The following is a 71,676-nucleotide window of genomic DNA, read 5'->3' as shown; positions in this document are numbered from 1 at the left end:
GTGCCTCTGTATGCCGCTTAAATGGACATGGGTCGCCCCGCGCTTGCTTCACCCAGGGCTGTGGGGTACTCGGTACCGGGCCAGTTTCGGGGGGAGATGTGTCACAGCAGCGGCGACCCGGTCTGTGGCCCTGGGCGCCCAATATCTGATGTTTGTAGTGTAGTTTATATGAAAAGTTTGTGACGCCACCCGTGGTGTTTGGCAAGTGAGTTGGTAAGCCAACGCTGCTTGCAGATCCACTGGGACTGATGGTGTGATGCAGCAAAGATGGTGAAGCTCCCCACAGGTGGAGCTGTAGTCCCAGGGCAGTGTAGGAGCAATGGATGAGGAGAGGCACCGAATGGTGTAGATGTTAAGACCCAAACGTGGCGGTGCTGATGCGGGAAGGAATGGAGGACACCAGAGCTTGCAGTTTCAAAGCTTTACTCACACTTCGTAGTGTACACAGGTGCCTGCTTCGGTACCGTGTCCTCCGGAGCAGCGGTCCAGCCAACCTCCAGGCAAGATAGGACTCTCCCCGCCAGCACCCCGCTAACATGTGCCTTTCCTGAACGACTCCTCTATTGCGCCTTTTGGTGTGAAGAGCTCCAGTACCGTGGTTCTCTGAAGTTCCTCCTGTCAGATGTTCCTAACAACTCTACTTGTATGACAGACAGCTGTAGCCTGCTTCGGGGACTCCCTTCTCCTGAATCCCGGCTCTCTACTCGTTTGCTGTTGTGCCCCAAGTCTTTGATGGGAGTAGTGCATTTACAGCCTACTACTCCACTGGTGTCTGCTGCAGAACCATAAGTGTCCATACAACCTCAGGGACCGGGCCCCGCCCTTGCGCTAAGAACCTATAGGCAGAGTTCCTATCCAACCCACTCCTCCTCTCTGTTCTCTCTCCTCTTCGTTCCGTACTTGTCTTTCTCTCTCTTATGGAAATGCAGGTTACAGTTCTACGTCTCTCCTCTTTCCTTTCCCGTGCCAGTTGGCTCAGGTCACTGAGGCAGCTGCAGCACTCCTTCCTCCATCCCTTCTTCCAGGGATCCTCACTCCTGTCTGAGTGACCTAACTGTCTCCGACGGCCCCCTAAGGGACTGACCTCTAATTCTATCTTTCCCCTTCTTTTTATACTAACTACACCCACCTCCCAGCACATCTCGTGTTACGAAGCAGGGTTCCACGAAAGGTGCTCTGCTACACCCTGAGCCTAAAGCTGCAATGTGGTCCTGCTGAACTATCCTTTGTGTGGGATGCAGGTGCTGGAGTGTGGCAAGGAGCTCCCACCTTACCTGGATGGTGGGGCACTACACCTTAGGAGACGGTGCAGTACCTCTGTGGCGACTGAGCCTCAGGGCCGCCACAGACATAAATTCAGATCAATCGCAATAAATCATAAAGGGGAGTGGTAAAACCACAGAAAACGACCATAGATCCATAATTAGAAAAGTACAAAAAACTTTTTTCAAAATTTCAGCAGGCACAAAACAATGACTGTGTCAAAATGTATGCAGGCACGGTCATACCACGCACTGTGGGAGAAAACACGCGGACCCAGGCCGCCCAATCATTATATATATCAAGGTAGATAATCAAGTAAAAAACATGTCCAAATCAAGGTATCACGTACTGTACATATGCAGATAAATGGTACCTGTGCTTAGAACAAGAAAAGGTGAATGGCCACTATGCCCATGAAGTCCTTTCTCTGCATACTTTGATCAAAAAAGCCATGCAAGGAATTGCCCTGTAAGGCTCAGATAATATCATGAGCCAGAGAATGAAATGGTTAATGTGCCTATTTACCTCCAGTGAGTGGCACCACTACAGCAGCTGGGACCAGCGCTGGCAAATTAATCATGTGGAAGATGAAGCAGAAGAAAATTCCGAGCAGCCATCTGAAAATACGCCTGTTGGTCAGGGCCCTGAGACTCCAGAAGAAAATGTCATGGCAGGTACAGATCCAACTTTGCCTCCACTAGAAGACTCCACTATTCCTTCCAATCTACGTCGCTACGAACACACAACGGCTGGACAACCCCCCAATCGTTACAACCAGGATCAGTTTATTTGGCAGCAAACCGCTAAGACAGACAAACAGCGCTCTAACGATTCTCAGGATGCCTTGCCCATGGAATGGCGAGTGAAAAGAGAGGGGGTGTGGAGAAACGGGGTTAGTGAGTGCTCTTGTCCGCTGGCCTGGCTGCCTTTAGAAAGACTGCATGGACCAGGGCTCATACCACTGAACGCCCGCTCTATCTCCTTGTGAGCAGAACACTACACAGACAACACAGGGTTAGGGTAAAACAGTGTGGCCAAGCTCTATTGAACCACAGCACCCATTAGCAAACAGAACAATTTCTGCAATTACCCAAAATGGTGCACACCACAGGGTCTCACCCCTCCGCTGACTCACCTAGATGCTAGTGGATATTATGTCAGAGCTCCCAGGGTTGCTATTCCACCAGTGTTAACACACAGAGAGGAGGTCACGACAAGCGTAGGGAGATGACCGAGAGCAGTCCAGTGTTCTTTCAGCCGGGTCTGACATACCCTCCGCTGGGATCCTGAAGAGTTTCTTGTCCGTTTGGTGTTTAGCAGGAGGACCGGCTAGTAGCTTGTAGGGAAGGTGACCTGACGGACGGACTTGTCAGCGAGTAGGAAGGAGGGGTTTGCACAGTTTAGGCAGATAGCAGTTATGGCAGTGGGGAAACAGCAAGGAAAGTGTAGATGACGTGCAGTACCTTGGGTTGACCACTAGATGGCAGGGAGGAGTGTAAGTTCAGGACTTGACAGCAGCTTAGGGCTTTAGAAACCGTTGGTCATGGGGGCAGAGTTACAGGGAACCGGGAAAGTTATAAATTTGACAGGAGGGTTCCAGAAAGGTCGAGTCCCCAGGGGGAGCTCAAGTGACAGGAAGACTGTGACAGTTGGTGCACTGTGAGGAGAACCCCGCCAGGGGACTGAGGAGAGAGAAAGTTAGGGGGGTGGTCCTGACAGAGAGTACCGCAGTGCAGACGAGGCAACTGGTAAAAGCATACCGTATTGGAGACGAAACTGACCAGTAAAAGTGCTGATGGTGTACGGGCCTAGGGCGGCCACAGTGACTGAGCTGACAGGATCGTCACGAAGTGAGGAGGGGATGGTACGTGTATATACGTCCCTGGGGTAAAAATACGGTGTGTGTAGCGGACCTGGAAATGGAGGGCCGCGAAGAGAATTGCGGTGTGTTGTCAGAGCCGTCAGTCGGACGGCGGAAAATAAACTTGGACCTGTTGCACCCGAAAACTGCCTCCATCTTGTGTCTTTACGTCACTGTGCGGTATACAGAGGGACCACCCCCCAGCCCGGCCCACCAACCCTACAAGCTCTAAGTGGTGAGATGAGACACCGTCTCTCTGTCTCAGGGTCTTTTATACCCAAGGCAGGTAAGCTATTGTTAGAAATACCCAGTGTCCTTCATTACACCCTCACCCTTTCCCTATCTACAATCAAATCAACAAACTGATTCCAGAATATAAACAAACATCAGATAAGCATGGGTCGCCCTCCCAGGGCTGTGGGGTACTCCGGTACCGGGCCCGATGAGCTTCAATGGGGGATGTCACGGCCCGTGGCCCTGGGCGCCCATTGTAAAAGGGGAATGTTCAGTGTGCTGATGGTGATGAAAGTTTATAAGTGATTCGTGATGCCACCTGTGGTGTTCGGCAATGGAGATGTTAAGCCGACGCTGCAGACAGATCCTCTGAGACAGATGGTGTGGTGCAGCAATGATGTTATAGCCCTCCACAGGCAGGGCTGTAGTTCCAGGGCAGAGTAGGTGACGTGACACGTAGATGGTATAGTGTCTGGCGCAAGGGATGTAGCAGTGCTGAGCAGGTTGGCGCAAGAATAAGTGGAGGACACCGGGGCATGTAGGTCCAAAGCTTTACTCACAGTCTGTTGTACAAACAGGTGCCTGCCTCCGTGCCGTGTCCTCCGGGTCAGGGACTCAGTCAACCTCCAGACCAGATGGAATACTCCTTTCCAACACTCCGCCAACATGTGCCTTTTCTGAACATCTCCTCTTATAGTGCCTTTAAATGAAGTACTCCTAGCACTGAGTTACACGGGAGTTCCTCGTGTCCGATGTTCTTATGAACTCTACTTGTACGGCAGACAGCTGTAGCCTGCTTCGGGGACTCCTTGCTACTAAGTCCTGGCTCAGTATCCAGTTGCTGTTGTGCCCCCAAGCCTTGTGTGGGAATAAAGTGGTCACTGCTTCTATTCCTCCGGTGTCTGCTGCAGGACCATTAGTATCCATACAACCTCGGGGACCGGGCCCCGGCCTTGCGCTTAGAACTTCTAGGAAGGGTTCTCTTCTAACCCACCTCCTCTGTTCTCTTTTACTCCTCAAGTTCCGTACTAATCTTTCTTTCTATGGAGAATCAGGCTTTTAGTCTATGTTGCTCTCTCTCTCTTCCTTTCCTGTGCCAGCAGACCCAGGTCACTGGGATCTGCTGCAGCACTTCCATCCATCTATCCCTCTCTCCGGGGATCTCCTTCTCTCTCCAACTCTCTAACCAACTGACCTCTCAATCCTAAACTCTTCCCGCTCTTGTAATGTAAACTAACTCCACCCACCTCCCAGCACGTTTCGTGTTCCAAGCAGGGAGCCACCAATGGGTGCTTTGCTACACTCCAAGCAGGGAGCCGCCAAAGGAGCTTTGCTACACTACTTTGTGGTGTGGGGTGCAGGTGTTGGAGTGTGGTCAGGGGTCTCCAACTTACCTGGATGATGGGGCACCACACCTCAGGAGGAGGTGCAGTACCTCTGTGGCGACTGAGCCTCAGGGGTGCCACAAGCACACACTATGTTACATGGTATCATTGTGCAAGTTAGCCTTCTTGACCAACCAGAATCCACAATTAAATCCACAAGCCAAATATACAGACAAAAAGTCAATTCCTCTAGGCCTGGTAAAACATAGTGTAACGGACAGGGAAGGACAATGTCCGAGAGTGGACCCTCTGGGTCGAGGATCTGGAGCCACTGGGTCGAGCGCGCCAGGTGATGACCGACCCCTATACAGGGATCGTTAGGGGCAAAACCGCAGAGGACAGAACCGCGACAGCCGGTACCAGGATGGACGGCTTGGGGACACGGAGCGACAGCGCAACCAAGATTACTGGACAGAGCAGGGTTATAGGATGAGGAGGCGGCCGGCAGCCGCTACTAGTGGGGACACAGGAGGAGGCACAGGAGCAGAGGGAGTGCACACTAGGAGGAAACAGATGGAAGAACAAGGACGGTTGCATACGAGACCTAGGAAGCGAGGAGAGGGAGAGACAAGGAGGAGGCGAGACAGAACTGAGACCAGCAGGGGGACGGAAAGAGGACCTAAACTAGATCCCTAACACGACAGAGGGGGCCAGAACAGAGTGTAAGGCAACACACTATCCTCAGGCGTCCTCTCTACGGAGAGAACGCCTGAAATATCATAGGACCCGGAAGTGGGCGGTACGCACCGCGCTCAGCGCCGCCCACCGCTGACAGAAGAGAGAGCGCTGGCGCGTGCCCGCGACCTAAGGAGGGGACGCAGGGACGTGGGAGGACGAAGGACTGGGTAAGAGATCTCGCTGCGGCGGGAGCGCCAGCGGGGGCGGCAACAGCCGGCGCCGCCGGAGCGGGGGCGCAGCCGGGCACGGCCGCGAGCGCCACAGTACCCCCCCTTTACATCCTCCCTTTCTGAGATTGGCCAGAAATCTTTTCAAAATAAGGGGGGCGTTGATGTTTTCTCGAGGCTCCCAGGACCTCTCCTCAGGACCAAACCCCTTCCAATCAATAAGAAAGAGGGATCTCCCCCTGACCTTTTTCATGGCTAAAATGTCCCTTATTTCAAAGATGTCATCCGAGCCAACAGGCGAAGGAGGGGCAATGGAGGCTGGTTGGAACCGATTCAGAACTACAGGTTTCAGGAGCGAGATATGAAAGGCGTTGGGGACCCGGAGTGAAGCCGGCAATTTCAGTTTATAAGCCACCTCATTGATGCATTTTAGCACCTCGAAGGGACCGATGTAACGAGGACTCAACTTATAGGAAGGAACTTTCAAGCGGATGTGCTTGGTCGAGAGCCAGACCTTGTCGCCAGGATGGTACGGAGGAAGGTCCCTTCGTCTTTTGTCCGCATGTTTCTTGATTCGAGCACTGGCATTCACGAGGGACTCTCTGGTCTCCCTCCAAATCTTAGAAAATTCTATGGCGAGAGCATCTGCTGCCGGAACTCCTGATGACGTGGTAAAGGGCAGTGGAACCCCCGGATTGCGACCAGAGACCACAAAGAACGGAGATTTGGTGGTCGACTCACTGGGGTGGTTGTTATGGGCGAATTCTGCCCAAGGTAGAAGTGAGACCCAGTTGTCCTGATGAGCGTTGGAAAAGTGATGCAGATAGGATGTCAGGCCCTGATTTATCCGTTCCACTTGCCCGTTGGTCTGTGGATGATAAGCCGAGGAAAAATCAGTGGATGTACACATAAGTCGTCAGAGAGCCCTCCAGAAGCGAGACGTAAACTGAACCTCACGATCAGACACAATCCGTAGGGGGAGACCATGTAACCTGAAGATCTGGTGGATGAAGATCTCGGCCAATTTAGGAGCTGACGGCAATCCGGCCAGGGGGACAAAATGAGCCATCTTGGAGAAGCGGTCCGCTACGACTAAGATGGTGGTGCAACCGGCTGAGCGAGGCAAGTCAGTCACGAAATCCATAGCAATTTGCTGCCATGGAGCCTCCGGAACAGGCAACGGATGGAGAAGGCCGGAGGGAAGGGTCCTTGAGACCTTGTTCCGAGCACAGGTTGTGCAAGAAGCAACGTAATCCACCACGTCTTGGCGGAGGGTGGCCCACCAGTAATAACGGGCGAGGAGCGAGAGGGTCTTCTTGGTCCCGACGTGCCCAGCAACCTTGGAGGAGTGCCCCCAGCGTAACACCTCCAGACGCTTATTCCGAGGCACGAAGGTCTTGCCTGGTGGAGGAGCAGAAAAGTTCACCGGGGCCACCGTGATCATCTTGGTAGGCTCGATAATATATGATGGACCCTCGTCCTCCTCAGGCGACTGTAAGGACCTGGAGAGTGCATCCGCCTTGACGTTCTTATCGCCGGGCCGGAAGTGCAGCTTGAAATCAAACCGAGAAAAATGCAAGGCCCATCTGGCCTGTCTGGAGTTGAACCTCTGCGCGGACTGCAGATAGGCCAAGTTTTTGTGGTCCGTGAAGATAGTAAAGGGATGCACCGCCCCCTCGAGCAAGTACCGCCATTCTTCTAGAGCCATCTTAATGGCCAGCAATTCCCGGTCTCCAATGGAGTAGTTGCACTCTGCAGGTGAGAAGGATCTGGAAAAGAACCCGCAGGGCACCAGTTGACCTGAGGAGGCTTGCTGAGAGAGAACCGCCCCAGCTCCGGTGGAAGAGGCGTCCACTTCTAGAACAAAAGGCGTACTGACCACCGGCCGATGTAAGACTGGCGCTGAGGCAAAGGAGCGTTTTAGCGCCAGAAAGGCGTCTTCAGCCTCGGGAGACCAGCTGTTTGGCTTAGTTCCTTTACGGGTCAGGGCCGTGAGGGGTTTGGTCACCGTGGAAAAATGCGGCACGAACTGTCGGTAATAATTCGCGAATCCAAGGAAACGCTGGATGGCCTTTATACCGACAGGACGGGGCCACTTAAGTACCGCAGAGAGTTTCTCGGGATCCATTTTTAGACCGGAGTCTGTGATGATATACCCCAAGAAGGGTAGCGAGGTCTGTTCGAAGAGACACTTTTCAATTTTGGCGTAGAGGTGATTCTCCCGTAGTCGGTGCAGGACCATGCGTACGCTTCTCCGATGAGAGGATAGATCAGGCGAAAAGATAAGAATACCATCTATGTACACTACTACGCACGAATACAGGAGATCCCGAAACACTTCATTAACGAACTCCTGGAACACGGCTGGAGCATTGTAGAGACCAAACGGCATGACCAAATACTCATAATGGCCGTCACGGGTATTGAAGGCCGTCTTCCACTCATCCCCTGCGCGGATCCGGATCAAATTGTAGGCTCCCCGTAGATCCAGCTTCGTGAATATCCGAGCCCCTCTCAGCCGGTCGAACAATTCCGGAATCAGCGGGAGCGGGTATCGATTCTTAACCGTGATATTGTTCAGGCCCCGGTAGTCGATACATGGTCTGAGGGATCCGTCCTTCTTCCGAACGAAGAAAAAGCCTGCGCCTGCTGGGGACGCGGATTTCCGAATAAACCCCTTGGCCAAGTTCTCCTGTATGTACTCAGTCATGGCTGTGGTCTCAGCTGGGGATAAGGGGTACGTTCTCCCTCAGGGCAGCGTGGCTCCGGGAATCAGGTTGATGGGGCAGTCATAGGCCCGATGCGGGGGCAGGGAATCGGCTTCTTTTTTACTAAATACGTCGGCGTACGCGTAGTACGGTGCGGGAAGGCCCGGAAGATTGGCTGGCATAGGCAGGAGATGAGGATGAAGGATGGACCGCAAACACCGTGCGTGGCAGGAATGACCCCAGCGTAGGATCTCCCCTGAGCGCCAGTCGATGACTGGCTCATGCAGCCGGAGCCAGGGTAATCCTAAGAGGACAGCGTGGGGCAAATTAGGCAGGACATAGAAGGCAATTCTTTCAACATGAAGTGCTCCAATTTGTAGGTCTACTTCGGCCGTAACCATGGTGACGAGCTCAGGAAGAGGTTTTCCATCGACGGAGGTGATAGCACGCGGATCTTTTAAGATGACCACCGGAATCTGGAGTTTATCCACCTCATCTTGCCGGATAAAATTACCCGCCGCACCCGAGTCCACATACGCCTTCACAGATCTGCGCTCCTGACCTGAAATAATTAAAGCTGAAAGGGTAAGGGGCAGAGAGGAATTATGATCACCTAGGGAGACCCCTCTTACCTGACCTAGGTGGAGGCGTTTCCCGGTCTCTCCGGACAGGTGCGCACAAAGTGATTGGCTCCACCGCAGTACAGGCAGAGCCCGTTCGTCATCCTCTCCCTGCGACGCTGCTCAGTCAACCTAATCCGATCTACCTGCATAGGCTCGGGACCGGTACTAGTAGGGGGTGCTGAGGGGCGCGGAATGGGCGCTTGATACAGCCTGAAGGGTCTGCGCTCCCTAACCGATTCTCGAGCGCGTTCCAGGAACCGCAGGTCTATGCGCATGGCCAGAGATATGAGATCCTCCAGGGTGGTTGCGGTATCCCGACCGGCAAGTTCATCCTTAATCTTACTTGAGAGGCCTCTCCAGAAGGCCAACACAAGTGCCTCATTATTCCATCCAAGTTCCGACGACAAAGTCCGAAAGCGGATGGCGTACTGTCCCACCGTAAGAGACCCCTGGCGGAGATTAAAGAGGGCATCTGTAGTAGACGCTAAGCGTCCGGGCTCATCAAAAACTTTGCGAAACGTCTCCAGAAAGTTTTGGATACTAGACACAACAGGATCGTCCCTCTCCCATAGGGGATTCACCCAGGCCAGGGCTTCTCCCTCAAGGTGGGAAACAATGAAGGCCACCTTGGCGCGATCAGTGGGGTATTGTTGGGGCAAGAGCTCAAAGTGCAGTCTGCACTGATTTAAAAATCCCCGACAAAGTTTAGGATCTCCGCCATACCGGGGAGGCTTTCCCAGTCGGGGGGGCGGAGACGAGGCTGCGTCCCTGGGTGGGGTAGCGGCGGCCGCGGCAGACTGCAAGGCAAGCAGTCGGTCGTCAACGGACGCCATATAACCCAAAATGTGGGACTGGGCATCGCGCTGCTGCGCGAGCTCCTGCTGAAAGCTGACTAGGAGGGGGCGTGTCCTGGGTCTGAGGTTTGCAGAGCAGACAACCGGGTGTCCATGGACTTCATGAAGGACATTATCCGGGTCTGATTTTCACGCGGGAACAGCAGTTCCTTCTGCGTGGCGGCCGCGGCACCGGCGGGGTCCATGGCCTGAGGATACTGTAACGGACAGGGAAGGACAATGTCCGAGAGTGGACCCTCTGGGTCGAGGATCTGGAGCCACTGGGTCGAGCGCGCCAGGTGATGACCGACCCCTATACAGGGATCGTTAGGGGCAAAACCGCAGAGGACAGAACCGCGACAGCCGGTACCAGGAGGGACGGCTCGGGGACACGGAGCGACAGCGCAACCAAGATTACTGGACAGAGCAGGGTTATAGGATGAGGAGGCGGCCGGCAGCCGCTACTAGTGGGGACACAGGAGGAGGCACAGGAGCAGAGGGAGTGCACACTAGGAGGAAACAGATGGAAGAACAAGGACGGTTGCATACGAGACCTAGGGAGCGAGGAGAGGGAGAGACAAGGAGGAGGCGAGACAGAACTGAGACCAGCAGGGGGACGGAAAGAGGACCTAAACTAGATCCCTAACACGACAGAGGGGGCCAGAACAGAGTGTAAGGCAACACACTATCCTCAGGCGTCCTCTCTACGGAGAGAACGCCTGAAATATCATAGGACCCGGAAGTGGGCGGTACGCACCGCCCTCAGCGCCGCCCACCGCTGACAGAAGAGAGAGCGCTGGCGCGCGCCCGCGACCTAAGGAGGGGGCGCAGGGACGTCGGAGGACGAAGGGCTGGGTAAGAGATCTCGCTGCGGCGGGAGCGCCAGCGGGGGGAGGCAACAGCCGGCGCCGCCGGAGCGGGGGCGCGGCCAGGCACGGCCGTGAGCGCCACACATAGCCATCTGGGCAATTAAGATATACTCTGGTTTCTTCACATTGCTCCCCCATCTTAATTAACCAGACGTGATAGGCTTCCGGTCATCCTTCTCTACTTGTCGGGACAGTCCATCGGCATTTCCATGATCTTTTCCCTTTTTATGGGAGACAGAAAAATTATAGGACTGTAAGGCCAGACTCCATCTGAATAAACGTCCGTTGTCCCCAGCAGTCCAATTTAACCAACTTAAAGGGTTATGGTCGGTTATGACCGTGAATTTCCTGCCATAGAGGTAGGGCTGCAATTTCTTTAAGGCCCAGACTGTGGCTAAGCATTCTTTTTCTATTGTGGCGTATGCATTCTCCCGGTCCAACAGCTTCCGAAAAATGTAAGCTACCAGGTGTTCCTGACCATCGTCCCTCACTTGGCTGAGTACGGCTCCCAATCCAGCATCTGATGTGTCTGTTTGAACAATGAACCGACGGCAGAAGTCAGGAGCAGTCAGGACTGGGCTTTGGGCTAGCTGGGTTTTCAACTGTAGGAATGCAGACTCGCACTCTGGGGTCCAGATGAGATTGCGGGCATATCGTTTGGTGGTAAGGTCAGTGAGGGGCTTTGCTACTGTACTGTAATTGGGGATAAACTTTCGATAATAGTTTGCGGTCCCTAGAAAGGCGCGTACCTGTTTTTGATTGGGTGGGCGAGGCCACTGGGTAATAGTTCCAACCCGATGTCCAAGGTATAGTACCTCAGCCATCCCCATCTGGCACTTGTCAGGTCGAATGGTAAGGTGGGCTTTTGCTACCCTCTGCAGCACCTGGGACACATGTTGTAGATGCTCTTCCCAGGTATTGCTGAAGATTGCGATGTCATCCAGGTAGGCCTGGGCATACCCCTGACATCCCTTTAGTAACTGGTCTACCATCCATTGGAAGGTAGCCGGGGCGTTCTTCATCCCGAATGGCATGCTGGTAAATTCAAACAGGCCAAAAGGGGTGATGAATGCAGACTTCTCTTGAGCCTCTTTTGTGAGTGGGATCTGCCAGTATCCCTTGCTCAAATTGATAGTAGATATGAACTGAGATCCACCTAATCTGTCTAGTAGTTCATCCACTCGAGGCATGGGGTTCGCGTCTGTAACGGTGACCTCATTGAGTCGCCTATAGTCCACACAGAAGCAAGTACTCTTGTCTTTCTTGGGCACCAATATTACACTGGCTGCCCATGGGCTATGGGAAGGAACTATGACCCCCATTTTCAACATGTCATCCGCTTCAGCCTTCATCATTGCCAACACTGGAGGTGTCACCCGGTAGGCCGGTTGTCTGAGTGGAGTGGTTACCCCTGTGTTGACATGATGCTGGACCAAGGGGTTTCGACAAGGCTGACTCGTGAACAGGGAGCCATATGTACCAAGCAGTTCTGTTAATTGTTGCAACGGGACATCCGCTACCCCCATTCCCCTTTTGGATTTCACCAATAAGTCTGGGATCTGGCCCAGATCTGGATCATCTAAAGGGGGACAACAAACTGCTATGTTGGTAACTTCCCTTTCCTCATAAGCTTTTAGCCTGTTCACATGATAGGTCCGTTCACGAACACCGGCTTGATCCAGAGCCACAGTGTAGTCAGTCTCCCCGCATTTCCTAGTGATGGTGAACGGACCTGCCCACATGGCTTGCAGCTTGTTTTTGCGTACTGGTACTAGTACTACAACCTTCTGTCCCCAGGTAAATTCTCGCAATCTGGCAGTACGGTTGTAACACCGTCATTGCCTTTCCTGAGCTACTTCTAAATTCCCATGGGCTAAGGCCATGAGACACCTCATCTTCTCCCTAAACTTTTTGACATACTCCAGAATGGGAACCTCTTCTGTGGGAAAAGTGCCCTCTCAACTCTCTCTTACTAACTCTAACAGCCCTCGTACTTTTCGGCCATACAGCAATTCAAAAGGAGAGAACCCGGTGGAATCCTGCGGCACCTCCCAGTAGGCGAACAGGAGCAGCTGCAGGTTTTTCTCCCAGTCCCCTCAGACTCCACATACCGACTAATGAGCTGCTTGAGCATTCCACTGAAACGCTCACATAACCCGTTAGTTTCGGGGTGGTAGGGGGTGGTATGGATGGGGCGGACACCATGTTTCTCCCAGAGGGTCTGAATCAGCTTGCTTTGGAACTGGGTGCCCTGGTCAGACAATAGCTCCTGTGGAAACCCTACTCGACTAAAAATGTCTAGTGGAGCTTAAGCCACGTGCTCTGCAACTATGGATGACAGGGCAACGGCCTCCGGGTAACGGGTGGCAAAGTCGACCAGGGTGGGGATGAACCTTTTTCCGCTGCGGCTGGGGATAGCTAAAGGACCCACTAAATCTATGGCAACCCTGTGGAAGGGCTCACCTATCAAGGGCATGGATTGGAGCGGGGCACCAATGGGTGCTCCCCCCCCCCTCCGTTGACAAACCGGACAAGAGGCTCGGTATTTCCACACCTCTTGGGCGACCTTTGGCCAGAAGAAACTACGCAGTAGTCCAGCCCGGGTCTTTCTCACTCCCATATGCCCAGCTGCAGGAACGTCATGTGCCAAGCACAGGAGTTGGGTCTGATACTGGTGAGGCACCAAGAGCTGATGGACATGGGTCCAGGGTTTCTCTGGGCATGATGCAGGCTTTTCCCTATACAGCAGTCCATAATATGGCAGAGAAATATAGGAATAGTACAATGCCAAAGATATCACTTACTTCTTACATTACATGAGTGATATCTATTGTAAATTCTACAATAGCTCAGAAACCAGCAAATCCTTGCAGAGCACAGTGCATGCCCTAGTGGGGATTCAAAAGTTATCATTTAAGACCGGACAGTATAGAACTCCATACAGTATTCTGGGCATCACATAGTCTTCCATACAGTTTATTGGGCACCACATATTGCTTCATACAGAATAATGAGCCTCATATAATGCTCCATACAGAATAATGAGCCTCATATAATGCTCCATACAGAATAATGAGCCTCATATAATGCTTCATACAGAATAATGAGCCTCATATAATGCTCCATACAGAATAATGGGTCTCATATAATGCTCCATACAATATAACCCCTTTCTGCCATGTGACGTACAATCCTGTCCATGTGCCCTGGGACTTAATTCCCAGAGACGGGATAGTACGTCACAGCGATCAGCGGCGCTGATCACGCTGGGTGTCAGCTGATTATCACAGCTGACACCCGGCACAATGTGTCAGGGGCGGTCATGGACCGCCCCCGACATGTTAACCCCTGGCACACCACGATCAAACACGATCGCAGTGTATTGAGGGTTAAAGGGAAACATCGGCAGGTAGGAGGCTCCCTCCGTGCTTCCCTGAGCCCCCCACAGCAGCGTAATGTGCAGCGCTGCTGCTGAGGGCTCCTTCCCTGCAGGTCCCCAGATCCAATATGGCGACGGGGACCTTCGGGGGCCTGCAGGGAGCTGGATTCCTCAGTGCCTGCAGGAGGAAGTCTGCTTCAATGCCTGTGACAGATTGCTGATCTGTCACAGCGATTAGTGATGTGACAGATCAGCGATCTGTCACAGGACAGTGATGTCCCACCTGGGACAATGTAATAAAGTTTAAAAAAAAAAAAAAAGTGTAAAAATAATTTTTTAAAAATCGCTAAATAAAAAAAAAAAATTCCCTAATTCATTTTTTGGAAATTAAAAAAAAAAATCAATAAAAGTACACATATTTGGTATCGCCGCGTCCGTAACGACCCGCCCTATAAAACTGTCCCATTAGTTAACCCCTTTAGCGAACCCCTTAAAAAATAAAATTAAAAAACGAAGCAAAAAATAATGATTTATCATACCGCCGAACAAAAAGTGCAATAACGCACGATCAAAAAGACGCATATAAATATCCATGGTACCACTGAAAACGTCATCTTGTCCCTCAAAAAACTAGCCACAACATAGCATCATGAGCGAAAAAATAAAAAAGTTATATCTCGCAGAATAAAGCGATGCAAAAATAATTATTTTTTATATAAAATTGTTTTCATTGCATAAAAGCGCCAAAACATAAAAAAACACATAAATGAGGTATCGCTGTAACCGTACTGACCCGAAGAATAAAACCGCTTTATCAATTTTACCGCACACGGAACGGTGTAAACGCACCCCCCCCAAAAGAAATTCATGAAACACTGGTTTTTGTTCATTCTGCGTCACAAAAATCGGAATAAAAAGTGATCAAAAGATGTCACATGCCCGAAAATGATACCAATAAAAACGTCAACTTGTCCCGCAAAAAATAAGACCTCACATGACTCGGTGGGTCAAAATATGGAAAAATTATAGCTCTCAATATGTGGTGATGCAAAAAATATTTTTACAATAAAAAGCGTCTTTTAGCGTGTGACAGCTGCCAAACATAAAAACCTCCATAAATAGTAAATCAAACCCCCCTTTATCATCCCCTTAGTTAGGGAAAAATAATAAAATTAAAAAAATTATTTATTTCTATTTTCTCGTTAGGGCTAGCGTTAGGGATAGGGATAGGGTTAGGGTTGAGATTAGGGTTAGGGGTGTGTTGGGGCTAGGGTTGGAGTTAGAATTGGGGGGTTTCCACTGTTTGGGCACATCAGGTGCTCTCCAAACGCAACATGGCATCTGATCTCAATTCCAGCCAATTCTGCGTTGAAAAAGTCAAATGGTGCACCTTCCCTTCCAAGCTCTGCCATGCGCCCAAACAGTGTTTTACCCCCCATATGGGGTATCAGCCTACTCAGGACAAATTGCAAAACAACTTTTGGGGTCCAATTTCTCCTGTTACCCTTAGAAAATAAAAAATTGGGGGCAAAAATATCATTTTTGTGGAAAAAAATATGATTTTTTTTATTTTCACGCCTGGGGGTGTTATAAACTTCTGTGAAGCACTTGGGGGTTCAAAGTGCTCACCACACATCTAGATAAGTTCCGTGGGGGGTCTAGTTTTCAAAATGGGGTCACTTGTGGGGAGTTTCAATAGTTTAGGCACATCAGAGGCTCTCCAAACGCACATGACACCCGCAGACCATTCCATCAAAGTCTGCATTCCAAAACGTCATTACTTCCCTTCCGAGCCCTGACGTGTGCCCATACAGTAGTTTTCTCCCACATATGAGGGATCAGCATACTCAGAACAAATTGGACAACAACTTTTGGGGTCCAACTTCTCCTGGTACCCTTGGGAAAATAAAAAAATGGGGACTAAAATATAATGTTTGTGGAAAAAATAAGATTTTTTTATTTTCATGCCCAGGCGTTATAAACTTCTGTGAAACACTGGGGGGTTCAAAGTGCTCACCACATACCTAGATAAGTTCCATATTGGGTCTAGTTTCCAAAATGGTGTCATTTGTGGGGGGTTTCCACTGTTTAGGTACATCAGGGGCTCTCCAAAGGCAACATGACACGCGCAGACCATTCCATCAAAGTCTGCATTCCAAAACGTCACTACTTCCCTTCCGAGCCCCGACGTGTGCCCATACAGCAGTTTTCTCCCACATATGGGGTATCAGCATACTCAGGACAAATTGGACAACTTTTGGGGTCCAACTTCTCCTGGTACCCTTGGGAAAATAAAAAAATGGGGACTAAAATATCATGTTTGTGGAAAAAATACGATTTTTTTATTTTCATGCCCGGGCGTTATAAACTTCTGTGAAGCACTGGGGGGGTTCAAAGTGCTCACCACATATCTAGATAAGTTCCATAGGGGGTCTAGTTTCCAAAATGGGGTCATTTGTGGGGGGTTTCCACTGTTTAGGTACCTCATGGGCTCTCCAAAAGCAACATGACACCCGCAGACCATTCCATCAAAGTCTGCATTCCAAGACGTCACTACTTCCCTTCCGAGCCCTGACGTGTGCCCATACAGTAGTTTTCTCCCACATATGGGGTATCAACATACTCAGGACAAATTGGACAACAACTTTTGGGGTTTTTCGCGCGCGGGCAATATAAACTTCTGTGAAGCACTGGAGGGTTCAAAGTGCTCACCACACATCTAGATAAGTTCCTTGGGGGGTCTAGTTTCCAAAATGGTGTCATTTCTGGGGGGTTGAACTGTTTTGGTACATCAGGGGCTTTCCAAACACGACATAGTGTCCGATCTCAATTCCAGCCAAAAACGTCAAATGGCGCTGCTTCCCTTCCGAGCTCTGCCATGCGCCCAAATAGTCATTTACACCCACATATGGGGTATCAGCGTACTCAGGACAAATTGCACAATAGCTTTTAGGGTCCTGTTACCCTTGGAAAAATAAGAATTGAAGGTGAAAAGATCATTTTTGTGGAAAAAATATGATTTTTTAATTGTACGGCTGTACGTTATAAACTTCTGTGAAGCCCTTGGGGGTTCAAAGTTCTCATCACACATCTAGATAAGTTCCTTGGGGGGGTCTAGTTTCCAAAATGGTGTCATTTGTGGGGGGTTTCCACTGTTTTGGTACATCAGGGACTTTCCAAACGCGACATGGTGTCCGATCTCAATTCCAGCCAAAAAAGTCAAATGGCGCTGCTTCCCTTCCGAGCTCAGCCATGCGCCCAAATAGTTGTTTACACCCACATATGGGGTATCAGCGTACTCAGGACAAATTGCATAATAACTTTTAGGGTCCTGTTACCCATGGGAAAATAAAAATTGAGGGTGAAAAGATCATTTTTTAGAAAAAATATGATTTTTTAATTGTACCGCTGTACGTTATAAACGTCTGTTAAGCCCTTGTGGGTTCAAAATTCTCACCACATAGCTAGATAAGTTCCTTGGGGGGTCTAGTTTCCAAAATGGGGTCACTTGTGGGGGGTTTCCACTGTTTAGGTGCATCAGTGGCTCTCCAAACGTGACATGGCGTCCGATCTGAATTCCAGCCAATTTTGCATTGAAAAAGTCAAACGGCGCTCCTTCCCTTCTGAGCTCTGCCATGCGCCGAAACAGTGGTTTCCCCCCCCCACATATCAGGTATCAGCGTACTCAGGACAAATTGCACAATAACTTTTGCAGTCCAATTTCTCCTGTTACCCTTGGTAAAATAAAAAAAATTGAACCTGAAGTATTTTTTTTGTGAAAAAAAGTTAAATGTTCATTTTTTTTTAAATATTCAAAAAATTCCTGTGAAGCACCTGAAGGGTTAATAAACTTCTTGAATGTGGTTTTGAGCACATTAAGGGGTGCAGTTTTTAGAATGGTGTCACTTTTAGGTATTTTCTATCATATAGACCCCTCAAAGTGGCTTCAAATGTGATGTGGTGCTTAAAAATAAAATGGTGTTGCAAAAATGAGAAATCGCTGGGCAACTTTTAACCCTTATAACTTCCTAACAAAAAAAAATTTTGGTTCCAAAATTGTGCTGATGTAAAGTAAACATGTGGGAAATGTTACTGTTACTTATTAAGTTTTTTGTGTGCCATATCTCCTGTGATTTAAGGACATAAAAATTCAAAGTTGGAAAATTGCGAAATTTTCAAAATTTTCGCCAAATTTCTGTTTTTTTTCACAAATAAACGCAAGTTATTTAAATGAAATTTTACCACTAACATGAAGTACAATATGTCACGAGAAAACAATGTCAGAATCACCAGGATCCATGGAAGCGTTTCAGAGTTATTACCTCATAAAGGGACAGTGGTCAGAATTGTAAAAATTGGCACGGTCATGAACGTGCAAACCACCCTTGGGGGTTAAGGGGATAATGAGCCCCAAATATTACTTCATACAGAATAATGGGCCTCATATAATGCTCCATACAATATAATGAGCCCCAAATATTGCTTCATACAGAATAATGAGCCTCATATAATGCTCCATACAGAATAATGAGCCCCATATATTGCTTCATACAGTATAATGAGCCCCATATATTGCTTCATACAGAATAATGGGCCCCATATATTGCTTCATACAGAAAAAGGGTCCTCATATAATGCTCCTTACATAATAATGGGCATCATATAATGGTCTATACAGAATAATGAGCCCCATACAATGCTCCATACAGAACTCCATACAGAAAATGGGCCTCATATAATGCTCCATACAGAATAAGTGAAACCATATAATGCTCCATACAGAATAATGAGCCCAATATAATGCTCCATACAGAATAACAGGCCCAATATAATGCTCCATACAGGATAATGGGCCCCATATAATGCTTCATACAGGATAATGGGCCCCATAAAGTGATTCATACAGGATAATGGGTCCCATATAATGCTCCATACTGGATAATAGGCCCCATATAATGCTCCATGCAGGATAATAGTCCCCATTTAATGCTCCATACTGGATAATGGGCCCCATATAATGCTCCATACAGAATAATGGACACCATGTAATGCTCCAAACAGGATAATGGCCCCATACAATGCTCCATATTGGATAATGGGCCCCATATAATGCTCCAAACAGGATAATGGGCCCCATATAATGCTTCAAACAGGATAATGGGCCCCATATAATGCTCCATACTGGATAAAGGGCCCCATATAATGCTCCATACAGGATAATGGGCCCCATATAATGCTTCAAACAGGATAATGGGTCCCATATAATGCTCCATACAGGATAATAGGCCCCATATAATGCTCCATACTGTATAATGGGCCCCATATAATGCTCAACAGGATAATGGGCCCCATATAATGCTCTGTACTGGATAATGGGCCCCATATAATGCCCCAAAGAGAATAATGGACTCATCTCCCCCGCTGGGCTCTTTCCCCCCTCACAATCATCTCCCCCGGGGGCTGGGCTCATTTTCCCCTCGGGGCCCCCCCGCTCATTCTCCCCCCAGCCCTGCAGCCGCGCATTCTCAACGCCGCTCACCTGAGTCCAGGCGCCGGTAACTTTTTCCTGTGAGAGCACGCGGTCACGTGGTACCGCTCATTAAGGTCATGAATATGGGCGCCACGCCTATGGGAGAGGAGTGGCGTCCATATTCATGACCTTAATGAGCGGTAACATGTGGACCGCGCGCTCTCACAGGAAAAGAGATGGGGGTCAGTATGATGTTGGGGGGAGAGGGGAGTACGGAGAGCAGAGGGCAGAGAGCGGGGGACCGGCCCCGGACTTATAAATAAAAAAAACTTGTTCAGGTGCCGAGTGGGCCCCCCCGTCTCGCCAGGGCCAAGGCACTTGCCCGGGTACGCCGGGTGCTGACGCCGGCCCTGCAGGTGCCGAGTGGGCCCCCCCGTCTCGCCAGGGCCCCTGCACTTGCCCGGGTATGCCGGGTGCTGACGCCGGCCCTGCTCAGGCCCCAGGTGGTAGCCCAGATTGCCCTCATTATAATCTGCCTGAGTACAGGGAATATAATATACACCTGCTTATATGGGATATGTGATCATTCCTCTATGTTTATGTATACGCTATGTTTGTTCCCCCCTAACACGTATGAGTCGCCCTCCCAGGCTTCAACCAGGGCTGTGGGGTACTCAGTACCGGGCCAGTGTCAGGGGGAGATGTGTCACAGCAGCGGTGACCCGGTCCTTGGCCCTGGGCGCCCAATATCAATGGCGGATGATATTTGTAATGCAGTTTATATGGAAAGTTTGTGACGCCACCCGTGGTGTTTGGCAAATAAGATGTTAAGCCAACGCTGCTTGCAGATCCACTGGGACTGATGGTGTGATGCAGCAAAGATGGTGTAGCTCCCCACAGATGGAGCTGTAGTCCCAGGGCAGTGTAGGCGCTATGGATGAGGATAGGTGCAGGACGGTGTGGATGCTGGTACCGAGATGTAGCAGTGCTGAAGGTGTTAGTGACGAATGAGTGGAGGACACCAGAGCTTGCAGTTTCAAAGCTTTACTCACAGTTCGTGGTGCACACTGGTGCCTGCCTCTGTGCCGTGTCCTCCGGGGTAGAGACTCAATCAACCTCCCGGGCAAGTCAGGGCTCTCCTCTCCAACACTCCGCCAACATGTGCCTTTTCTGAGCGACTCCTCTATTGCGCCTTTTAGTGTGAAGAACTCCAGTACCGTGGTTCCCTGAAGTTCCTCCTGTCAGATGTTCCTAACAACTCTACTTGTATGACAGACAGCTGTAGCCTGATCAGGGACCTCCTGGATCCCGGCTCTCTATCCGTGTTGCTGTTGTGTCCCAAGTCTTGGTTGGGAGTAGTGCATTTACAGCCAACTACTCCACCGGTGTCTGCTGCAGAACCATAACTGTCCATACAACCTCGGGGACCGGGCCCCGGCCTTGCGCTGAGAACCTATAGGCAGGGTTCCTATCCAACCCACTCCTCCTCTCTGTTCTCCTACTCCTTCGTTCCGCGCTGTTCCTTCTCTCTCTTATGAAGCTTAGGTTGCAGTCCTACGTCTCTCCACCTTTCTTACTTTCCCGTGCCAGCTGGCTCAGGTCACTGAGGCAGCTGCAGCACTCCTACCTCCATCCCTTCTTCCAGGGATCCCTCACTCCTCACTGAGTGGCTTCCTACTCCGCCGACCTTCTGTCAGACTGGACTGCCCTCAACTCTAAACTTTCCCACTCTTTTATATGAATCTCAACTCCACCCACCTCCCAGCACATCTCGTGTTACGAAGCAAGGAATCACCAGAGGTGCTCTGCTACCCTCTAAGCATGAGTCGCAATGTGATCAGTGCTGAACTATCCTGTGTGTGGGATGCAGGTGTTGGAGTGCGGAAAGGAGCTCCCAACTTACCAGGATGGTGGGGCACCACACCTTAGGAGAAGGTCAGTACCTCTGTGGCGACTGAGCCTCAGGGGCGCCACATACCCCCCGTTAAACACAGCACGTCCGCGGGCTGCAAGATAACACAGCAGACAGCAAAGAAACATACAAAATTTTTCAATGCATAGTAAACTTTTCTTATACTAATCTTCCTAGTATAGGAGGTACTCATCTTAAACGTTACAGACAATACTATCTAAAATTTGTAATTCTAAGTGCAATTCTCAATTCAAAGTGCTATTCTCTGTAACACACTCTTCTTTCTTTTCTTTCTCTTTATCTCTTTCTCTCTATCTCTAGACGCAAGACGCTGACCGCAAATACCTGGTCCGTCACCTGTCTACTTTCAATTCTTTATTCAAGTTACTCATCTCTATATCAGACATTCCTAATTCTCACTATATAAAAGCTATTTCTCAATTATCAATACTCTCATAAAACACATTATCAAATACTTTACAGTAAAACATTCAACAGTTATTCTTGTAAGTGCTGGACACCACTCCCAGCCGGGATCTCTTGCAGGGTCCTTTGAGGTTGACATCATCTTCGAAAAGTGTCCATGCAAAAACATTATCTTCGCAAAGTGTCTCTTATGTAAAACCAAGAAAGGGCACCTAAAGAGGCGCAACTATTTACAATTAAAGTTTTTGGATCACTCCAAGTTCATGATCGCTAGTTCAATATTGGAAAACGCTGCCAATCAAAAACTAGGCAACAAAAGAGCTACCAGCAAAAATAGAACATGATGAACAAAAAGGCACAACTGGTGCAAACAAACCCCCCTGGGTAACGAGAAAATTTGAAAAAGCTTACTAATTGTGGTTCCTTCCTGGGGTTCTGCAAGCTGAATTGGAACTGCTACCAGATGTAACGTCTTCATCTTGATGCTGGTTTCTCACCAAAGGACCTTGAAGCTGTGGCAAATGGAACCCATAATGTATCTCAATGCCCATCAACTGCTCTTCCTCGATAGGTGATTCCGTTGCTCTGGTACAAGGTCTAGCTCCTAGGGATGCCTCTGCTTGTCGGCGCTGATAGGAAAGATGTTGAATCGTGCGGGCCGACTCCAGCCGTACCTTCCGCAGTAAAGCTCTCCCCCACTTCCCCATCTCCGTCTGACTAGGGCCCCCAGCCGCCTCTGATAGCCCATTAGGAGGGCTGGGGTACATACCTGGTACCCTCTGGCTGTGCAGCCTCTGCTCCAATGCAGGCGTGGTGGCAGTGGGTGCTGTCCAGTGGGTCACCGGGGATGGCGGTGGAGCTAACGGCGGTTCCGGATCTGCAGGGGTCTCTGGCGGGACCTGCGCAGCCTCACCAAGTCTAGGCGGGAGCTTCTCTTCCTCCGCTTCAGCTCCCTGGGCTGTGTACAACTCCTCCGGTAGCGGCGGCAGGGAGGGAGCAAGGTGCGCTGCCGGTGGTCTGGCAGCGGCTGTATGCCCCTTTAAATCTTCCCAGAAAAGGTCCGGTGCCACAGCGACGGGTACCGATGGAGAGGGTACCGCAGGCGTAGGCCCTGCCGGAGCGCGCTGCCGTCTCAGCTTCTTCAAGGCCTCCTGCCTCAGCAGCAGAAGGGTGGTCAGTTCGGTGATTTCGTCTTCTAATTGCTGGCGGTTCATTCCGGAGCTTGGGTTGGAGCCTTCAGCCATGGCGCCGGGGATATGCACTTCCCCGCGCTCCGCAGGCCTTCTTCCCTTGCTCTCCAAAATGGTGTTCTTCTTCCTGCCTCGGCCCCTTTCTTGCCACTGGCTTCTCCTGCCCCTCCTTCAGGGGGCGGCATCTTCTTCCAGCGCCTCCACACCAAGCCAGTATACGAACCCCTCGGGGGGTGGGCCATGTTTCTGTCACATAGTAATTCAGGCAGGGGAGGCCCAATAATCTTCGCGGTCTTTTCCTAGGACCTCCCATCTCTTCACGCCCTTCTTCTTTGCGCCAGCGGCCATTTCTAATGTCTTTTTTACAGTCTATCAAATCAGGTCTTCTGCACATTTTCAGAAGTGTAAAGTCCAATAAATTTCAGGCGCACAGAACCCGATGGTGTTGGGTCTCGTCATCCTGTTCGTGATGCCAAAATTGGGTCGCCCTCCCAGGCTTCACCCAGGGCTGTGGGGTACTCAGTACCGGGCCGGTGTCAGGGGGAGATGTGTCACAGCAGCGGTGACCCGGTCCATGGCCCTGGGCGCCCAATATCAATGGCGGATGATGTTTGTAATGTAGTTTATATGGAAAGTTCGTGACGCCACCCGTGGTGTTTGGCAAGTAAGATGTTAAGCCAACGCTGCTTGCAGATCCACTGGGACTGATGGTGTGATGAAGCAAAGATGGTGTAGCTCCCCACAGATGGAGCTGTAGTCCTAGGGCAGTGTAGGCACTATGGATGAGGATAGGTGCAGGATGGTGTGGATGCTGGTACCCAGATGTAGCGGTGCTGAAGGTGTTAGTGACGAATGAATGGAGGACACCAGAGCTTGCAGTTTCAAAGCTTTACTCACAGTTCGTGGTGCACACTGGTGCCTGCCTCTGTGCCGTGTCCTCCGGGGTAGAGACTCAATTAACCTCCCGGGCAAGTCAGGGCTCTCCTCTCCAACACTCCGCCAACATGTGCCTTTCCTGAACGACTCCTCTATTGTGCCTTTTAGTGTGAAGAACTCCAGTACCGTGGTTCCCTGAAGTTCCTCCTGTCAGATGTTCCTAACAACTCTACTTGTATGACAGACAGCTGTAGCCTGATCAGGGACCTCCTGGATCCCGGCTCTCTATCCGTGTTGCTGTTGTGTCCCAAGTCTTGGTTGGGAGTAGTACATTTACAGCCATCTACTCCACCGGTGTCTGCTGCGGAACCATAAGTGTCTATACAACCTCGGGGACCGGGCCCCAGCCTTGCGCTAAGAACCTATAGGCAGGGTTCCTATCCAACCCACTCCTCCTCTCTGTTCTCCTACTCCTTCGTTCCGCGCTGTTCCTTCTCTCTCTTATGGAAGCTTAGTGTCACGTTTCCTCCAGACTTAGGGCCTGCTGTTCCGGTCGCGGCCTCTAGGAGGCGCCGGACCGCCACTTTATCGTCAGACTCAGGGACGGCTGTTCCTGCCTCGGCCACTGGACAGGGCCGTGGTTCTGTCACGTCAGGCTCAGAGCCTACTGTCCCGGCTTTAGCCTCTAGGAGGCGCCGGTCTGTCACGTCGCCGTTAAATTCTGGGTCTGCTGCTCCTGTTGCGGTCACTAGGAGGCGCCATAGCTCGCCCAGGAGTTATGGTGCTGACAGAGTAAGGGCACCTGCGCAGGCATCTGGTGGACGCAGGCTCCACCCCTCTGTCAGTCATCAAGAGGTTACTGCATCTCCATCTGGCCTGGTCCTGGGGGCGGTACTGATGACATCATCAGTCCAGGAACCTATGAGGGGTGACCTGATCCCTGAAATACCTTGGAACTGGTCTTGCAAGCCGCCGGATATATTCTTGGTTTCCCTGTGTGTTGCTGTGTGAATTACTTTCTGACTGACTGACTTTGGCCTGGACTTCTGACTCTCCTTCTGCCTAACGATTCTGTACCTCTGCGACTCTCCTGGTTTATGACTTTGGCCTGGACTTCTGACTCTCCTTCTGCCTAACGATTCTGTACCTCTGCGACTCTCCTGGTTTATGACTTTGGCCTGGACTTCTGACTCTCCTTCTGCCTAACGATTCTGTACCTCTGCTACTCTCCTGGTTTATGACTTTGGCCTGGACTTCTGACTCTCCTTCTGCCTAACGATTCTGTACCTCTGCGACTCTCATGGTTTATGACTCTCGGCCTGAATCTGACTCTGCTTCTGTCTACCGTTTTTGTACCATTGCTGCCCGACTGGTTTAGACTCGCATATCTCCACGTTTGTGTCCTGTATTGGAACACCTTTCTGGCGACCGTCCTGCTCTGGTCACTGCTCCTATTCAGACAGCGCCTCCTGGGCTCTGCTATAAATCCAGATCCCTGTATAGGGGTAAAGGGTATCAGTGTTTCTCGGGGTGTTGCCTGGCTGCAGCCCAGACCCGCAGGCGGACGTCACATTATATCCGGCCATATAAAAAAAAACTGCTTCTTGTGTATATATCCAGCATATACAAAAGCAGTCTCCCTGAACTTTTTTTTTTCTCTCCCTTCTTCTGACTGAGCTGATTTCTGGCCTAAACACCTGGTTCAGTGCACAGCCTGAAGGAGCACTTTCATCTTCCTGCACCAGTATGCTGCAGTCTGGAGCCTTCAGAGAGAGAGCTGAGCGTCAGAGATCCATACTACTGAGACATCGGCCTCTGGGCAACTCTGGCTATGGTTGCCCAGGGGCACAGGTATTGCCCGCAGATGCGGCTAAAGTTTTATTGCCTATTGCCCTTTCTTTTGGTCAGAAATCTCAGTGTGTGAACGCATATGTGGATTGTGGATCTGAAGGGAATTTTATGGATTCTTTGGTTGCTAAAAGTCTCGGTGTACCCCTATTAAGACTTAATGCCCCTATAAAAACTACGGCTATTAATGGCACATCTATTGTCCAGGAGGGGGTTAAATTTGTTACTGACAAAATCACTATGTTGGTGGGAGCACTGCATACCGAGGTTATGTCATTTTTTGTGATGGATAATTTGTCTGCTGCAGTCATATTGGGGATGCCATGGCTACGCCAGCATAATCCCAGTCATCGACTGGCACCTAGGCGACGTTATACGCTGGAGTTCACACTGTCAGGAAAACTGCATGTCGCTAGCAGTAAACCAAGTTAAAGTTAAACCCCTCCACATACCATTTGCCTTCAGAGATTTTGAGGATGTCTTTTCTATTGCAAAATCTGAAAAGCTACCCCCTCACAGAAAGTATGATTGCCCTATAGATCTGATTCCAGATGCCCGTCTCCCAAAAGGGAGAATATTTAATCTCTCAGGTCCAGAGCGTCAGGCTATGAACGAGTACATAGCAGATGGCTTAAAAAAGGGGTTTATTAGACCGTCCATTTCACCAGTTGGAGCTGGCTTCTTCTTTGTAGAAAAGAAAGATGGTGGTCTCAGACCCTGCATTGATTACCGGGAATTGAATGCAATCACTATAAAGAACCAGTACCCGCTTCCACTCATCCCTGATCTTTTTAATCAGCTAATGGGAGCCCGTTGGTTTACTAAACTGGACCTCCGGGGGGCATACAATCTAGTCCGCATAAGAGACGGGGATGAGTGGAAAACAGCCTTTAATACCCCTCTTGGCCACTTTGAGTACCTGGTAATGCCCTTCGGACTCAGTAACGCACCTGCCGTGTTCCAGCACTTTGTAAATGACATTTTCAGGGACATTTGTGGGGTGTATGTCGTCGTGTATTTAGATGACATTTTGATTTATTCTGCTGACCCTGTGACCCATGCTCAGCACGTTCGCTCTGTACTGCAGAGACTGCGAAAACACTCCCTGTTTGCTAAACTGGAGAAATGTGGGTTTTTTTTGCGGAGGAGGTACAATTTTTAGGATATGTGGTTTCAAGCACAGGCTTCCGTATGGATCCTGCCAAGATCCAACCTATTAAAACTTGGGTGCAACCCAAGTCGCTAAAAGCGCTGCAGCGATTTTTAGGGTTTGCAAATTATTACCGAAAATTCATCAGGGGTTTCTCCGAAATTGCTAAACCACTCATGGATTTGACCCGAAAAGGGGCAGACGTGACCAATTGGAACCCTGAGGCAATTCAGGCTTTTGCTACGTTAAAAGAGTGCTTTGTAGCCAACCCAGTTTTGGTTCAGCCTGATCTGGACCGCCCGTTTATTGTAGAGGTGGACGCCTCTGAGGTCGGAGTGGGAGCAGTGCTGTCGCAAGGCACTGCATCACTCACTCAGCTTCGCCCATGTGCCTTTTTCTCCCGCAAATTCTCTGCCACTGAGAAGAATTACGATATAGGTAATCGGGAGTTATTGGCGATCAAATGGGCCGAGGAATGGCGCCACTTCCTCGAAGGCGCCAAACATAAGATCACTGTGATTACAGATCACAAGAATCTGACTTACCTGGAGTCAGCAAAAAGATTAAATCCTAGACAAGCGAGGTGGGCCTTGTTCTTCTCTAGGTTTGATTTCTTAATAACCTTTCGTCCTGGTACCAAAAATGTGAGGGCTGATGCTCTCTCTCGAAGTTTCTGCCCCTCACAGGCTGAGGACTCGGAGCCAGTTCCAATACTGGCCAATGGTATTGTTGTGTCGGCTGTGTCTCTGGACCTTCTGGAGGAGATCCGTAGGTCCCCAGAACCAGCCCCTGACTCGACGCCCCCCAGAAATTGTTTGTTCCAGCGCCGTTTCGCCTACAAGTTCTGAAGGAGTCGCACGACTTCGTCCTGGCAGGCCATCCTGGGGTCAATAATACCGTCAGACTTGTGACTAGGAGTTTTTGGTGGCCAACGGTAGTTAAGGACTGCAAGGATTATGTACTGGCTTGTGAAATCTGTGCTCGCGCCAAGTCCCCTCACAATCGGCCTGCCGGCTGGCTCCAGTCCTTGCCCGCTCCAGAGAGTCCATGGACCCACATCTCCATGGACTTCATTACTGACCTACCACCCTCAGAGGGGAAGACATGTATCTGGGTGGTGGTGGACAGGTTCAGTAAGCAATGTCATTTTGTTCCCCTCTCTGGATTACCTAATTCAGAAACTCTGAGTAAGTTGTTTATTGTTAATGTAATAAGGCTGCATGGCGCTCCAGAGAATATCGTGTCCGACCGAGGTACCCAGTTTGTTTCCAAATTCTGGAGAGCATTCTGCAAACGTATTGGTATTGAATTATCCTTCTCCTCCGCTTACCACCCTGAGACCAATGGTCAAACGGAGCGTACCAACCAGGCTCTAGAGCAATATCTTCGCTGCTATGTCTCGAAACATCAGTCTGATTGGGCGGAACATCTCCCATTAGCTGAGTTCGCTCTAAATAACCAGTACCAGGAATCTATCAAAACCACCCCGTTCTTCTGCAATCATGGTTTGCACCCACGTTTTGGTTCATTTTCGGCCAAGATGTCGGAGCTTCCGGGAGTAGAGAATTCCATACGTCACTTAAGGACAATCTGGTCGGAGGTGAACACAAACTTGAAAGGGTCCCAGGTCAGGCAGGCTTCGGCCGCAAATAAACGGAGGTCCACGGGGCCGCACCTAGGAGTTGGGGACAAAGTTTGGCTGTCTACCAGAAACATTAAGCTTAAGGTGCCATCTGCCAAACTGGGGCCCAGGTTTATTGGTCCCTACGAGATATTAGAAGTAATTAACCCGGTAGCCTTTCGTTTAAGGCTCCCTCAGTCTTTTAAAATTCCTAATGTTTTCCACAAATCCCTTCTCAAGGTGTACCGCTCCCCAATTCATCCTGTCCAGTCCCCTCCTCCTCCAGTTTTGGTCAAGGGTGCCTTGGAGTACGAAGTCCAGGGCATCCTTGATTCCCGTTTAGTGAGAAAGTCTGTGCAATATTTAGTTCATTGGAAAGGCTATGGCCCAGAGGAGAGGTCCTGGGTCCCCGCTAGTGACATTCATGCCAAGGGGTTGATTAGAAGGTTTCACCTCCTTCACCCTGATAAACCGGGTTTTGAGGGTCCGGAGGCCCCTCTTGGAGGGGGGGTACTGTCACGTTTCCTCCAGACTTAGGGCCTGCTGTTCCGGTCGCGGCCTCTAGGAGGCGCCGGACCGCCACTTTATCGTCAGACTCAGGGACGGCTGTTCCTGCCTCGGCCACTGGACAGGGCCGTGGTTCTGTCACGTCAGGCTCAGAGCCTACTGTCCCGGCTTTAGCCTTTAGGAGGCGCCGGTCTGTCACGTCGCCGTTAAATTCTGGGTCTGCTGCTCCTGTCGCGGTCACTAGGAGGCGCCATAGCTCGCCCGGGAGTTATGGTGCTGACAGAGTAAGGGCACCTGCGCAGGCATCTGGTGGACGCAGGCTCCACCCCTCTGTCAGTCATCAAGAGGTTACTGCATCTCCATCTGGCCTGGTCCTGGGGGCGGTACTGATGACATCATCAGTCCAGGAACCTATGAGGGGTGACCTGATCCCTGAAATACCTTGGGACTGGTCTTGCAAGCCGCCGGATATATTCTTGGTTTCCCTGTGTGTTGCTGTGTGAATTACTTTCTGACTGACTGACTTTGGCCTGGACTTCTGACTCTCCTTCTGCCTAATGATTCTGTACCTCTGCTACTCTCCTGGTTTATGACTTTCGGCCTGAATCTGACTCTGCTTCTGCCTAACGATTCTGTACCTCTGCTACTCTCCTGGTTTATGACTCTCGGCCTGAATCTGACTCTGCTTCTGTCTACCGTTTTTGTACCATTGCTGCCCGACTGGTTTAGACCCGCATATCTCCACGTTTGTGTCCTGTATTGGAACACCTTTCTGGCGACCGTCCTGCTCTGGTCACTGCTCCTATTCAGACAGCGCCTCCTGGGCTCTGCTATAAATCCAGATCCCTGTATAGGGGTAAAGGGTATCAGTGTTTCTCGGGGTGTTGCCTGGCTGCAGCCCAGACCCGCAGGCGGACGTCACACTTAGGTTGCAGTCCTACGTCTCTCCACCTTTCTTACTTTCCCGTGCCAGCTGGCTCAGGTGTTGTGAGTTCATTTTTCCCTTCACCATTGAGGTCTGATGAACTCCCTCCTCTGGTGAAGGAAGGTAGTGAGGCTGATTACCAAACACATGGGCAGCTAGATGATGACTGGGTGGCTGGAATTGAGGACTGGATATAAGGCTGCCGACGCCCTTCTTCCTGGCTGGTGATTTTCCTGCTGGATTCTTGGAGACCAGTCTGATTCCTGCATCTCAAAGCTAAGTTTTCTGCTCTTCTTTGTACTCTTCAGTTTTGTTTTTGTTTTGCCTTGTTTTTTGGGAGTTCTGCCATCCCCGGCCGGGGGTGAGCTGAACTCCATTTTTTGTCTCTGATCTGTTGATATTTTGCTCTGTCTTCAGAATATACCTGAGTGCTGATATAGTCTTTTGAAGCCTAGCGACTTCAGGGCCTGTTTTTCCTATCAGTCGGTTGGCTCATTTTGATAGGGTTTTTGCGGATGGCAGACAGCAGCTTTCCTATCCTGTCCTATGTAGTTAGCTTTGGCCCCATCATTTGCTCAACCTATCTTTCTATCTGTGTTAGTGTTTTCATCTTGCTTCACCGTCATTATATGTTGGGGGCTGCCTATTGCTTTGGGGTCTGCTCTGGGGCAGTTTAGTTTTTCCCCTTTCTGTCTTTAGGCTCTATAGTTCTCCGGCTGTGATCGAGGGGTTTAGGGCACCGTAGGAACCCCCCACGGCTACTGCTAGTTGTTGTGGATAGGTTCAGGGGTCTGCAATCCGATAGCTGCCAACCTCTCTGGTTTTTCTGGACTTAGCTGGTATTTTGTTTTTTCCTCCTTCGGTGACTCATCATAACAGAATCACCAGCCCTACTGCAGATCCTAGGGTACTCAATAGCAGGAGAGAATTGTAAGAAAAAAAAAGTGTCAGAATTTTTTTTTTTTTTTTTGTGTGCATATTTTTTCCTCTATATCTCTGAGGCCGTAGGGGAAATTTTTCTCTCAATGGAGATGAAGCAATTGTCTGATCGTGTGGAGCAGCTCGCTGCTGAAGTGCGGGGAATTTCCGCCTATCTTGCTCATTCACATGCTGCTGAACCAAAGATTCCTACTCCTGATGTATTTTTGGGGATCGGTCTAAATTCTTGAATTTCAAGAATGATTGTAAATTATTTTTTGCCTTGAAGCCTAACTCGTCGGGGAACTCCGCGCAGCAGGTTAAAATTGTCATCTCTTTGCTGCGCGGCGATCCCCAGGATTGGGCGTTTTCTTTGAAACCTGATGATCCTATTCTGAATAATGTGAACGCATTTTTTCAAGCCTTGGGGTTGTTGTATGATGAACCTAATGCTATTGATCAGGCTGAAAAGACCCTGTTGGCATTAAGCCAGGGTCGGGATTCGGCAGAGTTGTACTGTCAAAAATTCCAAAAGTGGGCGGTCCTTACTACCTGGAATGATGGTGCCTTGGCAGCCCTCTTTCGGAAGGGTTTGTCAGAAACTGTAAAAGATACTATGGTGGGATTTCCTGTTCCCTCTGGTCTTGACGATTCTATGTCATTAGCCATTCAGGTGGATCGGCGTTTACGTGAACGCAAAACTACACGAGAGATGTTACCACCTGTTGAACAAATGTCTGAACCTATGCAATGTGATAGAGTTTTGTCTAGGGCGCAACGTCAGGAGTTCAGAAGGCGTAATAAGCTGTGTTTTTTTTGTGGAGATGCCTCGCATATTATTTCTGTCTGCCCTAAACGAGAGAAACGTTGTGCACACATGTTTTCTATGGGTGGTGTTCAACCTAAGTTTCTTCTGGCAATTACTCTGATCTGCTCCCTGTCCACATTTTCCGCCAAGGCTTTTGTGGATTCAGGAGCAGCTCTGAACCTGATGGACTTGGATTTTGCTAAACGTTGTGGATTTCCTATGACACCTCTGTGGACGCCTATCCCTTTGAGGGGTATTGATGCTACTCCTTTGGCGAAGAATAAACCTCAGTTTTGGACCCAGGTGGTAATGCGGGTCGCCCCAGACCATCAAGAAAATTGCAGATTTTTGGTGTTGCATAATTTGCATGATACCATTGTTCTGGGGTTTCCATGGTTGCAAATCCATAATCCAGTTCTGGATTGGAAATCTTTGTCTGTGGTGAGTTGGGGTTGTCGGTGTGCCCTTAGTGATGCTCCTGTTTTCTCCACCTCTCCCCAGTCGCATGATGTTCTTGACTATTTGGCTGACTTTTATGATGTATTTAGTGAGAATGAGTCTGAGTCTTTGCCTCCTCATAGGAGTTATGACTGTGCAATTGAGCTGACCCGGGGTGTAAATTCTCCAAGGGTCGGCTTTTCAATTTATCTGTACCCGAGCACGAGGCTATGCGATCCTATATTAAGGAGGCATTGGAGAAGGGTCATATTAGACCATCCTCTTCACCCTTAGGTGCCAGTTTTTTTTTCGTGGCTAAAAAGGATGTTTCATTAAGGCCTTGTATTGACTATCGTGCCCTCAACAAAATTACTGTTAAATATCAGTATCCGTTACCCCTGATTTCTGATCTATTTTCCAGAGTTAAAGGTGCTTGCTGGTTTACCAAGCTTGACCTCAGGGGGCGTATAATCTTATTCGCATTAAGCATGGGGATGAATGGAAGACGGCGTTTAATACTCCGGAGGGATATTTTGAGTACCTGGTGATGTCTTTTGGGCTCACTAATGCCCCTTCTGTCTTCCTGTGCTTCATGAACGATATATTCCGAGACTTTGTGGATACATTTTTGATTATCTATCTGGATGATATTTTGATCTTCTCCAAGAATTGGGACTCTCATGTGGAACATGTTCGGACTGTGTTCCGGATTTTGAGGGAGAATTCCCTGTATGTCAAGGGATCGAAATGCCTTTTTGGGGTACAGAGGATTTCATTTTTGGGATTTATTTTGTCTCCGTCAACTATTGAAATGGACCCGGCCAAGGTACAGGCCATTTATGATTGGGTTCAGCCCACTTCTTTGAAGGCCCTCCAGAAGTTTTTGGGTTTTGCTAATTTTTATTGGAAATTTATAGCTAATTTTTCTGGTATTGCCAAGCCATTGACGGATTTGACTAGGAAGGGTGCTGATGTGCTGAATTGGTCTCCGGAGGCTGTTTCTTCCTTTCAGGAGCTGAAGCGAAGATTCACTTCTGCTCCGGTTTTGCGGCAACCTGATGTCTCACTCCCGTTTCAGGTGGAGGTGGATGCTTCTGAGATTGGTGCAGGAGCGGTGTTGTCCCAAAAAGATCCTGTGACATCTAAAATGAATCCTTGTGCTTTCTTTTCCCGAAAGTTCTCCCCATCCGAACGTAACTATGATGTGGGGAATCGGGAACTGTTGGCCATGAAATGGGCATTTGAGGAGTGGAGACATTGGTTGGAGGGAGCCAAACACCAAGTCGTGGTCCTTACTGACCACAAGAATTTGATTTACCTGGAGTCGGCCAAGCGCTTGAATCCTAGACAGGCTAGGTGGGCCTTGTTTTTCACACGTTTTGATTTTGTGGTCTCTTTTCTTCCGGGCACTAAGAATGTCAAGGCAGAGCACTCTCTAGGAGTTTCCTTGCTGATTCTCCTGTTGTGACTAAGCCTGCTACCATCTTAGGCGAGGGGGTAGTTCTTTCTGCCATCTCGCCCGATTTGAGACGTGCTCTGGAAGAGTTTCAGGAGGACAAACCTGAGCGTTGTCCCAGTGGAAAGTTGTATGTTCCTGACCAGTGGAGGAAGAGAGTGATGTCTGAAGTTCATTGCTCTGCATTGGCTGGTCATCCAGGTATTTTTGGTACTAGAGATCTGGTGAGTCGGTCTTTTTGGTGGCCCGCCTTGTCTCATGATGTCAGGAATTTTGTGCAGTCCTGTGGGACTTGCTCCCGGTCTAAACCTTGTTCTCGCTCTAGTGGCTTGTTGATGCCTTTGCCGGTGCCCAGGAGGCCATGGACCCATATTTCAATGGATTTTATCTCTGATATGCCTGTCTCTCAGAGAATGACTGTTATTTGGGTGATTTGTGATAGATTCTCTAAGATGGTCCATCTTCTACCACTCCCTAAGTTGCCATCTTCCTCTGAGTTGGTGCCCTTGTTTTTGCAACAGGTGGTTCGCTTGCACGGGATTCCTGAGAACATTGTATCTGACAGAGGAGTTCAGTTTGTGTCTAGATTTTGGAGGACTTTCTGTTCCAAGCTGGGAATTCAGTTGTCCTTCTCCTCTGCATTTCACCCTCAGACCAATGGGCAGACGGAGAGAACAAACCAGACTTTGGAGTCGTATTTGAGATGTTTTATTTCTGCCGATCAGGATGATTGGGTTTCATTTTTGCCCTTGGCCGAATTTGCTTTAAATAATAGAGCTAGTTCTGCCACTTTGATGTCACCTTTTTTTTGTAACTTTGATTTTCACCCTCGATTTTCTTCAGGGCAGGTGGAGCCTTCTGCCTGCCCATGTGTTGACACTGTGGTGGAGAGAATGCACCAGATCTGGGACCAAGTAGTGGATAAGTTGTCTCTCTCCCAGGAAAAGGCCCAGTGGTTTTCCAACCGGCGTAGGACTGTTGGTCCCCTGTTTAAGGTGGGTGATATGGTTTGGTTGTCATCAAAAAATATCGCTATGAAGGTGGCTTCTCCTAAGTTTAAGCCTAGATTTATTGGACCTTACAAGATTTTGGAGATTATTAATCCGGTCTCTTTTCGGTTGGCTCTTCCTGTCACATTTAAAATTCATAATGTGTTTCATAAGTCCTTGTTGAAGAGGTTTGTTGAACCAGTAGTTCCTGTGGTGGCACCTCCAGACCCTGTATTGGTTGAAGGTAACATGGAATATGAGGTAGAGAAGATACTGGATTCCCGTCTGGCTAGACGGAGACTCCAGTATTTGGTTAAGTGGAAGGGTTATGGTCAGGAGGATAATTCCTGGGTCTCTGCCTCTGATATTCATGCCAAAAGATTGGTGCGTGCCTTTCATCGGGCTCACCCGGATCGCCCTGGTGGCATGGATGAGGGTTCAGTGACCCCTCCTCAAGGGGGAGGTACTGTTGTGAGTTCATTTTTCCCTTCACCATTGAGGTCTGATGAACTCCCTCCTCTGGTGAAGGAAGGTAGTGAGGCTGATTACCAAACACATGGGCAGCTAGATGATGACTGGGTGGCTGGAATTGAGGACTGGATATAAGGCTGCCGATGCCCTTCTTCCTGGCTGGTGATTTTCCTGCTGGATTCTTGGAGACCAGTCTGATTCCTGCATTTCAAAGCTAAGTTTTCTGCTCTTCTTTGTACTCTTCAGTTTTGTTTTTGCTTTGCCTTGTTTTTTGGGAGTTCTGCCATCCCCGGCCGGGGGTGAGCTGAACTCCATTTTTTGTCTCTGATCTGTTGATATTTTGCTCTGTCTTCAGAATATACCTGAGTGCTGATATAGTCTTTTGAAGCCTAGCGACTTCAGGGCCTGTTTTTCCTATCAGTCGGTTGGCTCATTTTGATAGGGTTTTTGCGGATGGCAGACAGCAGCTTTCCTGTCCTGTCCTATGTAGTTAGCTTTGGCCCCATCATTTGCTCAACCTATCTTTCTATCTGTGTTAGTGTTTTCATCTTGCTTCACCGTCATTATATGTTGGGGGCTGCCTATTGCTTTGGGGTCTGCTCTAGGGCAGTTTAGTTTTTCCCCTTTCTGTCTTTAGGCTATATAGTTCTCCGGCTGTGATCGAGGGGTCTAGGGCACCATAGGAACCCCCCACGGCTACTGTTAGTTGTTGTGGATAGGTTCAGGGGTCTGCAATCCGATAGCTGCCAACCTCTCTGGTTTTTCTGGACTTAGCTGGTATTTTGTTTTTTCCTCCTTCGGTGACTCATCATAACACTCAGGTCACTGAGGCAGCTGCAGCACTCCTTCCTCCATCCCTTCTTCCAGGGATCCCCCACTCCTCACTGAGTGGCTTCCTACTCTGCCGACTTTCTGTCAGACTGGACTGCCCTCAACTCTAAACTTTCCCACTCTTTAATATGAATCTCAGCTCCACCCACCTCCTAGCACATCTCGTGTTACGAAGCAAGGAATCACCAGAGGTGCTCTGCTACCCTCTAAGCATGAACCGCAGTGTGATCAGTGCTGAACTATCCTGTGTGTGGGATGCAGGTGTTGGAGTGTGGAAAGGAGTTCCCACCTTACCTGGATGGTGGGGCACTACACCTTAGGAGAAGGTGCAGTACCTCTGTGGTGACTGAGCCTCAGGGGCGCCACACGTACAGGGAGTATAATATACAGTGAATTATGTTCATTTGTTTTATTTATTCCTTTTCTTATTTTTAATACGTCCCTTTCTTATGCGCAGAAAAAAAAAGGATAAGGCTATGTGCACACACTGCGGATTAGTCTGCGGATTCTTATCTGCGGAACCGCAGGTAAAACCGCAGGTAAAATGACCTGCGGTTTTACCTGCGGATTGGCCTGCGGTTTTACACCTGGATAATGGAATAGGTGGCAAACCGCAGCGGAATCCGCAGAAACAATTGACATGTCAATTCTTTCTGCGGATTCAAAACTGCAGCTTTTCAGCATTAAGGCTATGTGCACACGCTGCGGTTTTTGCTGCGGTTTTGGCCGCTGCGGATCTGCAGCAGTTCTGCAGACAGTCTACAGTAGCATGTTATCCTATGTGACTTACATTCTGCTGTGCACATGCTGCGGATTTTCAACTGCGGAAAAGCCGCGGTTTTGAATCCGCAGAAAGATTTGACATGTCAATTCTTTCTGCGGATTCTGCTGCGGTTTGCCACCTATTCCATTGTCCAGGTGGCAAACCGCAGGGGAAAACTGCAAGTCCTTTTACCTGCGGTTCCGCAGATAAGAATCCGCAGACCAATCCGCAGCGTGTGCACATAGCCTTAAGAGTATGTGCACACGCTGCGGAATGGGGTGTGGATTTGCCTTGCGGTTTTTCATCTCCACAATGGAGGAGATGGTAAACCGCAGCGGAATCCGCAGAAAGAATTGACATGTCATAGGGTAACATGCTACTGTACACTGCAGCCAAAACCGCAGCGTGTGCACATAGCCTAAGGTGGCTTTTTCTTGTTGGTAATTTTGCTGTAATGGCACAGAATAAGTGATTTTTTCCTATTTTTGGGGAGAGGATATTTTGCCTATAGAAATATTTCCTACAAGTGGCCAGGAAATGCGTTTTCTGCACATTTGAGGAATCTGGTGAAAGCCACAAAACTGAGCGCAACTGAGGCGCCATGATACACAGCGCGGCCGCGGCCTCAGCCCTCGGGTCTCCATAGCAACACGCCTCTCCCCGCGCCGCCATCTTGTCAGAGTCATATCCGGAGGTCTCGGTCGCCATTTCATTCTCGGGAAGCGGCGGTAGCGTTGGTGAGTGTGTGGCGGTGTGGGTGCAGGAGAGGGCACGGGGAGCAGTGGGTATGGGGTGAGGGACGTGATTACACGTCCCCCGGCGCTGGATGCGAGGCTTATGTGATAACGTATGTCCGGTGTCTCCGGGCTGCTGGGGGAAATGCAGGCTGTGCACGGTGTGTGCCTGCCTGCAGCCCGCCAGAACACGCTGGGCGTTGTAGTCTGCCCACAGGCGGATGATGGGCCTGCTCCTTAGTATTGTCTGGAGCCATCACTGCGGACACGTGATCCGTATGGCTGCGGGTGTCATGTGGCCCAGGACGGGGCCGCCATTGCTGCTGGTGTGTTCCCTCCATAATCACGAGCTCACATGATGGCCCCAGATGCCAGGGAGGCCGCTGTAATAAGAGGCCTAAGGCAGAAGAAAGGCCCGGCTCCTCCATGTATAGGATCCACCAGCGATCGCCTCCCCATGTTCTGTAACAAGTAATGCCTCCATTGTGTAGTAATACCAGTCCCTTCCTGTGGGGGACGCACTCATCTCCATTTTACATTCAGTGGCCTGTATCCTCTGATCTGCATGGTTATTGTGGTGGGGGGTCCATGTTGAGCCACCTCCAGCCCCCATAGAGATCCTATACTTTTAGGGGGGGAGGATCTCATATTCTGCTGGATAGATGGGCCCCACATAGACAAACATTAGCATTGGGGGTGGGGGCTGCATTCTTTGCAGGACAAAGTGACATTTTTAGTGAACCCATATTTTCAATACACATTTGATCATTTTTTTTTTTTCTTACATTTTTGATGTTTGATTCATATATTTTTTTAAATGGCGTTCAACATATGGGTTATGGTACTTTTTTATAGCTCGGGTCGTTATGGATGTGGCGATTACAAACGTGCACTTTTTTGTTTAGTTTATATGTAAAAGGGCATTTTTAGTGGCCCAATTTTTTTTTTTTTTTTCATTTTTTCCAATTTTTTTTTTTTTTTTTTCCTTCAATTGGCCACATCTTGTTGTATTACAATTAGCACCATGTAGTAATTCTGGTCCTCCATCTTGGAGTAAAGTGGCCCCCGTCCCGGTCACTCATCTTGGTGTAGCGTGCCCCCAATCTCGATATAACGTGCTGCCGCGTGTGAACAGTGAGATGGCGCCAGGCACTGCATCTTTGTATGCAGTGCAAAGATTTTTAATAAGGAGTGAATTGCAAAGTTGCTTGTTTTTACCAGTACTTTGCAAATTTACACATTTAATAAGCCCATTTCCGGGAGCCTTCCAGTTATGACACAATATTACAGCAATTGCTACAAGACTGAGGCCAGAAGGAGTAAAAAATTCAATCAAAGACCGGTATGACTTGTTGTGGTTGATGGGCACAAACTAATTCATCAATGTGTGCCAAGTAGCTCAACTTTAGGGAAGAGCTGTGTACCTCTGACGGAAATCACCACGCAATGCTCGGACTGGCTGATTTCTGTGCAGCGGGTTGGGAGAGCTGACGGCCAGTCCGAGCATTGCGTTGTGATCCTCATCAGAGTTATACGGCCATCTTGACTCTTCCCTTAGGCTGTGTGCACACGCTGCGGATTATGTGCGGATTCATCCGCGCGGATTTTGTAAAATCCGCAGGTGAAACCGCAGGTCAAAAGACCTGCGGATTGCTCTGCGGTTTTGCCCTGCGGTTTTTCATCTCCTCAATGGAGGAGATAGCAAACCGCAGGAGAATCCGCAGAAAGAATTGACATGTCAATTCTTTCTGCGGATTGAAAACCGCAGATAATCCGCGCGGAAAATTCCGCACCGTCTGCACTGCGGTTTTTGATTCCCATAGGGAATTATGGTACTGTACTCCGCAGCAAAAACTGCTGCAGGTCCGCAGCGGCAAAAACCGCTGCGGAACCACAGCAAAATCCGAAGCGTGTGCACACAGCCTTAGGCAGATGAAAACCAAAGCAGTGAGTTGCTGCCTTCCTTCCATGGTTTGGGTAGGTTCCCACAACCGTATTTTTGGTCTGAGTTGACAAATTGACTTTTTTTTTTTTTTTCCGACCAAATGTTCGTGTGAAAAAAATTTCAGCATACGTTATTCTCTTCTAACTTATGGATGAGACTCACCTACACAAGCCTGTAGGCCCGATCCATGTGAGCTCCGCCATAGAAGTATAGTCCGTATGGTAGTTTCATATAGTCGGTGTCTTGGCACACAGTGTCCGTATATAACGCAGCCCCAGCAGCCGGCACCTGCTTTGTTCTAGGACTAAGTATCTATGTACTTGTTGTTTAGTGGATAGATGATAATTAGTTATATCTGGAATATTCCTTTAAAGCTGCCCAAACACATAATGTGGACATAATGGCTGTTTTTTTTTTAACTATTGTTTTGGTTCATCCTTGTTTAATACTGCAAACTCTACAATTCATCTGACACGGGAGCCATTTCTAGTAACAAAAATTAATTAAAAAAAAAAAATAAATTCTTGCCTCATAATACATCCCTCTGCTTCAATATGTGGATGAACACATTTGTTACTGGCCATGTTGAGCCACCTTATGTATGCTGCGGTATGGGGTCTGTTTGTGCGCTTCAGTGTCTTTTTACGCTTGCACACTCTGTACGTTCTCATCGCAGGAGCTTACCCATGAAGGCGTTATTGTAGCTCCTCTTTGTAGGGCAGTGCACCACACACAGCGATTAGCAAGCGAGGGAGTTTTACTGCAGTATTCCCTTTGGCCAGCAGATGGCGTTGTTCTGCACAGCAGCAGTGTGCAGGAGTTCAGTATCGCAGGGTTAATATTTACCCTCTTCTATCACAGCACTTTGGTTGAGCGCTCAAGGGGAGAGAGTATGGAGGGTACAGGGTGCTCTGTTCTGTGATGCCTTGCCCAGGCATTTTGGCACGTACTGTATTTGATGATGTGTGCTCATTATATAGAATAGCTTTTCCGAGTTACCGAGGTTTTTTTTTTTCTATTTACACCAATCCAGTGACCCAAATGTACAGTTATTTCTGAAACTAAGATCCTAGATCTCCACTACCATCTGATTTTGGTGATCTATTTAAGAGACCTCTAAAATCACCCAGAAGTGCCCAAGGGTAAGGCATCAGTGCAGAGGAACAGCTCATCACTCACATGCAGTAAGAACATGGTAATTCATAGACTCGCCCTCACCAGCAGGGAGCCAGGGATTGTTTCCTCGTATAATTGTGCTTACAGGGTGGCTGCTATCTATTGGCTGTCTCTTCTCCTATGGGCTTCTATTTCATCTGGGCTTTTTGTGGGGTGGCTGCGAGCCTCTTCCCTGTGTAACGGAAGCTCCACATTGGTCACGATCTGCTGCTGATTTTGTTCTATGAGTGATCAAGTCGCATTGAAGATGGTAATCACATTACCAAACATCTGTAAGTTTAGCAATTGGCTTTAAAGGTTGTTGTCACTTTTCAGAAAGCTTTACTGTATGCACAGTTCATTGTAAAAAAAAAAAAAAAAAAAAAAACTTCTTCACTTCTCAGGTCTTAAACTGTCTACACAGCCGCCTTGTCTCTCTTGTTTCGCCACAACGCAGACATTACATCATCAACACTGCAGCCAATCAGCGAGCTCAGCAGCTCTTGCCATCTGCCTTGATGGAGCCGCTGAGCTCAGTGATTGGCTGCAGTCACACAGAGACTAGCCTTAGAGACCCATTGCCAGATCCTGGTTATTTGGAGAACAGTATGGTGGTTTTTCTTATTTTTTTTTTCCCCTCTTACAACGAGCTGTACATATCAGGAAACACTTTCAAGTGACATTCTGTAAGACACTTTGCAGTATTCCACTTCAGGGGTCCTGGGTTCAAATCCCACCAAGGACAACATCTGCAAGGAGTTTGTTCTCCCCGTATTTGGTGGGTTTCCTCCCACACTCCAGACATACTGATAGGGAATCTAGATTGTGAGTTCCAATGGGGACAGTGCCGATAATGTCTGTAAGGCTAGTTTCACATTAGCGTTTGGAGGCGCAGCGGACGATCGCTGTGAAGCTCCGCCCCCTGCCGCACCTCCTCCTGTCAGCTCCGCCTATGGGTGCATGACACTGCATGCGGCCTGCATACCCTATCTTTAGCATTGGGTACGCAGGCCGTGCACAGGTATGATTTTGCCGCCGCATGCGTCCTTTTGACGTTTCGGCGACCTGCGCAAAACGCAACGTGTTGCATTTTGGTGCGATTGTAGCACCGTCAAGAGGATGCATGCGGCGGTAAAAGCATACCTGTGCACGGCCTGCGTACCCAATGCTAAAGATAGGGTATGCAGTGTCATGCACCCATTGTTGGAGCTGACCGGAGGAGGCGCGGCAGGGGGCGGAGCTTCACGGCGAGCGTCCGCTGTGCCTCCAAACACCAATGTGAAACTAGCCTAAAGCGATGTGCAATTAATGGCACTATATAGACAAATAAAAAAAATACATCAGCGGCAGGCTGCCATTATATGCTGGGAGTTGTGATTGTTGACTTACCCAAACATCTATCTTCACATCTTTCTACTAAGAAATAATTACATGAGGCTAAAAGTGAAAAAATACAAATAATTGTAATCTCCCATCTCAGAGGTATATGACATCTGCACACTATGCGGAAGCCAAGCTCCTGGGAATTGGGTCTCCTCCTTTGTGGTGAGACTAGGAGTTCACCTTCTTATTCCTGGCCTTCACGCTGACAGGAGAAGACATGCACTACTCTGCTTGGAGCTGGAAAGCTGGATACTCTCAGGGTATATGAAACACAGATGGTGATCTAGGGTTGTGCACGTCGGAGACCGTAATGACCATACTTGCATATTCTAGCATGTATGTCTCCAAGTGGATGGCCACTGCTATTTTAGGATTAACCTGTCTGTTTCACTAGGTAGTCGTCACACTGGTCCTAAGTAATGTGCTGCATGTAACCATTTTTGCCTTTCTAGAACATTGCAAATTTAACTTTGTTTTTTCTTCTCTTCTCCAGATAAGATGAGTGGTTGCAGAGTGTTTATCGGGAGGCTTAGTCCTCATGCTCGTGAAAGAGACGTGGAGAAGTTTTTCAAGGGATATGGACGTATCCGAGAGATAAACTTAAAAAGTGGATTTGGCTTTGTGGTAAGTGTCGTGTTAGATTATCCACGTATGTGTTACCTTGTTTTTCTTGCAAGTGGTTGTTGGATAATTGTCCTCCATGATAAACCTTACACTCTGGGGAGATGGAAAAATAGACTTGTTGTCAGAACAACAGCCTCACTGTTCTACCACTCGCGTTCCTGGTATCCATCGTGGGCCAGGTTCTATAGAGATGCCAGTACGTGGGGAACTGGGCGAAGACACGAGGCCTTCACAAAGTAGGAGACTTCATCCAGAGCTCACATTAGGGACTTTCCTTCTGCACGTTTGCATTCACTGGATGTGATGTTTCAGCGCTAAATCACTTTGTTACTAACACACCATAATTCTTGTCATATTGGCTCCTCTTCACAGGACCTCTAAATAATCTTGGAAACTAATAAGCAACATGTTAAAATCTGTAGAGATTTATCTTTTCTTGGAAGGAAGCTACAGATTGGTGCAGTGAAGCTGCTGTATGCAACAAGATCAATTACATTTTTTCACACATTTGTCAATAGTAGAATCTATAATTTTTGTTTTTGGAGACCCTTCTGGTTTTGCCATACAAATTTTGACCAAAAACAGGAATGTGTGAATATTTCCTTCAAAAGGTTGGTCCGCAGCAGAAGTTGACTTTAATCCTAAATGTCCATATATTTAATGTAATAATTTAATAGCTTTTATAATATTAAAAATTCCTTACCATTCACTCTACTGTGCTTGCTTTTTGAAAACCCCCAGTGCATGCTTTGATACTGAAATGGGACGTCATCATGGCAAAGGTTCTGCGGTCGCTGCTTCCCCTCTCTGAAATGGAGTTGGGCTAGTCCTTGCTCCACTGAGCCTGTGTCTGTAGTCAATTCCAACATATGCTCAGTATTAGCTCCCTTATCACTGTGCAATATATATATATTTTTTTCAATGCACAGTGACCGTGTGCTCCCTCGCTGGTTCTAGTGAGAAGTACCAAGCCAGCAAGAGAGCGCACTGTCAGTGCGGTTTGGAAAGGTGAGAATGCAGCAAGCATAGTCAAGCCCCCAAAACAGACGATGCTGAAAAGTACTGAAGTGTTAAAATAACGATGGAGGAGAGCGGAACTGGTAAGGACTTTATAATTAAAGCATATTAAAATAAGCGTTTAGCTTATTACATTAAATAGACATTTAGGATTAAAATCAAATTTAGCCTTGGCCCCTTATTTTAAAGGCAAGCTGTCAGCAGTATTGTGAATAGTAACCTACACACAGTGTCAGGTCGGCGCCATTAAACTGATTAACATGATACCTGGGTTGATGAAATCCGTCATATGGTTGTTTCTTAATCTTTTCTGTTTTGTGTTAATTAAATGCTCATGTCCTAAGGTGGGGTTGGGGTATTTGGTGCTCTGATTAGCTATTCATAAAGCAGACTGCTGACAGGTCAATGATCCCTCACTGACCTGCCCCCTAGTTTGCATAATGAATATACTAATGTGTGTATTTGGAAAAAAAAAAGCATGTCACTTAATCAGAATGGCGCCTCTGCACTTTCTCTTACCGGTTAGTGTCTATTTCTCTATCGCTTCATTGGGGGACACAGAAACCATGGGGTGTATGCTGCTGCCACTAGGAGGCTGACACTATGTACAGAAAAAGGTTAGCTCCTCCGCAGTATACACTCCACTGACCATCACTAATTTCCTCAGTTTAGCTTAGTGTCAGTAGGAGGTGGACACGGGTCTTTCATTAGACCCATATCTACCTCAGTGTGTGTCGTTTTCTTTTCAGATTTCCGGAGGGATACAGAGTGAATAGTCACATCTGTATTCCCACAAAGAGACTGAGTACGGCGTGTACTGCCACCCCGTATCCTCATAGCTCTCCACAGCAGGACCAAAAGCCTAACACGGGTACGTGTCAGCGATGGTCCTCGTCCCCCGTCTCCCACCCACTCGCCTACCAGAGCCTGTCGGTTTGGATGAGGCACGGACACACTTCTACAGGGATCATGCACGCTGGATGATGAAGGTACCTTTATCCCCAGGTTTACCCAGAAGACGGATCAGGCAGGGTAAGTATGGGGCCCCCCCGAGTCGCATCCTCCTCAGCAGCTTCAGGCTCGGATCCTTCGGGAGCGGTCGCTGCGGCAGTGCTGAGAGGCCTACGCGCCGCCCGGTGGCCGCCGCATTTACCCCAGGCCCCGGCTTCAGTTTCGGCCTTGTTCTGCAGCGGCTTCGCCCCCGCCTTCATTCTTAGGCTGGCATCTCCCGCCCGGCCAGACTTCAGGCAGCGATACACGGGAGCGGTCGCCGCGGCAGTGCTGCGAGGCCTCCACGCAGCCCTGCGCTGACAGTCCGCCGCCGCATTTACTCTAGGCCCCGGCTTCATTTGGGGCCTTGTCCTGCGTCGTGGCCACGCCCACTTGCACTTTAGTCAAGTACTTTGCATGTTCTTCTTGCAATCGCAAACTTCCCTCAGGTCAGTCTACTCCCCTCTGCCTCGACTGCAGCAATCCCATTGAGTCTGCCGCCCAGGAGCCCCCTGTTGCTCCACGTGAGAGTGAATCCCCCATTCCTGGCTGGGCTTCTTCTCTATCACAATCAGTGGCAGACCTCACCAGGGTGTCTCAGTCTCTAGTGGCCGTTCTTGATAAGTTGCCCCTGGACACTTCTGCAGGATCCAGCAGGTCACAAGAGGCTCCTTCTGAGCCAGCCAGCGTGAGCCGCAAAAGGCCCAGGCAGGATCTCCGGCCGGAATCCTCCCCTCGCCTCATCTCAACGCATAGTCCTTCCCAGCAGTCTCCTTCCTGTGCCTCCTCACCCGAGTCAGGCCAAGCTTTCTCGGATGCGCCATCCAAAGAGATTTTAGAGCTGGATTCGGACCATACCGCGGACATGAAGGTTACGATGCGGAACCTCATTGCCGCGATCAACCATACTTTCGAGATCACAGACTCCCCTGCAAAACCCTCAGATCAGGCGGTCTCGTTCAGACGGGCAGAAGCACCTTCCAGAGTCTTCGCTCCTCACTCTGAGTTTGACAAGCTCCTTACTAGGGAAAGAGAAAATCCAACCAGGCGTTTTCAAAGAGGAAAATGTCTCGGCGTGCTGTATCCATTTAAGAGCTCGCCGACAACTGGTCGGCTTCCCCCTCTGTAGACGCTCCTGTGTCCAGACTATCTAACAACACAGTCCTTCCGATTTCAGGTGTGGCATCTCTAAAGGATTCTAACGACAGGATCATAGAATCCTTAGCAAAGTCAGCATTCGAAGCGGCTGCGACTGTGCTAAGCCCCGTCTTTGCTTCCACTTGGGTAGCAAAGGCCATAGCTACTTGGGCGGAGAATCTCCGCCAAGGCATTCTTGATGGAGCCCAACCGGAACAACTGGCTGAGCTAGCCAACCAGATCTCCCATGCAGGGGAATATTTGGTCTCTGCCTCCTTAGATGCCGCGTCTTGCGCAGCTCAAGTGTCCAGCAACGTAGTTGCAATCCGGCGCACAATTTGGCTTAAGGTTTGGCAAGCGGATTTATCTTCAAAAAAGTCCCTTACCAATCTGCCTTTTCAGGGAGCGCGTCACTTCTGATCCCAACTGGACCAGATTATTAAAGACGCTACTGGGGGTACAAGCTCTCTTCTCCCTCCGTCCAAGCCTTTCCATCGCGTCGGCAAAACCTTTTTCCAACCAACAAAGGCCGCAAGCGCGCCAGGATAGGAAGAAGGTCTCCTTTAGGCCCACTCCCTCCTGGCGATCTCACTCCTCCCAAGGCAGATCCTCCAGGTCCAGAACTGGACGGTCCACATCGGCATGACAACAAAGTTCCAAGGCATCTTCCCAACTAGGCGGCCGACTCCTTTTCTTCAGAGACGTCTGGCTTGCCTCGGTGAAAGACGCTTGGGTCAGGGAAGCTGTATCCTCAGGATACAAGAGAGATCGTTTTCCCTTCCCCATGACAGCACCGCACATGAGAGAAGGTACCCGCCCCCAGGAAACAGGAAATCTGTAGCAGAGACATAAGAAGGGGGGCGGCACCTCTCCCCTCAGTTTGGTTTCCTGTTTCTTGCAGGCGGGTGCCTGGGGCAGAGCGGTACCTTGGAGGGATCCCCCTCTGATGATCCGGTCGGGAGGCCGAGGTCTAGGGGGAGAGAGCGGCAGGGGGCGTGCTGCAAATGGCGTCCTCCTCCTGTGACTCCCCGGCGGCCGCTCCAGTGGGAGGCAGGGCCGGGGGAGGCGTGGCCACCATGACGCTGGCGCCGATTGAGTGGCGACGGCTTCCGGGGTCGCACCGTAAGTGACGTTGCACGCCGGGGGAGCTGTGTACTGGGCACTTCTGGGCGGGAGCAGTCCCAGAAGCGCGCACCGCTCCTCCATAAGAAGGGAGTCGCGGCAGACGCCACTGGTCCCAGAGAGGCTGCACACAGGCTCCATGTATAGCCAGCAGCAAAACGGAATGGATCCTGAAGTTGGAGAGCAAGTACAGGAGGAAAAGCCACCAGCTGCCAGGGTACCCAGAGGGCCGGGTGAGTGCCTTTGTAAGGCAGCACAATATATTAACAAAGGTCCTGTGTATGTTTTCTGTAGGGAAAGGCCACATCCAAACAAAAGAACAAAGAATGTGCGTTTTGTAAAAAGGACCTAGCTAAAACGTATGACAAGCGACTCTGTCGCTTGTGCATTAAAAAGACAGTGGCCGAAGAGTCACCATCCCTGCTCCAAATCATTAAAGCTATGATCCGGGATCAAGTAAAGTCGACGGTGAAAGAGGAAATAAAAGAGCAGGCCACACATAGCACCGATATAACGCCTGCCTCACCCCCGCCCCCACTGCCTCCCACAGAGATAACTACTGATATTGAGTCTGAGGAAGAGCAAGGGGAGATAGGGGCCTCCGATTCAGACCTAGACTCCTCGGACGAGGAAAAGGGGCATCCATATTTTCTATCTGAGGACATTGGGGAAATTGCTAAAACTTGTAAGGTCCACAATGGGACTTGAGACACCAAAAGAGCCTAAATCAATTCAAGATGCTTTGTTTTGCAATCTTGAGGGGAAAAAGCAAAGGGTTTTTCCCTTCCGTGATAACCTGCTAAATTTAATTGAGAGAGTGGAAAAAACCCAACAAAAAAATGTCCATACCGCAGGCGCTCAAACGAAAATACCCGTTTGATGAGGAGGTATGCGATAAATGGGAAAAGGCGCCCAGACTAGATGCCGCCATTGCTAGTACATCCAAAGGGATAGCATTGCCATTTTGAAGATATGGGCGCCCTAAAAGACCCCCTTGACAAGAAAGCAGACACTTTTCTAAAAGCTGCTTGGGAAGCATCAGCTTGGTCGTTTAAACCAGGGGTGGCTGCCGCTTGTACGGCACAGGTCAGGTGGTTAGACGAATTAAGTGACCAAATTAAGAATAAATACCCAAGGGAGACGCTGCTGGAGGCAATACCTTTCCTACAGAAAGCAGCAGGATTCCTGGCTGACGCCGCAGTAGATTCCGTCCGAGGTGCCGCCCGTGCATGCGCCCTTTCTAATTCAGGCCGCAGAGCACTTTGGTTAAAAAACTGGTATGCAGATTTCCAGTCAAAGGTTAAACTCTGTGCCGTCCCCTGTGAGGGCCAATACTTATTTGGGAAAAGCACTGGACGAAATTTTGGAAAAAGCATCAGATAAGAAAAAACGGTTTCCAACCCCCTTCCCTAGGCGTCGGTGGACTGAGGCTCACTCATCCTTTCGTGGAACAGGGAATAGAGGGAGCCGAGGGCGGCCAGACGATAGAACCACGCGGGGTAGGCCCTGGAGGGGAAGGAAGGAGAGAGGTTTCCTCTTTAGTAGAACCACCCCGAGACCCGATACCAAGGAATGACGCCAGGGCGGTTGGGGAAGGCTTCGATTCTTTGTCCATCAGTGGGTAGCATTGCCCACCTCAAAGTGGGTAACCAACCTGTTGGCCGAGGGCCTACGACTCAGTTTTCTAACCCTTCCTCCTCAAAGACTAAAAGTGACCCGGGTAGCCAAGAAGAATCAGGCTACATTAGAAAAGGAGATCCAGCTCCTCATTCAAAAAGAGGTACTTATAAAAGTACCATGTCATCAGAAAGGGAAATTACAGTACTCTGTTCCTCACGCCAAAACCAGATGGGTCACTAAGAACAATATTCAATCTCAAAGCCCTGAACCAATATATCAGAACAGAAAAATTCAAAATGGAGACCTTGGGGTCAGCAGTAAAGCTACTCGACCCAGGTTGCTACATGGCAGTAATAGATCTTACCGATGCCTATTACCATGTCCCAATATGGGAAGAACACCAACAATATCTGAGACTGGTAGTAGAGATTGCTCAAATCCCCACTCATCTACAGTACCGGTGCCTACCCTTCGGGGTATCAGTAGCCCCGCGTATATTTACGAAAATCATCGGGGAAGTAGCGTCCTTTATAAGAAGGGAAAATATCCTGTTAGTACCTTATCTAGACGATTTCCTGGTTATAGCAAACAGCAGGGAAAACTGCGAAGATGCAGTTACAAGGGTCCTGGAGATATTAACCAGGTTAGGCTGGATGATCAATCTTAAAAAATCCAAATTAACTCCAGTACAGTCACAAGAATTCCTGGGAATTCAATTGGACTCATTAAAACAGTGCAGCCTTCCAGGAAGAAAAATTGGAGCTATCCACAAAAAAATACAGCGGATACAGTCTGGTCGAGCCATATCAGTAAGAGAGGCAATGTCGCTCCTGGGCACGTTAACAGCGACAATTCCAGCGGTCCGGTGGGCACAAAGCCATACGAGAGAACTACAATGGCAGATCCTGTCCGAGCAGGAGAAGAGTCCTTCCAATTTAGATCGGGAGATTATCCTCTCCCCTCAAGTGCAGGAGTCCCTAAAATGGTTGCTGAGCACCGAAAACCTAAACAGAGCAGTGCCCTGGACGACTCAAAACTCGGTGGTATTGACCACGGATGCAAGTCTGAGTGGTTGGAGGGCACACATAGGGAAACAAACCCTACAGGGCCAGTGGGAACCCGGAATGAGGGAGGCATCCTCAAATCTAAAAGAACTGGCGGCCGTAAGGCGAGCCCTTCCCCTGGTAAAGCAAAAAGTACAAGGGAAACATGTCACCATATTATCCGACAACAGCACGGTCATAGCATGCATAAACAGACAAGGGGGTACAAGGTCGGCAACCCTTATGGCAGAGGCCAGGGAATTATTCGCTTGGGCAGAAAACAATATTCTATCCTTATCGGGTACACAAGGGGGCAGACAATTATCTGGCCGATTATTTAAGCTGTCATGTACTACACCAGGGAGAATGGTCCCTAAGTCAAAATATATTTGGGGAAATCTGCGCTGCCTGGGGGCACACCAGAAGTAGACTTGTTTGCCACCAGGGAAAATCGGAAAGTGGACAGGTTCTACTCCCTAAATCCAAGAGAGCGGCCAGAGCGGGTGGATTCGCTACTACACCGGTGGAAATTTCACCTGGCATATGCGTTCCCCCCCCCCCGTTGGCATTGATTCCAGTAGTCTTAAAAAAGATCCGGCAGGAAAAAGCTTGAATAATCCTGATTGCGCCCTTCTGGCCGAAAAGGGCATGGTTCACATGGCTCAGACGCATGTCTATCTCGGACCCATGGATCCTCCCAGATACCCCGAATCCGCTATACCAGGGCCCAGTGGAACACCCCAGGGTTCACGGGCTCCACCTCACTGCGTGGAACTTGAGAGGGGACTCCTTCTAGCAAAAGGGTTCTCAGTCCCGTTAGTAACCACCCTGCTCGCTAGCAGGAAGGAGGTAACTTCACGAAAATACCAAAAAATTTGGGAAAAATTCTTACAGTTCACAGGCCGACATTGACTAGAACAGCTGAGAAAATACCAATAAAGGAGATCCTAGAGTTCCTCCAGAAAGGGCTGGAAAAAGGACTATCCTCAAGCACCTTAAAAGTGCAGGTATCGGCCCTGGGTGCATTGTTTGATCAAAAACTGGCAGATCACCCATGGATCTATAGATTCATTCGGGCCTCCTTCACATCCAGGCCCACAAAATTAACACATAAGGTAGCTCCCTGGGATCTAAATTTAGTATTAAGGGCATTGACAGCATCTTCATTCGAACCGATTGCTTCCATCCCAATAAAGGCGCTGACACTAAAAACAGTACTCCTGGTGGCCCTAACCTCAGCTCGTCGTGTTTGCGAGCTGCAGGCGATATCTGTAAATCCACCATATACCACCTTTTTGGATGATGGAGTGATCACAAAAACTGATCCAGCCTTCCTACCAAAGGAAAATTCCAAATTCCACAGGGAGCAGGAGATAATTTTGCCCTCGTTTTGTTCGAAACCCAAATCCCAGGGAGAGGAAACCTTCCATTGTTTAGATGTCAGACGTTGCCTGCTTCAATATATAGAAGCCTCAAAACCATGGCGACAGTCTTCAGCCCTTTTTGTCTCCTTTCAAGGGACAAACAGGGGTAAAAAAGCTTCAAAGTCAACGATTGCACGATGGCTTCGTATGGGTATTGCACTAGCTTACTCTTCTTCAAACCAGACTCCCCCCACTGGGTGTAACGGCTCACTCTACAAGAGCCATAGCCACGTCCTGGGCTGAAAGGGCAAATGCCTCAGTTGAGCAGATCTGTAAGGCAGCAGTATGGTCATCACCATCCATTTTCTTCCGTCACTATAGACTAGACCTAGGGCCCTCAAATCTGGCCTTTGGGAGAAAAGTGTTGTCTGCTGTTGTCCCACCCTAGGAGTCTATTCTATCTTTCCTCTCATGTGCGGTGCTGTCATGGGGAAGGGAAAAAATGATAATTACTTACTGGTAATTTGATTTTCCAGAGCCATGACAGCACCGCATTGTTCCCGCCCTATCTTGGTGATGGTTGTGTGGTGCACCAGAGGTTTTTAAAAATTATATCTGGATGTGTAGATACATGTATATAGACATGTATTTAAAGGGAAAGGGGAATATTAGTAGCACTGTCATATAACATGTATGTAAACTAATAAGGCGGTTACCTTGCATACTCTGAAACAAACTGAGGGGAGAGGTGCCGCCCCCCTTCTTATGTCTCTGCTACAGGTTTCCTGTTTCCTGGGGGCGGGTACCTTCTCTCATGTGCGGTGCTGTCATGGCTCTGGAAAATCAAATTACCGGTAAGTAATTATTATTTTTCTTCGAGTCCCGACCTCCAAAAGACCCCGCCTTGGTTCCGGGTTTCTTTACATCCATCGCCTCTCTTCTCAGTTCCGGGGTGATTGTGCCCGTTCCCGAAACAGAGTGATTCACGGGGTTTTACTCAAACCTGTTCGTAGTGCTGAAAAAAGGCGGCGCGGTACGGCCCATTCTGGATCTCAAATTACTGAACAAAAGGGTCCGCCTGCGGCATTTCAGGATGGAGTCCCTTCGTTCAGTAATTGCTTCCATGGAGGCGCAGGAATTCATGTGCTCAATAGACATTCAAGATGCCAATCTGCATGACCCCATCTTCCCCGGACATCAGAAATTCCTGCGTTTCGCTATTCAGCAGGACCACTACCAGTTTGTCGCCCTGCCGTTCGGCCTCGCCACCGCGCCCAGAGTGTTTACAAAGATCATGGCGGCGTTGATGGCCCTGTTGAGGATCAGAGGTCTCGTCCTCTTTCCGTACCTCAACGACGTTCTAATCAAAGCTCCGTCTTTTCCCCAGGCTCACCAAAGTCTTGCCATCGTTCTCGACACCCTGTCCAGATCGGGTGGCTCGTAAACAAAAGGAAGTCCTGCCTTGTTCCGACTCAACGTCTGGTGTTTCTAGACTTATTGTTCGACACCCGTCGATCGAGAGTCTTTCTTCCTGAAGAGAAGATGATATCTTTGCGGCGGGATGTACGATCGCTACAGAGCCCCCAGCTTCCATCCTTCCGATCAGCCATGAAAGTCTTGGGAAAGATGGTGGCGACGGCCGAAGCAATTCCCTTTGCTCTATTTCACTCGAGACCGCTTCAACAGGCCATCCTGTCTCGGTGGAACAGGTCTGTCCTTTCCCTGGATCGTCCAATTCGCCTCTCGGGTCAAACAGTCCCTCAGTTGGTGGCTGACGTCACCTCTCTTTGCCCTAGGCCGGTCATTCCTTCCGATTCACTGGCAGATTGTGACAACGGACGCCAGCCTTCTCGGCTGGGGGGCAGTGTTTCGCAGTTAGACTGTTCAGGGTCGGTGGTTGACTTGAGACAATTCTACCGATCAACGTCCTCGAGATACGGCGGGTGATTTATCTGTCTCTCGCTGGGAAAGGCTTCTCGGGGGTCTGGCGATACGGATTCAGACAGACAATGCCACAGCGGTAGCATATATCAACCACCAAGGGGGGACACGGAGTTCTTCGGCTCTGGCGGTAATGTCCAAGATTCTCCACTGGGCAGAGGTATCAGTCCCAGCGATTTCTGCGGTGCACTTTCCCGGCGTTGACAACTGGGCTGCCGATTTTTCTCAGCCGCGAGGGTCTCGCGTCAGGAGAGTGGTCCTTACATCCGGACGTCTTTCATCAGATTTGCCGTCGTTGAGGGAATCCGGACGTAGATCTGCTGGCGTCTCGCCTGAACAGGAAGGTCCCACAATTCGTATCCAGGGCCCGAGATCCTCTCGCAGTGGGCACCAATGCTCTGACCATTCCCTGGTCTCAGTTCCAGCTTCCCTATCTGTTCCCTCCCCTTCCTCTTCTTCCCAAGCTGTTGAAGAAAGTCAAGGCAGAAGGGGTACCAGTCATCCTCATCGCTCCGGACTGGTCCAGAAGGGCTTGGTTCGCGGACATCGTCAACCTTCTCACGGATGCCCCCCTGGAAGCTTCCAGACAGAGCAGATCTGCTGTCTCAGGGTCCAATCTGCCACCCCAATTCTCTGCCACTCAATTTAACGGCGTGGCTGTTGAAACCGCGGTTCTGAAACGGTCAGGTTTTTCGGATCGTGTGATTCACACCATGATCTGGGCTAGAAAGCCATCGTCTTCCAGAATTTATCGTTCGTGGAAGGCCTATTTCACTTGGTGCGAGACCAATGACGTTCCGCCCATGTCCTTTTCTCTCCCTTCTATCCTGGCGTTCCTCCAGGCAGGCCTAGATACGGGCCTTGCCCTCAGCTCTTTGAAGGGTCAAGTCTCGGCGCTTTCCATTCTTTTCCAGAAGACATTGGCCTCCCGTCCGCAGGTCAAGACCTTTCTTCAGGGAGTGGCTCATGCGGCACCTCCGTACCGCGCTCCCGTCGATCCATGGGATCTCAATCTGGTCCTGGAGGCTCTTCAAGGGTGACCCTTTGAACCTCTCAAGGAAGTCTCCTTATCCCTTCTCTCCTGGAAAGTAGCCTTTCTGGTGGCCATCACCTCCATCCGGCGCGTGTCGGAATTGGCGGCCCTTTCTTGTCGCCTCCCTTTCTTGGTGCTCCACCAGGATAAGGTGGTCCTGCTGCCCCCGCCTTCCTTCCTTCCTAAGGTGGTGTCCACTTTCCACCTAAATGAGGACATTGTTCTCCCGTCCTTTTGCCCGGGTCCAATCCACCCTCTGGAGCGCTCCTTGAACAAGCTAGACCTGGTCAGGGCGATGAAGGTCTACCTAGCTAGGATGGCTCCCTTGCGGAAGACACTTTTCATCATTCCAGATGGTGTGCGGAAAGGTCAGCCGGCCTCCAAGGCTACTATTGCTCGCTGGATCAGATCGGAAATTCTGGAAGCCTTCCGGGTCAAGCATCGAGTGCCCCCTCCTGGAATTAGAGCTCACTCTACCCGGGCAGTGGGTGCCTCCTGGACGGTGCGCCACAGAGCCTCTGCGCTGCAGCTTTGCAAAGCTGCAACCTGGTCTTCGATCCACACGTTTGCCAAATTTTACAAGGTCCACACCTACGCTTCGGCGGACGCCAGCCTAGGCAGAAGGATCTTGCAGGCGGCGGTGGTGAGTTCTCAGACCTAATGGAAGCTTGCTTCTCCCTCCCCAGGGACTGCTTTGGGACGTCCCATGGTTTGTGTCCCCCAATGAATCTATAGAGAAAACAGGATTTTTGGGTTGCTTACCGTAAGATCTGTTTCTCGGAGCCTTCATTGGAGGACACAGCACCCTCCCATGTTTTTCTGCAGCTCCTGTTCTTCTGTTGGTTGTTGATTACAGTTGAGTTGTCTGTTCTGTTACTCTGTTTTGTTACTTCTCCTACTGCTTTCTCACTAACTGAGGAAATTAGTGCTGGTCGGTGGGGTGTATACTGCGGAGGAGGAGCTAACCTTTTTCTGTACATAGTGTCAGCCTCCTAGTGGCAGCAGCATACACCCCATGGTTTCTGTGGCCCCCCCAATGAAGGCTCCGAGAAACAGATTTTACAGTAAGCAACCCAAAAATCCTGTTTTATCTTCCTGTGTTTCAATGAAATAAAAATCACCATCTATTTTCCAGGTGTATGTGCTTAATTGGCAATTTTATTTAAAGAATATTAAACAATATTTTCAACAGTTTACGGAGCCTGAAATGATCTGCATACTGCTAGGGGTGGGGGTCCTGAGGCCCCCAACTGATCACGCAAAATGCTTGCCCCACCTTCCATGCACAGAAAGGAGTACACATGCATGTCAAGTATTTTTTATTCGATCAGTGGGGGCTCTCAGCAACTGGACCCCCACTGATCTGCTGGGCATTTCAGGCCTTGGCACATATTTGAAAATCATGTAGTTATTCTTTTAGTAAATTGCCAAGTGGGTGTCACCATTTCCCTTGTTAGACCGCCTTATGCTTGGTTCCGGAACTGATTGAACAGTGTCAATTTGCAGGGACAAGTGTTTAATAAATGACACGTCAGGCGAGCGCACAGGTCCCAGATACTAGGAGGCTGAATGGTTTTGGTTTCTTTGCTTGTATGTGACTGCAATGAAGCCATTATAATAATCCTCATTGTCTTCTTCTTTACAATAGGAATTTGAAGACCACAGAGATGCAGATGATGCGGTATATGAGCTGAATGGAAAGGAACTCTGTAATGAAAGGTAAAAACTGTATTATCATGTAAAATGGCCATGTCTCCTTTTGTAAAACCTGTCCACCAGCCACTGAGTGAGCGGCTCCAGAGCATGCACCCATAGGATATGAAACTGGGACGTACACCCTGATTCAGGGTGCCCAGAAAACTGTTAGTAATTGTGCAAGAGCTGGGATCTGCTGGGAGAGTTTAGTGATGTAGGGAGCAGTAAAGGGAATTTATTATGCAATGGGCATGAAAATTTCATAAGGCATCTGACTGACCGTGATTGGGAAGCTGGAGATCCCCACCCTTATGGCTGAAACAGAAGATATGTGGGGCAATCAAAGTATTAAGTGTTGTTTGAGATGAAAGCTGGGACGTTTTGCTTAAAAATATATATATTTTAGCTATGCAATTTGCATCACTAACGACATTGCGGGCAGTTTAATATCAAAAAATGATGTGACAGGTTCCATTTAACCACAAAAATAGTAAAATACATTTTTTTTTAAGAAAGGTGAATATGTTGTAGCAAAACCTAAAAGAGAGAGTTAATGTTAATACAGATTAGATGGGTGTTTGGGGAATACTGATCATACTAATGTGTGTTGTCTCCAATGATTCAGAGTCACAATAGAACATGCCAGAAATCGAAGAGGAAGAGGAGGAGGCATGATGGGTGGCGGAGGACGTTATCCTATGCGCTTTGGCTATCGACAGTCAAACAGTGGCGGACCAAGGTAATGATATTCTAGGGCAGTATAGTTTTTAAAGGGAACCTGTCACCAGGAATAACGCTGTTAACCTTCAGATATGGGGTTAACCTGCAGGTGAACAGCGTTATAATGCTACCCGGCGCCTGCAGATAGCCGAATGCAGTGGGGGGAGAGAATGAACTTTATTCAGTCTGGGGAGGGGGGTGGCGCTGGTTCAGTCATGTTCTGCGTATACAGAACGGCCGCTCTAACCGCGCTCCCAGCTTCGACTGCTTTGGCCCTGCCCCTTAGACTGAATACCTGCGGGGGGAATAAAGATCGTTTTCTTCCTGCTGCGTGCAGGCGCCATATCTGCAAATTAAGAGTTATTCCTGGTGACTGGTTCCCTTGAAATATATCCAATAAATCTCTTCGGTGAATCATGTCGCCTCAGACAAACCCCCGAATACTTCAGCTGCCCAGATAATTGTTGGTCAATAGCTACTTTTCTCAAATTCTCTAAATACTTAAAGGGCTTATCCAGTCGTCTGATAAACCTGTAGTTACTCACTGAATACAGACTTCTGAATCTCGACTAAGGATGTGCTGGTGAAGTGTGCGATTTGCATACAAGTGGTCACATGCAGACTAGACTTGCTCAGTTTCTCTCAATTCACTTGTGTGAAAGGTGTTATCCAGGATTGTTTTATTTTTTACTATGCGCTACCTACCTGCCTGTTGTGCCCAGCGCCGATGTCTGCCGGCACAGAATGGCCACAGACCACTCTTGCGGACAATTCTTCAGCTGATGTCGCTTTGGCAGAGCAGCGGCTTCTCTTCAGCTCTGCTCTGTGGGAAGCCTGGAAGAAGAGCTGCTCTATTGACGTGGAGTAACTGAATCGCTGGCAGGAGAGTCAGTGCCGGGTAAATGACAGGCAGTTGTAGTTGCTAACAAAGGCAACTGCCTGTTCGTTTTTTAGGACCATAGTAAAACATAAAATAAAATGGTCCTGGACAACCCATTTAACAGAACCCTAACACATCTAGTTGGAATGTGGCCAGAATTTGCAAATTGCATACTGGCACTCACTTGACTGCCTGCTCTCATTGGCAGTAATGGTGATTCAGAAGTCCAAATTCACATGATGACTGCAAATATTCACCAGTAGACCGGACAACCCTTTTAAGATCCCCATTCCCATTAGGTAGCAGTCTATGGAATGACTGTTTATCTGACAGCTCTCTCACCTGACTTCCCCATGCATGGGAATGCTTGGCCTAGAGTTCCTGTATTTTCTGAGAAAGGAGGCTGGCCATGACCGTGGCTTATCTCTAGGGTATAAAAGTATATGCTGCTGAAATTTAACAAGACAGATACTTCTCTCTTGAAAAATCATTTGTTGGGGAAGGGTCAGGAGGCCCCATACACATTTGACTGTTGACTGATACTGGCTCTCGGCCTATTTTAGGGTGTGTAGTATTAATATGCAAGCAAGCACTCTTGTCTTTTCAATGGGGAGAGGGGAATAAGTCACACCCTGAGGTCACTCATTATGGCTGGTCTCCAATTGGAACAAAGAACTAGACACTTTGATATCCAACATGTCCAATCCTTCAGCTCCCTTACATTGCCTTGGGCGTGATGACCTGATATAGTCTGCCAATCCAACCAATCTTCATCTAATGTGTAAAACTGGTCGGATTTTCAGAAGCACACCCCTATTTAGTGCTTAGAGGTTTCGGCTCTGGCACCCGGAGCGTAACTGATTCCCTCTAGTCCTGCAGTCTGGATGTGATGGAGCAACAAGAGCTACGCGCCTTGTCATAGGTTTGTGGGAAAAGATTTGGGCCACGATTTCCCAGAGATTATGTTAGGAGCATTCTGCTAGTCTTGATGTTTTGGGGTCTCCATGTAGTATTTCATTCAAGCCTCTAATTCTGGACTTGGAAGTCAATGGGCTGTTCGTGTATGATAGCAATATCTGTATCACCATCAATCACTGTATTCTGGACATTGCTGGTAATCTGGATGTGTGGTCACTACTGTAAAATGTTCTTTTTAGTAAAATATTTTGGCTGGATCTTCCTGTTTACTACTGTGTGTTTGTCAATGTTCTCTTTGATCCTAATACTCCTATGTAATGTTGTTTTTCACTTACTATTTGTATTTGGCAGTAGGTATGGACCCCCAGTGCGCACCGAGCATAGAATTATTGTGGAAAACCTCTCCTCACGTGTCAGCTGGCAGGTGGGCATTTTTATATCTTCTACATTGAATTCATGTATAGATTGCCATAAGACTAGGTATTAATGAAATGGTCACAGCAATACCAAGGATGCTGTCATTCTTGTACCTGATCATCCACACACCCTTCATAACTAAGGTTTCTGTAAGTGCTGGCGCTGAATGGGATTTTTTCTTATTTGTAAGTTATTGGCACTGCATGTTCTCCAGCACCCAACTGTACAGCAAGGATGGTAATCAGAAGTAAGGTGTGATAAAGGATCCCTGTGACCGTTTATTAATGTGTGCTGTGGTTAAAGCTTTGTCTGCTACTTGTGATCCATTTGTGGCTGTGCCTTGGCTTATGTAATGATTAGGTGGAGAATGTGACACACATACTGTAACCTCACGGCATCTTGTAGTTGCCCCTTCACCTCAAAGCTAGGTGCCCTATGGACTCATTTGGAAATGTATGCACTGTATGTGAATACATCATCTGCTGACAGTTTCCATAGTTTCTTTGCAAAATGGACACGGAGGAGTGAGATGGACCTGCTCCCTAATTCACACGACTGTATTATAGCCGCAATTCAGTTCAACCATGGGTCTCGTGAGCCCACCTAACCAAATCACAGACATATGTTGTGCACCAGGTAGTTCAGATCACGAGCGCCACAGTTGAACCTGGAATTACAACCGTAATACAGACTGGTAAATATGGCTGCAATATGGTCATTTGACATTTCCCTTACTGTCATTCGGTCGGAGGTTTGACGCGTCACTCAGGTTATTACTATTGACCCACAAGCTCAGTGTTAATAGGATATGTGATCAACGCAGAGACTGCTGGACAGTCGTAGATGTTGTGGATGAGGAGTTTGCTAAAGAATGGGTATTGCTGTGTACAGTGTAATAGGATTGTTGTCTCCATGTGTTTTCATCATGAGGTGTTCATCTATTGCTGCCTCTCCTGCACAATAGTATACATCTGCTCCTTGTATTGCTCATACATCGGGTGTTTATGGACACATCACCATGATTTGTTTTATCTACATTTTATAGGCATTTCTTGGAGCAATGCAGACGTTGTCTCTGAAAGGAGTAGATGTTGGCAAATAGAATTAGAAGTTCCTCTGAGTGGGTGGTCATAAATTAAAATGTATTTTAATCCTAATTATCTAATCCTAATCTAAACTCTTCTCTAATATACTTTAAATCCTTATCGTTCTGTTCTCACTGCTCTAACTACAGGGTGGGCCATTTATATGGATACACCTGGGTGGGCCGTTTAAAAGTTGCATCCAAAATGGCTGACTTCAAAATGGCCGCCATGGTCACCACCCAACTTGAAAAGTTTCCCCCCTCCCATATACTAATGTGCCACAAACAGGAAGTTGATATCACCAACCATTCCCATTTTATTTAGGTGTATCCATATACATGGCCCACCCTGTACTTTATTTTTTTACTGCCACTTCGTTTGAGAATCCCCACTGCATCCTGGGATAGTCAAACGTGATGCTACTTGTGGGGTCGGGGCTGGTCTCTGCCTTTCCTGTATGCCAAGTATTCATCTTAAAATGTGTGCTGACAGTGCACTCTCGTCAGCTTGGCACTTTTGATCCAAGCCAGCAAGGGAGTGCACTGTCACTGTGCATATTCCAGTGACGAGAACCTACTGAGCATCCATTGGTATTGACAATCGCCACGTGCTCAGAGCAGGGACCAGCTTACCTAGCCCTGAAACAGGCGTCACTGATGAGACTTCATTTCAGGGTGGAGGCTGCAGCCCCTGCCCCTGGATTCTTAAAACGTAGTAAGCAGTAATAAAAAAACATAAAAATAAAGCAATTAGAGTAGTGAAGAAATGGTGGCGACTTTTTAGTTAAAAAGTATATTGGAAAAGAGATTTAGATTAACATTAAATAGATTGGCATGTCGAATTAAAATACATTATACTTTTGGACCACCCCTTTAAGAGCAAACTGATGCAGTTAAGGATGCAGAAGTCATATTCTTTATTTCCACACTGGAAATGTCTTGAGTGTAGCATCAGAAGTGATGGTGACATGACTGTTCCATTTATGTATTGGCGGCTTTTTCCAGGCCCGTGTCCATGTATCATACTAGTCAGGTCAAGTATGTAACTGGAAGAGAAGTCTGATTCATCGGGATGGCTGGCTCCGATTACAAGAGCAGTGGGCTAGAGGCCGATGTGCCTCCTGAGATAATGAGGCAGCAGGCTCGGCTCCTGGGCCTGCAGCAGACAGTTCCCATATTATGTGCAGCTGTTGGTTTCATTTGCAGGATTGTGCACATTTGTAAAAATCCTTTACAATTACATATGTTGGGTTGTGAACATACCCCGGACACATCGTAGATGTCTTAACGTGACAGCGTCTGTCAGGCTGCTGAGGTTTGGAAATGTTCAGATAAGAAGTTTTGCAGTTTTATGATACACAAATGCTTTATCTATTCTATAGTGTAAAATGTGCCAATGTTTGAGAAATGTAACTTAATCACTATTAAGAAAATGTGGTCTGAGGATGGCACTGTATTAGAGCCATGCAAAATGACACATCTTAAGTGTGTGATTGTTCTTTGTTTTTCTGTGTTTTTTTTTTTTTTCTGTTAAGTTGCACAACTACTTTTGATTATTAGTACTAAACTGATATTGCTCCATCCTGTGTTGTAGTAAATATTTTTTTACAGACATATTTCTAACCACGTGCATTTTGAACCTCTTTTAACAGCCTTTCTTTGGGTTAAGCCTCGTTTCTCTTGTGTGGAGGAGTGCCCAAGAGTTTTTGGTTTGCTAATGGCTGAAATTCTAGGGCTGGGCCTGTTCTGAAGTTTCCTTTTGGTTCCTATCACCCTCCCGCTTTGCCGATCTAGATCTTGGTTTGCCCAGATTTGAGCAAGAGTGGCTAGCTCAGGTCAGCCTCAGGTTCTCTAGCCACTTCCAGTGATTGCATCCAGTGGTTTCAGGTTTAACGACACTCACTTACTGAGACTCTGGTGCTTCCCTGCTGCCTTCCACCCTTCTCATGTAAGTGAGTTGCTCACAAGGTCATCTAGGTTATGGACAAGCGACTCTTTGCTTAAGGTACCTCCGACCACTGGTTATATTCTGTGGTAAGTAACTTGGGTTTGAAATAATATAACACCAAGTAATAAAGTCAGAGTAGTTAAGCATATGTAGCAGTGAAGTGGTTATATATACAGTAATATCGCCCTAGAACCATATATGCTCCCGATCCTACTGTAACAACATTAGTAAACTTAGTAAGAATGCTTAATGTTACACATCACTTAATGTATCTGCATATTATGTAGCTCAGCTTTCATACATGACACTAACACTGATTTATCATAAACTTTTTAGCTAAATCTCAGGTCCTCTCAGCGCAGGATCAGTATTTTATACGTTATGTACAGTTCCTCATTGTAAAGAGGCAGATTAGTCAAACGCTAACCAACCATTCTTGTTTCAGGATCTGAAAGACTTTATGCGAAAAGCTGGAGAGGTAACATATGTGGATGCCCACAGGAGTAACAGAAACGAAGGGTATGCACTGACCTGATCAAAGTTTTCATAAGGGAAATGTTGCTGATGGTCCAAACACTTGGCTTTTCAAAGTTGTCATTCTGTTACCTACGGTGCATCTTTTGGACCATTTGTACCGTGTACAGGAGAGGTAGTTGTGGGATGAGGCATCTGATTACATCTGGAGTATTGAGATATTTTAAGACTTTATTTTCTTTTTAAGGGTTGTGGAGTTTGCATCCTACAGTGATATGAAGAGTGCTTTAGACAAGTTGGATGGCATGGAACTGAGCGGTCGCAAAATAAAACTGATTGAAGATCGCAAAAAACACAGGTACGTGGAAGTTGCCATGTAAGGAATTTCTGTTCTTTTTAAAGCGAACCTGTCTGCTGGATTTTGCCAAGTAAACTACAGGCATTGTCAGGTTGGCGTGGTTACACAAAATTAAAATTATACTTTGGGACAAGAAATCCGTCTTGTATAATCAGTGTTAGAAGTTTTCAGTTAATGATATGCCCATGGTCCGGGTCAGGACTGTAGGCAGTCTTATCTTCGAAACCAAGAAGAAACCTGCCCATTTCCCACAGATATGTTCCTCATCAGAGAGACACCGAGAGACAGACTCTTTGTGCTTTGCACCAAATTCATCAAAATGATAAACATTTTTTTAAAATTGTGACAAGTTTGCACCTATTGAAGATTATGCACTGAAAAGGACATTTTATCAACACCAGGTCACAATACTAATGCAATAAGGGATGCATGTAGCAGACCCCGATGATAAAGTCGTAGGCAACATTAGGTTTAAAATACTAATGAAATAACCACTCGCACACCAACCATTCATGCAGAGGGTGGGTGCCTAGTATTATAGATGCACACAGATGGGGCCTGTATAGGGCACCAGTCACACAGGCTGTAAGCCAGGCACCTTGCAGTACAGCTGTTAATGCCCAATGTTGCATAAAGACAGGCACTAAAGGTCAATTGGACATGGGCATAGCAGTAGACCTAGTAAAGTGGAAGATTAAAGGGATAATTTGGCTTATGTAAAGTAAGCAGAGTTAAGCCCCCGTCACACATAGCGAGTCACAAGTTTTGTGACGCCACAGCGATCTCACCAGCGAGATTGCTGTGTGTGACAGCGATCAGCTACCGGCCCCCCTGCCGGGTATGACTGATCGCTGGGGAAATGTCTGGACATTTTTTTTTGTCGCTGGTCTCCCGCCAGCAGGAATCGCTGCGTGCGACAGGCGGGAGACCAGCGAGCTGCCGCTGGTAACTAAGGTACACATCGGGTTTCTAATCAGCGCCTAAAACCCGGTGTGTACCTTAGTTACCAGCGCGCTGATGCAGGGAGCTGGTAACCAAGGTACACATTGGGTTTCTTAAGTGCCGCGCGCCCCTTTGAAACCCGATGTGTACCTTGGTTACCAGCTCCCTGCACCAGCGCGCGGGTAACTAAGCGATGTGCATCGCTTGTTACCCGCTGATCGCTGGTGAAGCTGCCTGTTTGACAGCTCACCAGCGATCATGTAGCGACACACCAGCGATCCTGACAAGGTCATATCGTTGTCGGGATCGCTGGTGTGTCGCTATGTGTGACGGGGCCCTTAGGGTACGCTCCTTTAATGAACTAGCTAAGAATTGGACAGACTTTGGTGTACTTGTGTCATTCGCAGAAAAAATCAAAGCTATTTTCTTAGGTCGTCAGATTAATTTTTTTTATTTTGCAGTCTGCATATTAACTACTAACTGCACAGTCTGCATATTGACCAATATAAGCATGCACTCATTTTGTTACGTTGCAAATGAGTTGCACCCCTTTACAACTACTGCTCGTGGTGGTGAACGGAGAATTGCTATGATATGCCGTCAGTTCCTTTAGTAGTATGAAAAGTTAAAAAAAAAACAAAAAAAAAAACACCCTCACTGTGCAATTGCCCCATGTCGTGGTGCGCAGTACCCATTCTGGGCACCCGTCCTGCTTTATATTCGGATTAGACTTTTAGCTGAGGATCCGCTGATCACAGTGCCGGTAATGTGTTGTGTGACCAGAGGTAAGACAGGCAAAGCTTCTCAACAAGGTAAAACTATTGGAGGCCACAAGGTGCTTTGCTGATTGACACCCGGTTTATTCAGATTGCATATAAAATATAAGGTATTATGATTCTGCATGGCATACAGTTTCACCGGTATAGTCCGGGTTCAGACATCTAACCAGTGCCTGCATTTTGTACTGAATGTCTATTTTCTCCTCAAGAAGTAGGTCCAAATCAAGAAGCTATTCCAGATCACGTAGCAAGTCCAAGTCCCGTGGATCTTCTAGGTCAGCAAGCAGATCTCGTTCTCCTAGCCGTACGCCTGAAAAGAAATACAACCAGAAATCTAGCGGTGAACCTTCCCAGACCTCCCCGAAACGCCAGTCCCGATCCAGTTCAGCTGAGAGCCGCGGTTAATCTAACGCCTGGTAGATGTCGAAATGCTGAATGAAGGTTATGTGCCCCAAGTGGAAGACTGCTGGGGATAAAAGGTTTTCACTGTTTTATGTAACCAAAGCGCCTGTAAAGTAATCCGGCATAAAAAGGTGTCCTAACGCTTTGTTTTTTTTGTAAATATGCAATCTGGCTTTTCTGCCTAGACCGGGGGATTGGCAGGAGTAATATAACTCTCCCTATTCACCATGTTTCACTGTGTAGATGAGTGAAGCATGCTTGATATTTTTTTTGATTTTCTGACTTGTTTATAAATTAAATTAAGCTATGTACGTAGATTTATGGAGTCAATATGGCCATTGACATCACATACTGCCCTATTATTATCCTATTCTTTATAACGAACACTGTTATTGCCAGGAAAATGTAACTTTCAGTGAATATATATGGAATCAAAGTCACAAGTGGTCTAATAGCGCATGTTACATCAATTAGGTGTCATTGTTACAGATTGAAGTCATTTATTTACATCCAAAGCCTAGGTTTTGATTAGTCTCGTTTTATTGGCTTCATTAGTAGTTGTGCGTGTGAAGGGTAAAACCTCTATTAATAATACAAAATGTAGAATTTCCAGCTTTGTTTAGGTCTTTCTAAATTTCAAGGACATATTTTTTTTTTTTTTTTTTTTTTTCACATTAGATTTTTGTAACTTTACACTTTTTTTTTTTTCATTTGACTTGTGTTAAGCGATCTTGTTTGTGCTTAGAAACTAGGGAAAGTAGTTTAAAGGCAAGTTTGTCCAATTTTGATCTGTTCTGTATTCCTATTTCTGCTTTTGGTTGATTAAATAAACTTTGAAAACAACATTTTCTTAAAATTTTGTACAATTTGTTTGGACGATTTTAATTACTTTACATTTAGGAAATGAGAAACAAGAGCAATGCACAGATGAGATACATTGTACACATTAACATTCTGTTCTAGTGTCACCACTGCAAATATATGAAACTTACGAATGTGCATTTGTTTCCAAATAATAGCCCGAAGTGGAGTTGCTAAGAGCAAAGCTGCATGAATGGGACCGACTGACTAGTCATTTTAAAAGGAATCTCACCAGGATTTTGTTACCTAATCTAAGAGCAGTATAATGTAGAGACACAGACCCTGAATCCAGTAATGTCATTTACTGGGCTACTTAGTGTAGTTTTGATGAAATCGCTTTGATCAGCATAATATGCCGAGGGGACTACTAATCCTGCTGCCATGTAGTCCTCCATATTCATGAGCTCTGTATAACACCAACCCCACCACTGTGCTTCCTGTTTGCACACTGTATACAGCTGTACGCTTCTGATCCATTACATTTTTCTCTATCGCCTTATTGGGGGACACAGGAAACCATGGGTGTATGCTGCTGCCACTAGGAGGCTGCCACTATGCAGAAAAAAAATTAGCTCCTCCTCCGCAGTGTACACCCCACCGACAGGAAGTAGGATATTCAGTTTAGCTTAGTGTCAGTAGGCGGTGGACACGGGTCTTTCATTAGACCCTTATCTACCTCAATGTGCGTCGTTCCTTTTCAGGTACCAGGAGGGATACAGTGTGACAGGTCACAAATGTACTCCCACAATGAGACTATGAGTACGGCGTGTACTGCCACTCCGTATCCTCATATGTCTAGCCGGCAGGACCCAAACCCCTAGCACAGAAGTGTGCTTAGGTGATCCAGACCTGGTCCTGGCCCTTTGTCTCCCACCTACTCGCCCACCAGAGCCTGTTGGTTGGATGAGACATGACGTCCTGCAACATGTTTCTGGACGTCTGACACCACAGGGAGAAAAGGTACCCTTTTTTCCCTAGGAGACGAACTTCGCATAAGAAGATAGGAAAGAAGAGGAAATCCCCTAGGCTACCATGGTCACCTTGTAATCTATGCCCGACTTATATCGGACCTAGTCCTCCCCTCACCCTGGCGGCTCTCCTGCCGCACATGTGGGTAGCTCATTCCCTGCCGAGGTCGGCAGATCACTCACCTCTCGCCGAATGCTGTCTGAATAGTCGACGGTGGGCAGCAGCCTGCTCTCCTCAGCGTGGGGCTCCCGCCCCTCCACTTTCCCCCACACCCGACTACCTTTCTGGCAGGATCCAGGTGATGGCTCCAGGTTTTTTCGGGCCTCCGGGCCACCCCCCTCTTCGTCGGCTGTCTCCTGGGTCTAATCTAGGCCCCGGCTTCAATTGCGGCCTAGTCATCGGGAGCTCCGCCCCCTGTCCTCGTTTCGGGCGGGCTTTTTTTCCCGCCCGTCTCCCCTCAGCCGCTCCCTGCACCCGGCGCAAGCTCCGCCCTCCGTCCGGCCTCCCTTGCGGCGCAGACAGAATATCCATCGCCGCCATCTTCCCCCCAGAGCAGACTTAACTCCACCCCGTTCGGGCTGTGCAGAGTGGAGTTTTTGCACAGCGCGCCCTTTCTAATGCAGGTAGGTGGGGGCCCTGAGCGGCTATATTGGTGTGAGCACACCGTTAATGACTCTGTCCTGTCTGTCGGCAACGCGGTTATCGTCACTGCACAGTTTTTGCTCCTCTTCTCCCACTTGCAAAATGAGATACGGTATGTCTTCCTGGACACGGCATCCTCCCTGCGGTCACCCTCTCCTAGAGTGGGACTCAGTTAGTGCCTTCACCTGGCAGGACCAGCTCCTTCCTACCTATCTCCGCTCAGCCTGAGAGGTACGATGCGGAGTTTAAGCCCCTCATAGTAAAATTAAGCAGGTCCGCAGGTCCAGTGATGGGGCAGAGTATCCATCTTTGGTATTGGGTCCTCTGAAATGCGCTATAGTCATACAGTCTCTCGTGTAATAGATGCCCTAGAGCATGGCAGTAATTGACGTAATAAGTTCTCCTGGGCCGTACAATCAGTGGCATATGGACATTCGCTAGCGTAATAATACTCTGCAGCCATACAGTCACGTAATGGTACTCTGCAGCCGTACAGTTACTGACGTAATGATACTTTGGAGCAGTACAGTCACTGACGTAATAGTACTCTGCAGCCATACAGTCACGTAATGGGACTCTGCAGCCGCACAGTTACTGATGTAATGGTACTCTGGAGCAGTACAGTCACTGACGTAATGGTACTCTGGAGCCGCACAGTCACTGACGTAATAGTACTCTGGAGCCGTACAGTCACAGACGTATTAGTTACCTATAACCGGTAATACTCTGGCTGGTCATTGCTTGCGTTGAGAAACATGTGATGGTGTCTCCGCGGCTTCTGTTTTGCATGTTTTGCATATTTCCCATAAGGGATGGGGGCAATGCTCTAGAATCACTGCGTTGAGAAACACGTGATGGTGTCTCCGCAGTGTTGGATGTTGATCTCCATGAGTTCATTCATCCTCATCTTCACAGTCTTTTACTAGGCATTGCTCCTACCAGCCAGTTTCATACTCCACACTGATGAGGGGCAATACCCCGAAACAGCTGTCTGTGGATGGATACCATGTTTTGGCATAGGTGGTTTCCTTCATTGGAGACTGCCTTTCCCGTGGTTGTTCCTTCCCGGGGAAAGACCTGGCTGGTCATTGCTTGCGTTGAGAAACGTGATGGTGTCTCCGCGGCTTCTGTTTTGCATGTTTTGCATATTTCCCATAAGGGATGGGGGCAGTGCTCTAGAATCACTGCGTTGAGAAACACGTGATGGTGTCTCCGCAGTGTTGGATGTTGATCTCCATGAGTTCATTCATCCTCATCTTCACAGTCTTTTACTAGGCATTGCTCCTACCAGCCAGTTTCCTACTCCACACTGATGAGGGGCAATACCCCGAAACAGCTGTTTGTGGATGGATACCATGTTTTGGCATAGGTGGTTTCCTTCATTGGAGACTGCCTTTCCCGTGGTTGTTCCTTCCCGGGGAAAGACCTGGCTGGTCATTGCTTGCGTTGAGAAACGTGAATGGTGTCTCCGCGGCTTCTGTTTTGCATGTTTTGCATATTTCCCATAAGGGATGGGGCAGTGCTCTAGAATCACTGCGTTGAGAAACACGTGATGGTGTCTCCGCAGTGTTGGATGTTGATCTCCATGAGTTCATTCATCCTCATCTTCATAGTAAAATTAAGCAGGCCCACACTGTCCGCAGGTCCAGTGATGGGGCAGAGTATCCATCTTTGGTATTGGGTCCTCTGAAATGCGCTATAGTCATACAGTCTCTCGTGTAATAGATGCCCTAGAGCACGGCAGTAATTGACGCAATAAGTTCTCCTGGGCCGTACAATCAGTGGCATATGGACATTCGCTAGCGTAATAATACTCTGCAGCCATACAGTCACGTAATGGTACTCTGCAGCCGCACAGTTACTGACTTAATGGTACTCTGGAGCAGTACAGTCACTGACGTAATGGTACTCTGGAGCCGCACAGTCACTGACGTAATAGTACTCTGGAGCCGTACAGTCACAGACGTGTTAGTTACCTATAACCGGTAATACTCTACAGCAGTGCAATCCTGGTGCAATAACAATCCAGAGCCGTGCATTCACTAGTGTAATATGCAGTCACACATAATGAGGCTGGAACCCCGGCATAGCAAATGCGTCCATATCTCCTGCTCCCAGACACTAGCCCTTCATTTTCCTGCAGCCCCCTCCAGACGCTGGCATTGCACTGCTCTAAGCAGAATACAGAGCTGCTTCTACCCCTTCACGTCTGCAGTGTTTGGGCCGGACTTCCAGCTGCATGGAAGTCCGTGTTACCCTGCAATAGTCTGCTGTGGTTCAGTGGAGTAAGATGCTGACCACAACTAGCAGATCCAGGGGTTGTGACCAAGGCGCACAACAGAGTAGAGTTTAGTCTCCCTCTGATTCCGGGCCTACTGTTCTACTGTCAAAGAACGGACTGGTCAAAATATACTCCAGGACAGACTTTGTGGTACGGCTCACTGCACATAATACTGTTTTTCCCGTCTCCCCTGACAGCACACATGAGAGAGGGGATCCGCCCAGTCAGGACAGGAACCCTACTGAAGATAAAAGGGTGGTACCTCTCCCTCGCTTCAGTTGGGTTTCCTGTCCTGACAGGGACCCGTGTACTGAAGGAACACGTACCTGCCCCTCGTGCCGGCGTGGAAGAACAGGCAGGGTCCTGGGCGCCGTGCGTCGGGGAGGCAAGCGCCGTCCGCGGGTCCCCCGGGGGCTCAGCGTCCGAGCGGGCGCAGAAGCAGCACGGCCTGGGGCTCTGCCGTGGCTGCCGCGCCGCCCTCTCCCCCGCTGCCGCATCCAGGAGCAGCCAGCGTCAGGGAACGGCCACTTCCGGGTTGCGCTCCCCTGACGTAACACGCAGGGCACGCTGGGAGGGGGCGTGCCTGCGTGACGTTGGGAGGCGGCGCCGGCAACCCAAGATGGCGGCGCCCATAGCAAATAACGCCGGCCGGCAAAAGGAGATCCCGGCGGCATTGCAGGGGGGGGAGGGGCTGTGGGGTAACCAGAGGAGGCGGAGAGTGCAGTGGATCCCCCTTACAAAAGGGGAATGACCACAGAAGACGCACTCATGCCCAAGGCTTCATGATGGAAGTGGGGCAAGACGAGCAGCGACAGCAGCAAGACCTCTTGCCAGATGCCAGGCCGAGCCGCCAACATACCAGGAGCAGTCGCTCGAGTGGTGGGAGCGGCAGTCATAAACGCAATCGGCATGACTGAGACGTCCAAGAGAAATGTCACGAGTGCATCTGAGGAGCCTCCGAGATCGGTACCCCTGATTGACAGCGGTGGTGAGTGATCTACGTGAATGTCACCCTTATGGTAACGGGGTTCCATTTTCTCTGTTTGATAACTAGGGGTCGAGGAAGGCCAGCAGCAAAACCAAAAAGAGAATGCGCCCTATGTAAACACCCGCTGGAAGATCAGTGGCAGAAAGACCTCTGCGCTGACTGTATAAATAAAACTATACAGGAGAAGACCCCTGATTTGGTGACTAGCCTTAAACAGTTCAACAGGAGGTGAAAGGTTCCCTAAGGGCAGCCCTTAAAAAGAAAGATAAAAGAAATCGTAGAAGAAGCTCCGATTCAGAGGCCTCGCCAAGGCAGAAGGGGCGGGATAGATCCTTGTCCCCCTCCACCTCCTCTTCCTCTACTCAGTCCTCAGAATCCTCCTCGGACAACGATATAGGCGGCCGTCCATGTTTCCCAACAGAGGATGTGGAAAAACTGGTCAGAGCGATTAGGGCTACAATGGGCCTTAAAGAGGAAAAAACTCCCAAATCATTAGAGGATGTAATTTTTGGAGGACTGGAGGAAAAACGAAAATGTACCTTCCCTGTAAATGATAAAATAAAAGCACTAATTGACAGGGAATGGAAAAAAACGGAGAGGTCAGGGGGCTTACCTTCCACATCAAAGATGAGGTACCCTTTTGAGCAGAAGGATTCAGAAGCCTGGGAAAAAGTCCCAAAAATTGATGGGGCCGTAGCCAGATCCTCAAAAAAGGTATCCCTACCATTAGAGGACTCTGGCGTGTTGAAAGACCCGCTTGACAAAAAAGCAGACTGTTTCCTAAAGCATATTTGGGAAGCTTCAGCAGGTGGATTGAAACCAGCGATTGCTGGTACCTGTACCGCTCGTGCCCTCATGGTCTGGCTACAACAAATAGAGGACCGGATCAAGGATAGAGTTCCTAGGGACGAAACTCTGTCTAATTTGACACTGGTGCACGGAGCAGCGGCTTTCCTAGCAGATTCCTCTGCAGACTCCGCAAGATTGACAGCTCGAGCAGCAAGCCTGTCAAACGCGGCAAGACGAGCCCTGTGGCTTAAAGGGTGTCCCGGAGATTTACCATCAAAGCATAGGTTATGTTCCATTCCATGCGATGGCCAATTCCTCTTCGGGAAAAAACTAGAAGAGATTTTGGAACATGCGGGGGATAGGAAGAAAAGCTTTCCCCGATTTCCGGGAGAACCTAAAAAGCAGCCCTTTCGGAGGAGGAGATTTAACAGGGGTCGTCCCCCGGGAGATAGAAAAAGCTGGGACTTTAAAGAAAGAAGAGGATCAGGCTATATGTTTAAAGGCCCTCCACTTCCTCCAAAAAATCTCCCCAATGACATTGGGCCGGAGGTAGGGGGAAGGCTTTCTCTCTTCCTTTCCGCCTGGGCAAATATCTCCCCCAGTACATGGGTCCTAAATATAATCAAGGACGGCTTAAAAATAAAATTCATCCGTCCGCCCAGGCATACCTTCATAATGACACCCAGAAGGAAAGCCCAAGAGCAACAGCTGGCCCTGGAGACGGAAGTCTTGGGACCAGTAAAAAAAACGAGTCCTACAGGAAGTCCCAGTGCAAGAAGAAGGAAGGGGGTTCTACTCCCCCCTCTTCTTAATACAAAAACC

The 71,676-nt window shown here is 48.7% G+C and overlaps 1 protein-coding gene across 4 annotated transcripts; it reads left to right on the top strand.

Annotated features, from left to right (window-relative positions):
* The first annotated feature begins 37,179 nt into the window (after positions 1–37,179).
* On the top strand, positions 37,180–65,169 carry LOC141078562 (serine/arginine-rich splicing factor 5-like). Of its 4 annotated transcripts, none has more exons than XM_073565186.1 (8): positions 37,180–37,336; positions 42,310–42,440; positions 55,356–55,426; positions 56,028–56,141; positions 58,275–58,344; positions 61,815–61,888; positions 62,091–62,201; positions 64,135–65,169. In XM_073565186.1, the coding sequence occupies exons 2-8, from the start codon at positions 42,315–42,317 to the stop codon at positions 64,325–64,327; spliced, it is 759 nt and encodes a 252-aa protein (XP_073421287.1). In that variant the 5' UTR covers positions 37,180–37,336; positions 42,310–42,314; the 3' UTR covers positions 64,328–65,169. The 4 variants fall into 4 exon arrangements, with proteins under 4 accessions (XP_073421287.1, XP_073421286.1, XP_073421285.1 ...); XM_073565185.1 differs by having other exon boundaries at positions 64,132–65,169; XM_073565184.1 differs by having other exon boundaries at positions 58,272–58,344.
* The last annotated feature ends 6,507 nt before the right edge of the window (positions 65,170–71,676 follow it).

The sequence above is a fragment of the Dendrobates tinctorius genome, unplaced genomic scaffold (assembly GCF_039654945.1).
Source record: "Dendrobates tinctorius isolate UK_male_01 unplaced genomic scaffold, ASM3965494v1 ptg000574l, whole genome shotgun sequence".
NCBI lineage: Eukaryota > Metazoa > Chordata > Amphibia > Anura > Dendrobatidae > Dendrobates > Dendrobates tinctorius.
Note: the sequence above shows the minus strand (reverse complement) of the source record. Positions and strands in the feature narration are given on the sequence as shown.

Coding starts and splice junctions, on each gene's coding strand:
- LOC141078562 (XM_073565183.1), top strand. CDS start 42,315: ATGAGTGGTTGCAGAGTGTTTATCGGGAGGCTTAGTCCTCATGCTCGT. Junction 42,441..55,355: donor AAAGTGGATTTGGCTTTGTG/GTAAGTGTCGTG, acceptor TCTTTACAATAG/GAATTTGAAGACCACAGAGA. Junction 62,202..64,131: donor GAAGATCGCAAAAAACACAG/GTACGTGGAAGT, acceptor TTTCTCCTCAAG/AAGTAGGTCCAAATCAAGAA.